The sequence below is a fragment of the Peromyscus eremicus genome, chromosome 8a, assembly GCF_949786415.1.
Source record: "Peromyscus eremicus chromosome 8a, PerEre_H2_v1, whole genome shotgun sequence".
NCBI classification, from domain to species: Eukaryota; Metazoa; Chordata; class Mammalia; order Rodentia; family Cricetidae; genus Peromyscus; species Peromyscus eremicus.
The window spans coordinates 94,407,903-94,479,991 of record NC_081423.1 but is presented as its reverse complement, the minus strand read 5'-3'; positions in this window follow the sequence as shown (position 1 = coordinate 94,479,991).

Genomic DNA, 72,089 nt, shown 5'->3' with positions numbered 1-72,089 from the left:
CAGGATCCCCTGGAGCTCAAGTTACAGGCTGTTGTGAGCTGTGTAAGCTAGGTGCTAGGAATCAAACTTGGGTCCTCTGTTTGAATAGTACTTGCTTTTAACTGCTGAGCCATCGCCCCAGCCTGGTTAGACAAGTATTAACTATATAGTTGGATGACAGATTCACTTATAAGATAACGACATATTTACAATGTTGCTATTCATCTTTAAAATTGCCATTTTTTTTATATACTTAGCCCTGTAGTTCCTCCCGCATCCAGAACAGGGGTTATAGTGGGGACAGGAGTGCTTAGTAGAGTGAGCGTCATAGTTAATGGGTGGCAGTTGAATAAACAGCAACAGCAATCCATGTTTCAACTGTGTCACCACCCAGCTTCATCCTGATTCTTGTTCTGATGTCTTTCAGGGATCCAGGCTCTTTCTCTGTTTTGGCTCACTTCAAATTGTCTTATGCACCTTGGGCTGTGACACTTACTGTCTCATTTGGCAGGATTCCATCCCTCTGCTCTCCCCGTCTGCAGCAAACTTCATTTATCTGTTTCTTGTGTGACTAGTAGTCCTCAGCTCAGGGGTGCCTCCTCCAAAAAATATTTACACATCTCACCCCTAAAATTTAATCTGGCTTCCACTTCTTGTTACTTGTCCTCATACAAGCACTCTTGTGTGCTGTGCCCTTTGACAACCGTTGAGAACAGAGTCATCTTATTCATGTTTTCATCTCCAGTGTGTACAGCAGGGCAAGGTACATCCCAAGTACTCAAGGGTGCTCGTCAACCCGATGGCTAGCTGTATGAGCTTTGCTTTGGCTCTGTACCCCTTATTTAGTTGGTGGATGATTTCTTTATTTGATTCTCCCAGTCAAATGATTTCTGTATTTGGCTTCCCAGCAAAATGATTTCTTTATTTGACTATTCGTGTGATATGTTACGTTGTGCTTTTGGTGATGTGTCTGTTCTCTATGTAGAATTTGGATGGGTGATTTTTTTTTTCTTTGGGTGCTTTTCTGGATCACAGATTTTCAAACTGAAAGTTATCTAAGTAACCATGTAGGAGTACTGAGATTCCTGTGTCTGATAGACACCTGATAAAGGGCTGTACTGGATGACACATTCCATGTCTGAGATTTATGACTCTATATCATGTACTATGAGCGCTTGAGGGCTGCTTAATGAAAGAAGCCCATTTTCTACTTACTGTATGCATTAGATCAAATCCACCCAAGTAACTCTTATAATGGCAAAGCAAACCTCACGTTTCTCCCCCACATGCTCAGTAGGAATGCTGTGATGCCAAATACTGGAAATGCATTTGAACCTGCCTGGCAACTCTTTGAGGCTATGCCATACATTTTTACCCGTCATTTAATGTGGTTAGTTTTTAATAATACAAATATATAAAGCGACTCTGTAGTTTAAACAAGGGCACCTAATAATTCACAAACCTCAAATTTGAAAAAGAGAAATTGCCCCCCCCTTTCCTATTTTATAAGAAAGATACGAACATAAAGTCTTTGGGGGAAGGGATCAGGAAAGCTGAGTCCTAGTCTTGGTCCAGGAACAAGATGGGCTAGGGGTTTTATACTCCCTACAGAAAGTCAGAGTTCAAAGCAGTGTGACCATGCTCTCTTACAGACCTCTGCAGCTGGCCCCTTGCACAATGCCATTCATAGGCTGTCTGTGGTGCGTCAAGGGACTGCTAGAATCATTCCCAGGCCAGCACAGAGCTGGAGGCAGCACTCCCACTTGGTCTGGCTGTGCAGAGGAGCATAGAGCATGAGAGAAAACAAGACGTGGGCTCCTGGGAATAGTCATAAAGACTGAAAGCATTTGCCTCTGGCTTCAGGGCTCCTGGGAATTGTCATAAAGACCGACAGCATTTGCCTCTGGCTTCAGGGCTCCTGGGTGAGGCCGCGTCTCTCTCATCTGATGTGCTTGTACCATGTGGTGAGCAGTGAGAATGCTCCCGACCTAATGATGGAAGCTGAATGACAATTGTTTTGTAGCTCTTTGGAAGACACCTCAGTTCCCTTCCGGTTCCGCACACCTCTGCCTGCTTTCGCTTTCTACTGATTCTTTTCTCTCAAATGAATCCCACTTCTTGTCTACCTGGAGAAAATCTGTATTCTTTTAGAACAAGATGAGAGTCAACACCTCCATGAAACCACCTACCTCCGCCCCTCTGCTCACCCACCTTGTCTGCTATGCTGTCTATACTTGGTTATGAGTGGGAATTGAGAAATGGGACATTTGCAACCACCCATAAACCAATGAGTACCCTTCTCCATCCATTGCCTGGAAGACAGTTGAGCATGATGGCTAAGACAGGGCTCTTGCAAAGCTAGTCTGCTTGCATATACCGTGAGCATCATCACGCACTATTCATGGGACTGTGCCGGGGGAAAACACATTGTTCTTTTCTTACAGGGGTGTGTGATGGGGTTGGCAGAATTTATTTTCTATGTGGTATCATCCTCTTCCTCTATGCTATGTGGATTAAAACTGTTTGCTCTAAGCTCTCATGACTCTCAGTATTTTCTTATTTACAGGACTTGATACAATTTTGATGGTTGCTTTCTGATTGACTCTTTCACCTTTTGGTTGTAAAATGTATAAAACCAAAGTGTATGCCTGGTCTAGCTTACTGAACAGCTCTCCCACTTCCCAGAACTCAGTCTAGTGCTTGGACAATAGGTTCCCAGGGAACAGGCAATTGAGACAGTCTTCCAGCTCCTACTTTATTCAAGAGTTATAGTGTTGGCTTGGATGTCATCATTGCTAAGTGTCTTGGGTAATGTGGTCCATATCAGTGCAAGTCCTGATCAGTTGGGAAGTCCACATTTCTCTCACTGACTTCCTGATATTAATACTGTGCAATCCTCTTAGAATTCTTACTAATTAACTTCTCTGCTAGTATGAATATAATCGAAGGAAAATTTTATTTCTCTTATACAGGCAAACACATCAGAGGAAAACAACACACAAAATCAGTTTCTGAAGGTAGAAGACCTCAACAGGGTGAACTACTTAGCCTTTTCAAGTCCTAGATGAATAACCAGACTGACAGATTTTTTTCTTTAGATTTATTTCATTTAATGTAAGTGAATGTAACCACCATACTAAACTAATTATATCATTTCCTAATGTCTGACTTGTATATTTGCAGAGTTACATACATATGCATCTCTATCTATACTTTCAAAGAAAATGAAGTCAGGAGACACCAATTGTTTAAAAGTCAAGCCTTTCTAAATGCAGCAGACCCTTTCCAAATGCACAAGAATCCAAGAAGGGCAGATTGGAGTACTCCGAGGATCTGATTTTACAGCTCACTTACTTTGCTCACTTTACCTCCATCTCAGGGTTGGATCATACCTGATAAGGCTCTTGAGCAACTGGTTCTGGTTTCAACTTAAATCTTTCAGTCTACTTGATTTATTTACCTAAATATCGCAGTCTCTGCTAAAGCAAAATCCTAAGAGACTCATATATCCCATTTCTCCTTGCATCTGACTCCCCATTGTTGTCCTTTTGAAGCTGTGTAGTTTGATATGGGGGAGTGAGATTGAAGTGGGCGCTGTCTGTGTCACTGGTCGACACAGTGATAGATGCTAGGTAAAGACAGGCATGAAACATTTGATCACAGCATCCTAATGGTGTCTCTGGTTGGTCCAGCCTGAAGCATGCTTTTAAGGTCTTCTCAAAGATCCAGACGTTGATGAGGCTGACGGACAAAGCTGCTTTCCTATGATGTTCACCTCAGATGGTAGAATGCTTGCCTAGCATCAATGAAGCTCTGAGTTTGGTTATTCATCTGTAATCCTAACACCCAAGAAGCAGAGACAGAAGGATCAGAAGTTCAAGGACATTACTCAATCCAAAGGCAAAGTTTTGGGGGTTCATGTATGAGACCCACCTCTCTCCAGGGAATGGTCAACCTTTAATAGATCCTATGAGAACCTCTATATTCTCTCTCTCTCTCTCTCTCTCTCTCTCTCTCTCTCTCTCTCTCTCTCTCTCTCTCTCATTCTTTCTCTCTTTCTTTGATCTTTATCACAATGAAGAAAAAGAAAATTTATGTGTGTCAATGAGATTGAAACTAAGTAAACCTGAAGAAACACAAATCTTCCACAATGAAATGTATATTTTTCTAAGCTATGATACCAAGCACGTTTTTGTTTGTCCTTCTCAATGGCAGTAAGCAAGAAGTGTATTGGCTCTGTGGCTTTAGAAAACAGTGAGTTTTGCATGGATTGGCTGAGGCTCAACATCTCCATCAGAGCCAGGGTTCAGTGTACCAGCCACTCTTCCGCTCACTCTTCCTTCTCCTGTTCATGCCTAGACCTTCTGCTCCATTGGTGCTCTCTGTCAAATACTTCTTCATGATGTAATCATCTAGGCTGGGAGTACATAAGAACAGAGCACAAAGAATGGTGTTTTTTGTTTGTTTGTTTTGGGTTTGTTTGGGTTTTTATTTTGACAAATTTACCATGATAAGGCTAGCAAAGACTTTCTTACCTTGAAGGGGTGGATAGGTCACAGAGATCTTGCATTGCCATGATTTGAAATGGATTTCAAAGATGCTCCCTACTCACTTCTCTCTGGGAAGTCATCCGAGAGCCTTAGCATCTGAGGTTGACAAGGCTCTACATCTTCATAACCATGGTGGGTCTTGTTGTCAAAGCACCTGGCCCACATATCACACCAAGCCATGTTTGCAGCTTCTTTGTGTCCCCTGGGGCTGGTGATGGGAAGCCAAGCACGCCTAGTCGGTGGTGGTAAAATAGAGTGTGCACTTACCTTGTTGACAGGAGTTAGAACATCAAGAATAGCACAGGTTTGAAGTCTGTTCTAGAAATCAACAAACAATTCATGCCAGTGTTACCTTGGTACTGATGAAAGTTACCTCAATACTGCAGACCAACTCAGGATTGCACAGAGCACAATTTACTGGGGACTTACAGACAGAAACGTGGTCCTGGATGGTAGCTAGACACCTGGAGTGCTGTAATTTGGTTGAGAAGCAAAAGGTTTATATAGTGAGCAGGAGACGATTGACTTCATCCGAGGCAGAATGAACCTGCTTCATCTGTAGCTAACATGAAGGGTGATATGAGGTGCTGGTTAGCTGGCTCAGAGGATATAGCATTTGCACACAAGTGTGAGGACCTGAATTCAGATCCCTAGAAGCCATGTAAGGACAGACAGGGTGATGTACATCTGTAATCACAGTATCCCCACAGTCAGAAGGAATGTGATCAGACACAGCAGCCAAAAAGTACCCTGTCTCAAGCAAAGGAAGGTGAGGACCGACACCTCAGGGCTTCCTCTCAGTTCTGCATGTTCTATGGCAATGTAAGCCTGCACACACACACACACACACACACACACACACACACACACACACACACACACTAAGAACATCCCTGGTACTGTGGCACAAGCATCTGGCTTATAAAGCTCCACATACCAACTTGGTGGTTTTGTGTAGTGATAGTTTTTAGAAGGAATATATGGAGTGAGATGACTGAGGTAACTCAGGACTTAGCATGGCTGTTGTAATTCAAGACGGCTGGCATTTGGTCAAGCTGGACCAGCACAGAGGCCTCCAACAGCTTGGTGGAGAAGCACAGGATATTAATAGGTAAAGACAGTGCCATTTTTTGTTTGTTTATTTTTGTTTTTTGTTTTTTGCAATGTTTGAAGTGGTAGAACCTTGAGCTGGATTTCTTAAGCCCCAGAACACCAAAATCTAGTTTGGGTGGATGCTGTTGTGGGTAGATGCTGATAGAAGATGGATCAGAAACAAAAATGTAGCGTTAAAAGCTTTAAAATACAAAATCCAGATAATCTGAAGAAACAAAGCATCTTTGTGACTATTCTTATGTGGTGGTCAGTACTGTCAACTTGACAGTACTTGTCAGCTCTTAAAGCATCTAGGAGACAGGACTCTGGCACACCTTTGAAAGGTTATCTATTAGGGCAATTGAATCAGGAAGATCCATCTTAACCGTCCACAACACCTTTCCATGGTCTGGGGTCCTGAAGTAAGTAGTGAGGAGAAGCTGAGGCGAGCGCCAGCATTCCCTCCCATCTACTTCCCTGCAGTGTGGTCGGCTTCCTCAAGTTCCTGTCACTGTATCTTCCCGGGCACAACGTCCCCATCTCCCTAGTAACTGGGAGCCAAACAAGTCCTCTCTGGCTTTTGTCAGGCCATTTCATTATAGCAAGACAGGCACAACCAATACATCCAGCCTACTGAAAATTTCACCCAAATCATTACAGCTGGATAGTGATGCAATTCTCTTTAAAAGGGTTATGAAAAGAATCTTTTGATATACTCTGGAAATGCCTCTGAATGTTCGATTCTTGGTCTTTAATAGTATATTTTTCTTCTTTCTAACTGAAACATCTTACACTTTAACACATTAATTTTCCCTTTAAAGTGGGCTGATCACAGCTGATGCACCGGCCTTCCAAGACGCCAACTGAACCTTACCCTCTTACTTCCAGCCATCAGCCAGGCTGTGTCAGATTTTTCCAGAAGGTAATTTCTAGTTCCAAGTCTTTGAATCCAGTCTTCTCAAGTTGTCATCACCTAAAATACTAGCCTTCAATCAGACTATAAAGATACTGTACGTCTCCATGGAAAGCAGATAGAATAGCACTTCAGCTAGTGGTTTTGACCTCACCTAGGATGGTCTGAAGGAACTTTCCAAAACTATACCCATACTTAGTACAGTTTTAGATGCAGTAAGTTACCTGAGATGACCAGAGTCAACTTCAGTAAAATGAATATTATCGCCTTATGGGTATGTGTATATGAGATGTGTGAATGTATCTATGTGGGTGCAGGGTGGATATTTCACAGGGCCTATGTGAAGGTCAGATGTCAGTCCTTGTCTTTCTGCCTTGCCTGACAAGGGATCTCTATGCCACTGTGTAAAACAGGCCAGCTGACCTTGGGAACTTCTAGAGATTCTCTGTTCCTTTTTCCCACAGGGATACACGGGCATTACAGATGGTGTGTTACTCCATTTAGCTGGTTGATGGGTTCTGGGAATCCAAACTCAAGTCATCAGGCTCATGTGGCAAGTGCTTTTTCCACGGAGCCATCTCCTCAGGCTGTGTTAAATATTCTAATCTGAGCTCATGGAACTAAAGTCTCACTGACATTTAGTCCCTTGATTTTAACTCCCAATTGAACCTTTTATGTCAGCGATGAAGAGCTGGGTTATATTAGTAATCTACCTACCCACTCGTTCAGAGACCATTAGATAATCTATACATCTGCTGGTTCTGGAACAGCTGCATACTGGAATGTAGATCAAGCATATGAGTGTTGCCCACAGACAAATCAAGCCATGAATATGGACAAGGGGGGACCTGGCTACTAGACATAATTCAGGCAACTCTGGCCACTGAATTTTGGATAAACAGTTAATGATTCTTTTAGTGTGGCCATATCTCAAATATTGCACATATTTTGGGGTGTTGTATTGGACCACTGCTCTCTCCTTCGCTCTTATTTCTATTTTATTTGTTTTTGTTTTGAGACAAGATTTTATACAGCTCAATCTGACCTGGAACTTACAGAGTAGCCAGGAATGCCCTTGAACTCCCAATCTTCCTGCCTCTAGCTCCTGAGTGCTGGGATGCAGGAGTGGGCTACCATCCCTCCTTGTTCTTCCTTTTATTTCCAATGTCACGGGTAGGAATGGCAGGTGGACTTCCTTCATGGAAACTCCAGGTAAACTCTTTTCCCCACGGCAGAAGATGAGTAAGTTGAGAGACCTTTCCAAGTTTCTCTGGGTCAGTTTCTAAAGACCAGACTCTGAAGTGGTAAGTACTCTCACCAGTGACTGTCTCCATACTCACAAATGTTGAACCACTGACACTACCAATCAAGAAGAAACATTTTCTTAAAACGAAACTTCTAAGCACTCCATAAGTTGGCTCTGGGAAACCATGTGGAATCTGCAGAACCTATATGAAGAAATCAGCAGGCATTTTATATGTATTTATCACTCTCAGATTTTTTAACACTTACATACATATACTATGTGATATATCTATGCATATACGTATGTGCATGTATGTGTACATACATACACATATACTACATAGTAGTCCTCCTTTGTTGAAACAATCGCTCATTCACTTCTGAAGCAGCATGGGCTTGGCTGAAGCATCTGCTGCCATCATGAAGGTCTTGTACCTGAGTGTGTGTGCTCTTTTGGGATCTAGCTGAATCCTCCCAGACTGGGTGGTTTCCTGTCTGGGCTGAACCTTCAAAACAAGGAAACTGTTGGAGCCGAGAATAGCACTTGGCCTGATGGTTCTGACATTGACTGAACCTGGAAAAGTTCTGGACTGGGGGGAGGAGAGGACACCCCAACACTAACATCAAGCTTAATGGAGTGACTAATGACGTCACAGGCCTGGATTGTTAACATTTCTGTGGTCTCATTTCTTAATTTATCGTGTGAGTCTTCCAACCCCAATGCCTAAATCTATTGCCACCCATTTCCAGTATCCTTAGTCTTGTGGCACTACTAGAAAAAATTTACCTGAATGGACAGTTCTGGGGAGAGGGCTGCAGTTGAATGAAATGTGTTGGCCATCACTGTTACTCTTTGTTGGCCAATGTTGGATGTTAGGTGCATGAGAAAAATACCATTCGATGTCTTAAATGAAAGTAGAATGGGTATCACTTAACCTATGCTTTCCAAAGAGGAAGATTTGGGGCCACACACTGTAAATCTGTCATATCTGCTACTTTTCCACATGGCTTAAATGAACATGTTCTCCCTAACATGCATAAACTCACGTAATCTATTGTAAAGTTCATCTTTCCTCTAAATGTCACCTATTACAATACTCTTCCCCGAATGATACGCACTAAGAAATAACTCAGCTTAGCAAGGATTTGCTCTGTGATAACCATGCCTAATGCATGCATTGTGGGTCCTAATTATTTGTCTCTTGAAAAATAGTCTGTGGTCTGAACAAGAAATTCCATGGTATGTATATTTTTTTCCCTTCAACAATTTTTCCACTGAGTTGACTGACCTTTTCAATTTGGTGGGGCTGCTGGTCAGTGTTGAAAGGAGCAGCCCAGGCTCCCAGCCCTGGTTTTCTCCCACCATTTTCAGCTGTTTTCTTTTCCTTTGTAGATACATCAGGTTGTAGACTTTTTGGTGCGTTTGTTGCAAAACACTGTTTTGTTATAGTTTTTTTTTATTTCTTGCTTGCCTTTTCTTTTTCTCTTTTTGGCAGAAACTAAATTTTTACATTATGTTGCAATAGGTGACCAACTAATTAAGAGGCAGACCAAGAGGATGACAGCTTATTCTAAAATGTTAAAGAGGGGACTGGAGAGATGGCACAGTGATGAAGAGCCTTTGTTACCCTGACAGAAGACCCAAGCTTTGATTCCCAGCAGCCACGCCAGGTGACTCCCAACTGCCTAGAAGTCCAGCTCCAGGGATCAGATGGCTCTGGCCTCCTGCAGCACCACACATGTCTATACCGAAACATACACACACAGAGACACATAAATAATAAGAAGCAAAACAACTCTTTGAAAAGGATAAATCAAGTGACAAATTGTAATTGGGGAACTTTTGATGCACTGATGGGAGTAACTATTAAATTCTGAGAGATCTTTAAGTCTACAAACAGTGATAGTAATTTATCAGTTGTGTATTTTAAACATTTATTTGTGCTGGGTGGTGGTGGTGCATACCTTTAATCCCAGCATTCAGGAGGTAGAGGCAGGCAGATCTCTGTGACTTTGAGGCCAGCCTGTTGTACAGAGTGAGTTCTAGGACAGCCAGGGCTACACAGATAAACCCTTTCTCAAAAGAACCAAAAACCAAAAACATTTATTTGTATTTGCACATATGTGCACGCATGTCAGAGTGTACACGTTGAGGTCAGAGATGACTTGTTGTGGTTGGTTCGTTCCTTCTACCCTGTGAGTTCCAGAAATCAAACTTAGGTTGTCAGGCTTGGTGACAAGTGCCTTTACTCACTGAGCGATCTTGCAGGACTACCAAGAGCATCTATTTCTTATTGCATGTGTTTGTTCGTATGAAGAATACCATCTAGATCCAAACAACTCTGAACGTAAGATGAGTTTCAAAACTCTTGCCTGCATAATAAAGACAGATAATAAGTGCTAGGGAGGATGTGGGGATGAATGGAGTGTTCACATCACAGAGGGGAAGCCAAAGTAACCCAAACTTTTGGGAAAACAATTTGTCTTTTTTTTGACATGAGTATAAATTTATTACCAATCCAATTTCACCTTTAGGTATTTACCCATGAGAAATGAAAACATTTATCTATGTAAAGTTTATATGTGACTATAGTAGCATTATTTCAAATGGCCAAGAAAAAATTTTAAAAATCCAAATGACCATAATTGATGACCAGAGCAACAAAACATGAAGTGTTCCTCATAATAGGGTTTATTCAGCACTGTGTTAATCAGACTTTCTCAAAATTATGGTGATATACCTAGCAAACAAGGGGAGACGGGGTTATTTTGATTCCCACATGGTTTCATGACATTCAGTTCCTAGTCTGTAACTCTGTTGACTCTGGGTTGCAGTAAGATAGGATGTCTTGGTGGCAGAGGCATGTAGCTTAGATTGTTCTCTTCATGGTAGACAGGAGGAAAAGACAGAAACACAAGAAGAACTAAGACAAGACATTCTCCAAGGATACACCCCTTGGTGATAAGCTTCTTCTTGCTTGACTCCAATACAAATTTTCTAGACCATTCCACAGTAGCACTACCAAGTAGATTTGATGCCTTCAATTGCTGCATTTTTTAAGTGGGGGGGGCATTTCATGTGGAAACTTTGACAGCACTAAACAGGAACCAAGCACTAATCCATGCTATAAGACAAAGAACTTAGAAATATTATGCAAAGTCAAACAAGTCATAAATTCCTAACATTTCTATAACCCAGTGGTTCATCTGTTGGTATTGACCAGTCAGGGTCCTTCTATTCATAGATTTCTAACTGAATGAGATTCTTTAGGTCTCCATGTTTCCAGAGCTTCAGTGGGACAACTCTCAACAATCAATTTGCCTGAGATACCTAGACCTGGATGAGATTTACCAAAAGGACAGGAGAAGAACAATATTACCACTCATATAAGTCCCTAAACAAACAGCCTTCATGATGGCCTGGCCTGGCTTTAGAGCTGATAGACAGCTGGCTTGGGTGATACCGACTACCGTCTGTAGGCAGAGGATCTACAACCCACAAAGAATGGTGAGGACAGGTTGCTCTAGGGGCAGTTAGGCAATATCTGCATCAACAGCCCCTGGTCTTTTTTGTGGAGGTACTTAGAAAATTTCTTCCTTTAGGATAAACTCATTAAAACAACAACAACAACAACAACAACAACAACAACAACAACATCAACAACAACAAAAAGATTAGCACCAGAATAGTTAAATAACATTGGAGGTTGTTTGGGAGGGGAGAGTAGTCAATTTCCTTCTCTGTATCATTCTTACTGTGAACTATTCCTATGGATTCAACAACTTGATGGACATTCCAACTTATATGTTATCTCACTTCTTATAAGATGCTATGGCTGACATAGTCTGATCTAAGGGATGTGGTTGCTTTATTGGCATACCTCCACTGTCCTGATGCCATGTGGGTGTTGTCACCTTGATGAATATTCTAAATGTCTCTGTTTCCAAGGTGGGGGTCAAATGAGGGGAGGAGAGAACCTTGACCCCCAGGTTCCTGGTTCCTCAGAGGAATGACATATCCTAGACATTTTCTTTAGTCCTTGTACAGAACTGGGTACAGTGATGTTTGTTCTGTCTAGTCCAAGTACCTACTGAAATAGTCAATGGGGAGTCTATGAATTGTGAGGGCTTTAACAGATGTTCCCTTGATTTTTTTTCTGCCTTTTCTTCATACAGTTGTAGATATTGAAGCCCCAAAGTGATATGTTGGTTACTCAAATTCTCAATCTCTCCCGCAACACTCTTACATTGAGAAGAAATTGAGTATGGGTTTCAACTCACTTCAGCCCTTTCCTGGAAGCCTTACCTCCTAGTCTTGAATGCACATGTTAGTGTGTGAGGGATATGCATGTGTCACAGTGCACATGTACAAGTCAGAAGACAACCTTAGCTGTTGCTCCTCACTTTACACCTTGTCTGTGATAGGGGTCTCTCTTTGTTGATCATGGCTGTGTATGCCAAAGGAGCTGGCTCACAGGCTTCTGGGGATTCATCTGTTTCCCATCTTGTCATTGGAATGCTGGCATTACAGACATTTGCTGCCATGTCTGGCTTTGCATGGGGTCCTTAGGACTCAAATTTAGGTTCTTTTTCTTTTGAGCAACAGATTTCTCCACTGAGTCATCTCCATGGCCCATGCCTTGAATATTTTTGTCAGCAGTTTGCTGATACTGTTTTATGAGTGTAGACTTCCAGGTGACCTTCATGTTTCTAACCTGTCAACCATTTCAGTGCCTTCTGTCTTACAGATGAGCTGAGGGCTTGTTTCAGGAACATAAAATTGGGGGTCACAAATCTGTAAATTCTGACTGCTGAAGTTCTACAGTAAGATCTCTGGCTTTTATGATAAACATGAGCCATCTTCTGTAACATGAGTTACTAAACGGTCTTATTAATAGAAAACCTGGAGCCAGATATCAGGGTGAAAGCTGAAAGATCAAAGTAGCAGAGCAAGCCAGCCACAAATTCTTACCTCTACGAAATCCTCAGTCTAAAGAGAGAGAGTTCCTGTTTCCTCATGCCTTATATACCTTTCTGTATCCTGCCATATTGCTTCCTGGGATTAAAGGTGTGTGTCACCACTGCCTGGTTCTGTTTCTCTCATGTAGCCCAGTGCAGCCTTGAATTTACAGAAATCCAGACAGATCTCTGCCTCCCAAGCCATAGGATTAAAGATGTGTGCCACCACTGCCTGACCTCTATGTCTAATCTAGTGGCTGGCTCTGTCCTCTGATCCCCAGGTAAGCTTTATTGGGGTACACAATATATCACCACAATCTTCCAGAAAAGTATAAAGCCTTCCAAGATTATAGCATCCATATTACAAGACACCTAACATTTCTAGTGTTCTTGCAATGAGAAGTTTGCTAAGTAAGAATCCTGTGTTGGAGAATAGTATTTCAAATTTTGATTGAGATACATAATTCTAGCCATTTGATAGGTAGAAGCATTAATATTACTATTTCATATTTATGAATGTTTTGTCTACATGTATGTCTGTGCATCACCTGATTCCAGTGGAGATTAGAAGAGGGCATTGGATCCCCTAGAACTGGAGTTACAGATGGCTGTGAGCAGTCATGTGGATGCTGGGAATCAAACCCAGGGCTCCTGGATGAGCAGCCAATGCTCTTAACTGCCCAGCACAAGCTGCCAAGGACACTTTCATAGAGAGCAACCTGAGCGGTGGTGATAATGGATTAATTTATTTTCATTTCCACAAAACACTTGAAGCACAGATTATTCCCTTAATTGATCAAAGGGGAATGTGTGTGAGGGAACATGCATGGAAGTAAGGTAAGAAGCGTGGCTGTGCAGATCTGAAAAGTAGTGCAGCTATAAATGAGGGCGATCAGACAATTTGCAACTTGTTTTCTAGAAGGTTCCAGTGGAGCTTGGCTGCCTGCACCATTTTAGAGATAACTAGGCTTGAAACTGAGCTGAGTTATTTGGGAATTGCACAAGTGGAAGAGAGCAAGACCTGCTCTAAGGGAAGAGGCTGGCTTCCTTAACAGAGACGGAGGGTAAGATACACATGGCGTGGTGTAAGCAGGCTCCATTGTGGGCTGCACTCTATCCCTTCCTCAGATTCACACATTGAGTTTCTAACATTCAGGAGCATAGAATGGCTTCGTTTGGAGGTTGTGTACAGAAGGAAGCAAGTGCTTCAGAAGGAGTCTATTCCAAGAGATTTAGACACAGATTTAGATGCGGAGAGGGATGATGACCCGAGGTCATAGGAACAAGGAGGCCATCTTGTCCTTTCTGTCCACTGTAAGTCAAGAAAGCCAGCCATGAATAAAGAACCCAACTCAGACTGACGGCCTTCACAATCGTGAGAAAATAAATTCCAGTTATTTAAGCCAGGTAGCATTTGCTGTGGCATCTTTAGCAGACTCACTCACCTCCCAAACAACTGCAATGATCTCAGGAGGCCTCATCTCTAGACAAAGAGCTACAGGCAGCTAAGGACTGTTGAAAGAGGGAGAATTGGTTGTCCTTGGGTTTGAGCCCCTGTTTGGTTATCCAATATAATTGGTCAACCTTGAAATCACATACATATGAGCAACACTACATAGACCCAGGCTCTATTCACCTATTTATGCATATATACATATGCATATGTATGTAACAATAACAAAGAATAGGAGGCCATGAATTTGAAAGAATGTGGAGGTAGAGTACTCAGAAGGAGTTGGAGGGAGGAAAAGGAAGAGGGAAATGATACAATTATATTTTAATCTAAGAAATCCATAAATGAGAGAGAGGTGCTAGAGGCACACAGCGCATGCAGGGGTTAAAGGAGGGAAACATTACGACCTTGTGTGAAAACTGAGAAGGCCTTCCTAGAGGAAGGGGTAACGGAAGGATTCAAAATGAGAAGGCTTAGACAGTGAGGGTTCTAAGCTAAGCCAAAGAAACACAACAGGGAAAGTTTATATAATTTGTAGGACATTTAAAATTGCTTTGAACTCAGGTTAGCTAGAATGTATGTTTATTAATGAAGGAGATAAAACACAGAATAGAACAAGATTATACTTTAAAAAGTCCATTATACTAGATTGTGAATGATTTTGTATTCTCAATGAAGGAGCAAGGAATTTATGCAGTTAGCATGAGGAACACCTACAGGTTTGTCTTTAATTGCCTGATTATTATTATTAATTCTTAAATGCCTGTGCTAGATATTGTCCTAAATAAGACTGGAGTATTTTAATAAACAAAACAGAAAGATTCTTCTTTCCTCATGCAATAAAATCAGGTAATGAATTCTGTATGTAACCTATTTATTATTTCAGCTTCATGCATAATATGTAATTCTAGCAAGTGTAAACAAACAATCATGTAATAGGTTGGAAAAAAGAAATTCTATGGAAAAATACACACAATAATGCATGGATCATAAAATGCTGGGTGTAGGGGGGTAGGTTGTCACTGAAGTCAACATGTCTAAGTAGGACACGAAGCTGGGAAGGAGAAGACAGTAATGAGAAAATCTTGAAGGAGTTGAGAAAAGTAGCCTTGAGGTTGCAGGACAGAAGAACATTCCAGACAGGAAGAAGTCAAGAGAAGATTGAAGAATACCTATTGTAGACTGGGATGGACTGCAGATGTGGGAGATTATAGTTCAGATGCCCAGTGACGTAGTCAACGGTTGTTCATACTCTTGTCAGAATGATGCCCCCCAGTGCATTCATTTGGATGTCTCAATACATTTAAGTTGATGATCCCAACAGTTTGGCTCTTAAAACAATCCTGGGAAGTTGGGAGGAGCTGGTAGAATTCTTCCCCATTTATAGATGGAGAAACAGTCTCCAGACTTTATGTGACTTGCCTAAGGTTATAGTGCAGAGTCTGGGAGTCAATGTGGTCAGCTCAGAACAACATCTCTCTGTTGAGCCATGGGGCCTCTTTGGCAGGGGGAATAATAAAGTTCTGAGACAAAGAGTGGGAGGACTCATTAAAAGGTATTCCTGTGACATCAAGACTCCAGGAAATGCCATCCCCACCCCATTCCACGCTCTGTGCATGAGCTTCGTGAAACTGCTGACACCATACATAGGAACCCCAAACTTGCTGCTGGGATCTCAAGTGGGAACACTCGTCCATCCCACCAATCCCTCTGGTTTCCAGATGTTGATGTGTGGTGGGAGGCATGGATGTGCTTCTCTCTCTGCCCCCTGGACTTGGTATTTTCTTCCACATGGGCTGAATGCTGATTCAGACACCAAGGTGAGGGTGAAGCTGTCCTTGTCCAAGGGACATATCTGGTCCTGTCTGAAGGACCCAGGGAGATGACAGGTCATCTGGGTGAATATGCAGCAACAAATAAAATCTGTTTGGAAACAGCGTGAGGACTGGGGAGAGATGGCTCAGCCAGGAAAGCGCTTGCCTTGCAAGCATGATAATCTGAGTCTGGTCCTCAGAATTGGATATTAGTTTTTAAAGGCTGGACACAGTGTCATTTCAGTGCTGGGAAGGCAGGTCCCTGGGGCTTGCCATTCAAGCTTAGCCTACTTGGTGAGTTCTAAGCCAGTGAGATACGCTGTCTCCAAAGGAAAAGGTGGGTGGTACCTGAGGAACAACACCCATGGACTCCCACATGCATAAATACACATGTGTACCAGCACCTATACACATGTATACCTGCACATACTTGAATGCATGCGAGAGAGACAAACACCAAACACACACACACACACACACACACACACACACACGTGCACGCGCACAGGCAGACACATATAGAGAGACAGATGACTGCCAAGAAGTTGCAGTCAGTCTGCCTTTGGGGCATTCAATCACTCGTTCTCCATCCATCCAGAAGTGGGCTCCTGTGACATTATTTCAAGGATCATGGCTAGATTAAGGATGTGAAATAGTTGCTCTAACAGTGTCAGCTGCCTGGGATGCTGCCAGGGCCTGGGTCCTGAGGTTGGTAGTGGGTGTTCTTGGGCAGGGGAAGGGGATATCACTATTCGTACAAAAACTTGATCTAAAGGAGCCACCTCACTGTGCTCTAACTGAAATGCTTCTTGAAGAATGGACTCCCAGTAGGAGTCTTCATTTGTAGGAAGCCGTTGGTGGGACAGGATGATTTGCATGGTTTATGGTCGTACTTCTCTGTATTAATAGCCTGCTCATGACTCAGTCCCCACTAGGGGGCTGCTGATGTGCTTTTGACTTCTCAGGGTCTCTTTTCCTACCTGCTCTCTCCCATTTGGCCTCTAGATTCTCAGGGCTACCTGTCTGCTCACCCATACTCTCTCTGACCTGCTCCCAGGATTTCTAGGAGAAGAACCTAAGGTCAGGGAGTGGGATGTTCTTAATGACTGATGTCAGAGAGTGAAGAATGGGCTAGGGGAGCTTAACAGGAATCAATAGACCTGTGGACTAAAATACAGCCACTGTGTGTGTGTGTGTGTGTGTGTGTGTGTGTGTGTGTGTGTGTGTTCACTCTTCCTGCTTTCTAGAAGTAACTGATAGCTTTTGAATTGTACAACCCACGAAAATTCAGGGTGGCTTTGGGAGCCTTTCAAGAATGGAGGTTATTGGAACTGCTAATTTAACAAATAAAAATGGAAAATAAAAAGAAATTAATTTAGAATTTCAAATAAGCAACTTAAAAATATGTAAGTATGCTCCTGGCAATGTTTGAGAGATATTTATACTTTAAAAAAATCTATAATATATTCGGGATTTAAATTCAGTTTGACTTCCTCTATTTTATCTTGTTGTGATCCTGATCCAAACCCCATATATATGTATGTATATGAATAACTTAATATTAGCTGTCTAAGATGCCTTTTTCTGTTCCTTGGGAATTCTGAATGGCATGTGAGTTCTCCATAAGGAGCACACATTCATGCTTCCCTTCTGGTCAGAGATTTCTTAGTCTTCTGTAGCCACCTTTGTAGTGGCATGCACCTAGAAGAACGGTGACCATGGTGGCCAGTAGAGTTCACACCTTAAGTGTCTCCAATTCACTGACATGTATTTAATTTGCAGTATCCGAGTCAGACAAGCTTCCAGCTCCTGGCTCCGAGGCTGTCAATCTGTATCTTTCCATGTCACCCTGTAGCTAGAGTTTTCTTGCCTGGCCCACGGTCAGGGCAAATCTCTCTCACCTGCCAGTCCCACAGCCTCAGACCCGACCAAGTAAACACAGCGACTTATATTGGTTACAAACTGTATGGCCGTGGCAGGCTTCTTGCTAACTGTTCTTACAGCTTAAATTAATCCATTTCTGTTAATCTATACCTTGCCACATGGCTCGTGGCTTACCGGCATCTTCACATGCTGTTTGTCATCGTGGCGGCTGGCAGTGTCTCTCTGACTCAGCCTTCCACTTCCCAGCTTTATTCTCCTCCTTGCCCCGCCTACACTTCCTGCCTAGCCAACAGCCAATCAGTGTTTTATTGACTAATCAGCAACACATTTGCCATACAGAACATCCCACAGCATCACCCCATGTTTGTTTCTATTTCAGCTTTGACCATCTTTGTTAACTAGTCTGCTTCCTCTATTTTTGCTGTAGAATGAAATGGCAGAGATGCTGCCCATCTTGTTATAGAACTTTAAATGCTAAATGAATGGATGGTTGATGGCTGAACATGATGCGTGACTCTAACCCCTACCATTTTGTTTTATTTGGTGGTGCTTCTCATTGAGTCCAGGGGCTCACATATGCCAGGCAAAATCCTTCATCACTGAGCCACACCGAAGCCCCAGACTCTCCTCTGATTCTGTCTATTCTCATAACCCAGGACTGTGGATGATGTAGAAGAGCTCTGTGTAGGCTCTGTACTTGCAGTGTGATTGTGAAATGTCCCCATAGACTCATGTGTTTGAGCACTTGGTCCCTGGTTGGTGGTGCTGTTTTGAGAAGCTGTGAAGCCTTTGGAGGTGGAGACTTGATGGATGAGATAGATCATTGGGGATAGATCTGAGATTTTATATGTCTTCAATAAAGGAAAGCTATGCTAGCCTGGAATCAACAACTGAAAAAGTGATGAAGAAAAAGAATGTTTTCTGGTGTTTGGAGATGTGTTTCCACAAACACAGACCCACATGACAGAAGTACTGTGGTTTACCGATGTGTCTCTTTCTGTTAATGTGTCTGAGACTCTTTAGGGAGAGTCTAGGCATGTCTGTCTCAGATCATCTGTCTCTCACTCTTGGTTACCCTGGTTGGAGCCTATCTAAATCTCTTCCTTTTTTCACAGTTGCCGTGGCTTCTCCCTTCATCCCTACCTTTCTCCACATTCATGACCAGAACAACCAGAAGGTAAGAGACCTGAGGGCAGGCAGTCAGCATATGAGCATCTTCCAGCCAGAGTGGAAGAGAACTGTGACCACACAATTTATTAGCCGTGTGCTTTGTGTCTTTGGGGTCTCTTGGGGTTCCGGACAGCCCTAATTAGCTGGTGTGAAACATCCTTGCAAACCCCTGGCTACAGAGCTTTGGGGAAGACTTCATCCTTGCTACTGAATGATTTGGAAATGGAGTTCTCTGGGACCAGAATCCTTTGGTGACAGAAGTTACTATGGATACTACCCTGAAGGTCACATAGATATTGCTTTACCTGGAAAAGAGTATTTCATTGAAAGAGAGCTAGAGCTGTGAAGAAAAATGCCACCAACCTGTCATTTTTTTTCAGCAAGGCTATAGTCTCAAAAGCAGGTGATCTTCTAAAGTTCAGGTTTGGGTTCAGCTCAGTGGTTGACTCCTGGCTTGGCACATGCCAGGGCCCAACACTGAAATAAAAATAACAAATAAAATGATTTGCTAGTTAGGGTAAGATGAAAATCTAGTCTCTTTGGAAAAGAATTTTCTACTTGGTAAGTTTGTTAGAAATAAATCATAGAAACTTAAGAGACTTAGGTTGATACAATTTAAGTAATCACAGAAATTCTTAATATGCCACATCTTTATACATTTTGACTAACTGGTTAAAGAAAAAAAAACTCACCCAAGACAGAGTTAACTCATTACTTAGGAGATTGAGGCAGGGGAATTGCAAGTCTGAGCTACATAGACCCTGTCTAAAAAAATACAATATAGTGGAATAAAAACAAATTAAAAATAAAGTCTCCTTCAGGAAGTCTTTACTGAGTTCTGATTATGGTGAAAGCCTTCGTAAGTGTTTAGAAAACACTGGATGGTAAGGCTACTGGGTTTTCATTTCATCATTTTTTAAATAAATCTATACAACTCTGTCTCATCTTTAGCAACAAATGCATCCCTAAAGACTTTGTACATACAGGAGATACCTATAGTGCAGCTACTTGGAAGGCTGAGAGAAGAAGATCACTTGGGAAATAAAGAGCAACCTCCTTTCCAATAAAAAAAAAGTATATAAATTGATCCATTTAGTGGGATAGGTAGAAAACACTTCAATTTGCAAATTGCCAAGATGTGAATTGTCACTTAGTGAATTAATGAGTTATGTAATTAATTAGGGAAAGAGTGCACAGGAGGATTCTCCAGGCACTCCTGGCATTTTAGATTGAATAGTTTCTCCATGGAAAAGAAAGACAGGTAGTGATTGGAGGTATCCTACCATTGTGGGATGGTTAACCTATCCCCTTGTCTACCAGTAGCAACTCCTCACCAGCTGTGACAACTAGAATGTCCTCAAGTCTTGCCAAATGTCTCCTGGGAGAGGAAACGAGCCCCTGATGAAAGGCACAACTACTGAACAAATTACATTAAATTCAAAAACTGAAATATTCTTTTAGTGTCTCAAGGAGTGAAATTATCCTTCATTAGAAAATGGCTCTTATATTTTAATTACTTCTGTAGTCATTCTTCCTTGGGGACAAGTTAAATGATAACAGAAATATGTGAAATACGTTCTATTTTTATTATTTTCTATTAATGTTTATTTTGGTGGTCTATCAGGACACTTCAATTTAACAAATAGTGGTTTCTCTAACAAATGATTCCAAGATCCAAGATTTGATTGTCTAATAAAAATGCACTGTCTCTTCATCCATCATTAATCATATAGTTGTGGCTACCTTATGTGAAATAATGGATTTTAACATTCTTTACTTAGCAAATTTCAGAGACACATAGATCATGGATTTACCCTGGAACTAGGACCTGTGACAGGGAGACTGCATGTCATCCCTTCCCCTCCTCCACATCCTCTAGCATCCAACCCCTCCTCATAAGAACTTCTTGGCCCCTAAGAAAACAAGATTCTTCCTTAGGATTGAGTGGAGGGTTGTTTGATGAAGGGACACCTGGGTAATTCACCAAAACCCAGCTGCCACTTGAGTTTTAAATCATTTTTTGATTATTGGAGATATGTTGACAGTTTTGCCCTCTAAACAAACACACAGCTATTCAGACCATTTGGTAAGGCACCTTTCATGTTTACCACAGCCAGTCAACAGTGAAGGTTAACTCAAGCTAACGTTAGGCTACCCAGCCTGATGGAGCTGGTGGTGGGAGCTCAGTTAATAAACCAACACATTCCAATAGTTTCATATAAGAAATTGTTGAGAGTGTGACTTTTTAAAAAGTCATTTAATTACATACCCTGATGTCTTCACCCAGCTATTCTCTAAAATATATTTTCCTAATTTCAGCATAGCCCCCTTCTTGATTCTCAATTAGCTTTTGCATCGGGCCTTTGCTTCCAAGCCTCATAAGTAATAGTAACTTAATTTTCCAAACCATAAATCAAGGAAACCCGTACTCCATAGCACATGTTCCATTTGTTTTTAATCAAGGGCAGCCCTGCACTTGGAGTCGGAAGCTTTAATTCAGAGGGCTCCTAGGCCTTTTTGGACCGGGAAACCTTTCAGCTTCCGAGAATTCCCTTTGTGAATGTTTTAAGTATCCTTTTGGCAAGAGATTGAAATATAAAATATCTCAAATGGGATCCTTTAATTCACTGACCTATATGCACTCCCTCTACCTCAGCTCTGAGATGAGAAAAAACACTCGGCTACATTCTTGCACATGTGTGTTCTCATTTTTTCATCCTGTGCTTTAAGAAAAATGTAACTTCTGGGAAAAGGGGCATGCATGAAGGAAGTTGAGAGACATGCAATTTCTAGAAATAACTGAAATGAAATAGCTCTCTCAAGCATCAGTGGCATTGGGATAGTTTAGGCCCTAAATTATCCATTTTAAAATTTGTTAGTGTGTGTGTGTGTGTGTAGGGGTGTGTGTGTGTGTGTGTGTGTGTGTGTGTGTGTGTGTGTGTGTGTGTAGGTGTGGGCAAACCACAGCATGCATGTGAAGGTCAGAGGACAACCTCTGGTGTCTGTGTTTGCCTCCCACTTTGTTTGAGACAGGATCTCCTGCAGTTTGAGCTGTGTACCCAGACTGGCTGGCCTGTGCAAGCTTCTGGGGTTCTCCTGTCTTGACCGCCCATCTCCACACATGAGTAGGGATTACAGGTGGGTGCTACTGATCTGGCCTTACATAAATTCTGGGGATCCTAAGTCAGGCACCCTTGTATGACAAACCCTTTATTCACTGAGCCATTACCCCAGCCAAGATTCACTGTCATATTGAGGAAGAGTAAAGGACTGTAAAGGCCTTTCAAGTTTTTAAACATTCAGTTCCTAGCACACTCTTACAACTGAAAAATATTTAGCAGGAATTTTCTGTTTCCCTGTGTGTCACAGATAAGGACACACGTCCAGAGAGGTTTGGAACTCAGCCAATAACATCAGCTCATGTCTGCTGGTACCAGAACCCCATTATTCTCTACCATTCCATATTGTCTTGAAAGGGACATCTAGTAAGTATTTGGTCATTGAGATGGTTTATCTACCTGACAGAAAGCAGCCAAACAACTGAACTTCCCCATTTACCAGCATTTACTGTTTCATCTGCATGTGGTGAAGTGAGGTGGCAGAGTACCAAAAAGTGAGAGAACAATCTGGAAAGTTGCAGAGGAAAAGCCAGAGGGTGGTTGCTACAGAAAGAAAGTCATGTTGATGCTAAAGGAGATTTAAAGTTTAAGATGTAGAGAGAAACCGATTTCAGCCTTTATTGTTCTGTACTCAGGGCTGTCTTTAAAGCCTGAAATTGTGTAGAAACTTTTCAACTTTCAGTGTCTTATGGGATGGTGAAACACTGTAACTGTCCTCAAAGAATCACAAGATTCTGTGTGGCCACAACAAGGAACATGAATCCAGAGTGCGAGATAGAAGAGAAGAGGAGCTACGATATTAAAATAATTTAATGCTACAGTTAATGAGCAGACATTGGGAAAATACATATTTAAGTAAATTTCCAGATGGTATCAACTTCTCCCTCTAGAGATGGGGAATGGAAAGAGGAGACAGAAACATAAAAAGAAAAGAAACACATCCAGCACGGTGGTGATGGTAACAGTAGGTGCCAAGGACTTCATGGCAGCGATTGTTTCTAATAAAGAAATAAATTCCAAATCAGATGCTGGAACTCCCACTAGCTACCTAACTGAGTTGAGAACAACAACAAAAATTTGACAGAAGGGCTGTGGAATCCAAAACAGAAACTGGAAAATCAAAAAGAAAAATGGAACAGAGGATCTGCTCAGAAAGACCTCCATTTGTTTCCCATTTATTAAAAAAAAAAAAAAATAATCAAGTAGCATGTAGGGAAGAAAACACAGAAGTACTGGATTCTATGTTTTTGTATGCTAAGTTTTACACGTCTCTGTACATGTATGTGAAAGCAGATCATTAGCTAGGGGTAAACCACAGTCTTACAGCAACTAAGTCAGTGTCTCTGAGTGACTTCTTAGCTGGTATTTTTTTTTTCCATTTGACACATATCATGTGCTTAGCTAAATACTAGATATTCTTTAGATACATCATGGAAAGGCAGGGAATACTAGAGTCCTGATCTTAGATCTCCAGACAGTATATGGGAACATAAAAACTTACCCTATATTATAGAAGCCAAGGGATTTGCCCAAGTTGAAGACAGGGTGCACATAATGTTGAAGACAAGAAGGTTAAAAAGCGGGAGAAATATCAGGTAGGTGAACTGGCTCTGCAGCTGGAACATGATGACCTGAGTTTAATTCCCAAGTTCCATTTGATGGAAGAAGACTCCCCGAGAGCTGTTCTCTAATCTCCACCCCTGGGCTGTGGTGTACAGTCTCACAGTCTCTTCTCCCCAGCGCGCGCGCGCGCACGCGCGCACACACACACACACACACACACACACACACACACACACAAATATTACAAAGAATCAAAAGAAAAAACAGAAGGTAGGCAAAATTAGACATATTTGAAGGGTTTTGATTGACGTTGAAGAGAAAAAAATGTGGGTTAGCCTTTGGAAATTGAATACCTTGCTAATAAAGGGTATGGAACATTCTGGAGGGAGTAATAGTATAATAGATTTTAAAAGATTTTTTATTGTTAATTATATGTATATATGTATCCGAGTATGGGTTTGTGCATGTGAGTGCAGGAGCCAGTGGAGCCCAGAAGATGGCGCCTGATCCCCTAAAGCTGGAGTTACAGGCAGCTGTGAGCCATCTGACATGGATGATGGAAAGTGAACCAAAATCCTCTTAACTGCTGAGCCATTCTCTCTCCAGCCCCTGCAGTGGAATGTAAATATAGATGTAACAGTGTGTATATGAAAAGCATGCTTTCAACATTTTGCATTTTGTATTATGAAGAACAGGAGCCCATCAAAAACAAGAAAAAAAAAAGTAAAAGTTTGTTTGTAGAGCCAGGTGGTGGTAGCGCGCAAGCCTTTAATCCTAGCACTTGGGAGGCAGAGGCAGGCGGATCTCTGAGAGTTTGAGGCCATCCTGGGCTACAGAGTGAGTTCCGGGAAAGGCACAAAGCTACACAGAGAAACCCTGTCTTGAAAAACAAAAAAACAAAAACAAAAAAAAAAAAAAAAAAAAAGTTTGTTTGTAGAAAGATTCCTTCCTGAAGATAGAGGGAGTTATTGACCTAGAACACTGGCAAATGTTGCCTAAGACTCCAGGTGAAGTCAAAGGAAAGGGTTACAGAATTAGAGATGAGAAAATTGATAGGCATTTTGGAAGGACAAATTAGAAAAAAAAAGTGTTGGTAGCTGTTTTCAAGGTATTTCTCAAGGTGGTCTTTGTTTCATTCTTTTCATCCCTGTTTTCCTGAAGATGGCAGCAGCTGAAGAATTAATGAAACTTTACTGTGCTAACACGAATAGTCCTGAAACCCAGAATACAGTTTCAGATCTACTCAGAAGAGGCGATGAGATGTGCAGTTCAGGAATATATCTATTCTAGTTTACTTTCTTGTTTCTGCCATAAGCTTCTTGATCAAAAGCAACCTGGAGAGAAAAGGGTTTATTTATGGTTAAACTTTCCATTCTGTCATAGAAGGAAATCAGGGCAGGACTCAAGCAGGAACTGAAGCAGAATCCGTGGAGGAATGCTGCTTGGTGGCTTGCTCTCTGACTTGCTCCTTGGCTACTCTTGTTATGTAGCTGGGGATAACTTCCTCAGGGATGATGCCTCCCACAGTGGCCTGAGACACCTGCCCCTCAGAAATCATCACTGCAGACAGTCTCTCATCGATGTGATCATAGACCAATATGATATACACAATTTTTCAGTTGAGGTTCGCTTTCTCCAAGTGACTCTACGTTATGTCGAGTGGACATAACATCTTTGTCAAGTGCACCAGTTTATGCCAACCTTTCACATGGTAGAATGATGACAGAGTCCTTTCAAAGAGCAGAAGATAGAGCAGAGAAAGGCTTTCCCAGAGTCCCAGTGGTCCCTGTTTCTGGCCACAAAGATATGCAATGGATATAATCCTTCACACAGATGCCTGCCATTTAGGAAGGGGACTCCTGTAATTGGTTACATTTGGCACCCACAGTCTCACCACAAGTTGGCTGAGGCTCTGTCCCATACAGTGAAGGAGTGTCTGTGGGCATCTTTCTCCAAAGCCACTGTCTCATGGTGGGTGGTGGTGACTCACGGAGGGGGATATTTGGAAGAGCTGGAGTCCCCAGCGGTGGTGGGATGGGGGGGCTTGAAAAAGGGTTGGCTGTGTGTTCACACCCCAGCATGGCTACTTTGTGAAACCTCACAGGAGTGGATTAGAAGCCTGGAAGTATTTCAGGAAAGGACCTCCCAGGGACAGAGTGTCTTCTCATTCCACACCTGGCCACAGCATTCCTCCTTTTCATCATGGTCTGCATCTTCTTTGCCTGGTTCTAGGTTCTAGTATCTGCTTTTCTTTGTTTTATATTTTTAAAGATGTAGTGGTGTGTGTGTGTGTGTGTGTGTGTGTGTGTGTGTGTGTGTGCAAAAGAGAATATGTGAGCATAAGAGTATGAACGCTCTTGAGAGAATTATTAGATGATATGATATGCTGTCACCAAAAATAAGAAACTCACAGGAAAACAAACTTGCCTGACTCTTGACAGTCCCACTTTCCAAGGGTGCTCATGGATTTGTGTTAGAGGGATGTCATGTCTTTAATGCTTCACATTATCTGTCTTGATTTATCAAGATTTTGGTAGGGAAGCTTGGTAAACTTGACTGTGGCTCAAAGTAAACTAATCTTTTCTTCCTAGAATCACCTCAGTGAGATTTTAGACAGTGAAGGTGGCGTGCTGGAGAGACGGCTCAGCAGTTAGGACTCTTGCTTCTCTTCCAGAGGACCCAAGGTCTGTTCCCAGCACCTTTACTGGCAGCTCACAACCATATGTAACTCTAGCTCCTGGGACTCTGATACCCTCTTCTGGCCTCTGAGGGTACCCATGCACACTTGACATTCACACACATAGAGAGGCATGTACGTATGCACAAATTAATATAAATAAAATATTTTTTTAAAAGGCAATCAAGCTGAGGTGAGCTACCTGCCTTTGAAGTAGTGGGCACAAAGGAGGATTATTTTGAATAAGAAAGGAATAAACAGCCACATGGCAGAAGAGGATGGAAACTGCCCATTGAAACAAGGCAGCAGAAAGCAGGGCAGAGGGCTGAGGCTTGGGACAAAGACACCACCGCTGAGTAACTTCCCTAGCGATGTTAGATCAGACAATGGGATTTTGAAGCTGGGATGTTGGATTCCATTTGATACTGTGGTGTCTTGTGATGAGGTCATCTGGTTTGTTTAACTTGTAAACGTGTTGTTTCTTATGCTTTGATATGCAGATCTGTCTCAGTGGTGGCGTGAAGGGAAGGAGGTCAAATATATGGGAATATACTTTAGGGCTATTACAAGGTGAGTGAACATCCCCATCCGAAACAAGATAGAAAGGACATTCTGTGTGAGCAGGAACATGAAGACTGTGGTTTACATAGACTCAGGCTCCTTTGGAAATCCCACATTAAGAGGCATGTTAAGACATGTTAGGAGACTTTAAGAGACATGTCTTTGTCACAAGAGAGAGGAGCAAGGCAATTTATGGAGATCTTCATGACAAAGCAGTCCTCACAAAGCTGAGGGATTTGGGAGTCTAAGCATGGATGGTAAAAGTCGCTCTCTATCTCCCTTTCCTTTCCTCCCATGTCCTCCCCTTCTCTCCCTCCGTCCTGTATTTATGGGGAGCCTTACTAATTGTTATCAGATAAAAATAATTCATAGTCAATAAGAAATTCGGATCTATTGCAGATTTCAGAGGCAGCTCAAACACTGGGTGGAAGAGACCGCAGATTGAGGGATGCATTCAACTGCTTGGGTCACAGGTTGCTCTGCCCCTGGTGGGGTAGCACGGGTTCTCTTCTTTAACTTTCTCATCAGCCCAATTCTGACCACTGCTTGGGAGCACATGCATTTTCCTGGATGCCTCAGAACTCCCACCCATTCTGGGCGATTTATAAGTAAGGAGCACTAAGTATCTAGACCTCTTTAGGCCATCAGCACCCCCGCCACCCCCCCCCCAACACACACACACAGTAGAAGGGAGAATTTGGTAAAGATAAACCACTTTCAAGTCCCTCATCCCATTTTCAGGTCCCTAACCTCTTCTCGATTCCAGATCTTACAAATGGGTGAGGTTTGGCATTTGCGCTATGGAATGGGTGGAGGAGCAGTCTCAATGTCTTTGTCTCCACTCTCTCTTCCCGCCGACTGCCCTGCTCTCTCACTCCTTCCTGCAAGCTCCTCAGGTTCTCACAGCCTGCAGTGTGGACAAGCCAGGACAAAGCCACAGAATCTTCCCGTTCGTCACATTCCCTTCGGGAGATGGAGGTGAGGTTTTGGGCGTTCCACAATGCCTTGAACAGACCCCCAAACATATGGAAAATGCAGAGAATAGGGTATAAGTTATAAAAATAAAATAAATAAAATAAAGCGAGAATGCCAATTTCTGGTAATGGTTTGTTTTCATAGTAACTGAGAACCCCCATAAACCTGCGAGTAATCACACATTTATGGTGAGGGTAAGCTAGGAGAATTAGGGGGCTCACTGGGACTTGCGCTATTAGTACAGCTGCTCCCCATTGCCGAGATCTGAGTTCAAATCTCCACCAGTGGTACAAATGAAAATGTCATTTTAGAAGTTAATTAGCCCCATGCAATAAATACTAGCTACTTGATTGATGTACCTAAAAAATAACTACTCAAAAATTATATATACATAAATACATATATAGCCCATTATGCAAGTCAGACCAGTCAAAAAGTCAGACATTATTTAAATAATTTGCTTCTCTTAACAGTCTAACCACCTGCAAGTAAATAGAATTTATTAAAAGAAGGTGGGGCTTCTGGGAGATGAATTTTGGAACTAGAGGGGAAAATACTTTTAAAAAGCCATCAAATTGAATCCTTATTTTTATAGAAGAAGGAATAAAAACTTGGGAGGTTAAGTGACTTGGTTAAGTAATACAATTAACTGGCGGGGAAGCAGGGCTGGATTCCAGGTGTCCCGGCAGCTCGCATGTTCTCGGGGTGGTTTCTGCAAGCTCTTAGCATGATTCTCCCTCCCACTCTGATATCTATGCTTTCTGTAGCTGGCCCACGTGACCTCTTCCTTACTGTGTTCTCTGTTTCCGAGTGCTCTGCCTTCTCTTATTACTAAAATCTCAAACTTAGCACCTCAAGACTCAATTATTGTTATTTTTAAATGAAGATTTCCCATCAGCTACAGGAACACAAACACATAGGACATCCTAAAATTGAACTAGAACTCAATGGGGGAATTAGAAGACTGGTTTGTGGATTCAAAGACAACTAGAGAAGTGTAGTGGGGCGTGGTGGTGCACATCTTTAATCCCAGCACTCAGGAGGCAGAGGCAGGCAGATCTCTGAGTTCGAGGCCAGCTTGATCTACAGAGAGAATTCCGGAACAGCCAGGGCTACACAGAGAAAGCTTGTCTCAAACAAAAGAATATAAAACATTAGAGAAGTGTGGAGACATCCCTTTTAGTAGTAAGCTTTCCTAGTTAAAATAATGCTCTGTAATGTTAATACTGTCTAGACCCATGAGAGAAAAGTCAGCCACAGTGAAGTCCTAGGTTAACTGCTTAAGCTGTCCCTCACTTTGAAAGAATGCCTTTTATGTGAGGCTTCATTTGGGGTCAGTATGACTCTGCTAAGACCCCCTAAAGTCCAAGTCTTGGAAGGAAACAGGTGAGCGCCATAGGACTCTCCTCTCATCTTAGTATTTACGTCTCTCCTCCCCAAATCAAATGTTGATAGAAGTATGGATGTGAGTGGCTGTAGCAGCCAGGCATCCATGCAAAAATAGATCAAGAATAAGCGAGGGGTTGAGGGAGTCACCATGTAACTGCAAACACCTATTCACAATTAGAAGTTAGTCAGCACTATGATGGCTGCCGCGAGCTGGCAAGCTGGAGAACCCAGTAGCTTCGCAGTCGAAGCTGGAGGCCCCAGAACAAGGGGGACCAATGGTACAACCCCACTCTGAGCCCAAGGGCTGGGAAACACCACACAGGGCCATGATACAAGTCCACGGTCAAAGAATGGAGAAGCTGGATGCCTGATGTCTGCCGGCAATCACAGATGTAAGGACCCATGGCAGCCAAAGAAGACTCCAAAGTGAGCACTCAGGGAAGCTTTCTCCTCTGTTTTTTGCCCTGCTTGGGTCCCCATCCTACTGCACAGCACCTCCCACATATAGAGCTGGATTCCCCCCTCTCCCCCTATTAGACCACCTATGTGCCAGGACCATAACCTCTGGACACACCCTCACAGACACACCCAGAAGAATGCTACACTGATTTTCTAGGTGTCTCTCAATCCAGTCAAACTTGCATTCAGAGATGAAGTAAGAAGTTCCAGAAGCAGGGGGAAAGGTGATTTTCATGGCAATGACCTTGGCTGATATTGTGTGTGTGTGTGTGTGTGTGTGTGTGTGTGTGTGTGTGTGACATGTACTGATGTAAATGAATGTTAGTCAGCACATATGCCAAGCCAAATCTGTGGGGGTCAGAGGTCACAATTTTTAGGAGTCAGATCTCTACACCGTACATTCCGGGGATCGAACTCAGGTTGTCAGGCTTGGTGGAAGGCAACTTTACCCACTGAGCCACCATGTCAGCTCTATGATTGATATTTCTTGAGTATGGCAGTTAATTCAATTTTTGTGTAAAGTTTTGGCTAGGAAGAAGTAGAAAGGTCCACATTTCCAAGTTTGGAGGCTCTGAGAACTAGATTTGACACACATGGGTTTTTATATACTCTCTAGAAAAAATCCCTGCAAATCATTAGAAGTCGGTGTCTTGGAAGAAACTAAGGTATGGATTTAAATAGAAATTCCAAGCAAACTCAGAGTAGTTGACCATGTGTTTTTAAGCTATAAGTGTTCCCTAATGTCAGACTAATATTCTAGATCCTTCCATATCCAAACTCCTGATCAAGGCACAGTTCCTGAATGATGATTTTCTACTCATCATAGAGCTCTAACAGTGAGTATCACCAGGATCAATTTGCCCAACCTCATAGACATCTCAGGTTGTCTGTCCTTCTGCTGGTTCCCAGAGCCTCTATGTTAGTTCTGACGGGCATCACTTTCCCATGGATTACTATAATCACCTCTATTCGGCCTTAACTGCCTGAATCCTGTTCTCTTTTGCTACACTCCTTACCATTTATTTTCTACATTTCTTGAATAATCTTTCTTAAATGTATGCCTGAGCGTGGCATTCCCTGCTTAAAATCCTTCAATTACACTCAATTGCATTCATAATTCAGCCCCAATGCCCTGACAACAGCCACTCTAAATCCTTTCTGGAATAAGGTGGGTTGTATACACAATCATGGATGTAAGCTTAGCTTACAGGAACTGCTGACCCCAGGCTCTCTACCTTACCCTTTACCCCCTCACCTCTTACCCCTTGCATTTGAGACAACCTGGACCATGACCTCCTTGGGGGTCATCCATGCTATTCCTCTGGTTCTTTCTTAACTTCCATCCCTGGCCCCAAACCTAACTCGGTTGTATTCTGCACAGCACAGTCTTCTCTGGGAGTGAATTTGAGCCTGTTTTAGATCCACCCAGTGTTCTGAGCTGTTATCAAGTGCTACTCCTGCTTGATGTTCGTTAATCTTGGTTTGCTCCTCAATCCAAATTTAATGTGTTTGGCGTTTGTGTGACATCCTAATTCAGATGGACAGATGCCTAATTTGTTTCAAGTATTGTTTCATTTTTCCAAAAACCCTGTTGACTCTCCTAGGAAAAAAAATTCATATTTTATTTTTCGTAGTTTCCTAACTGTTGGCCTAACCCAGGCTTCAGCCTAGGCACACTGACTCTAAACCTTGACCCAGTGATCACCAAATGTCTGTTGAGAGCCATAGCCTACTGGAATACATCCCACCATTCCTCCAGTGACACTGGTGTCTTTACATTGATTTTACTTAATTGTTTAGTGAAAGCAGTTTGGGGGCAATGGGTAGTTGAGGGCTTTTATTTCTCAGGAAGGGTTGACCATGGACTTTATCCCACATTAGGCAAAATTACAAACAAGATTTGGGTAATTATGTATTTCTCCTTTTAGTTTTCTTAATGTGCCCCCACCCCAACCCCTCTGCCCATCTTCACTCTCACTGTGATTCCTTCCATTTGGTCAATGTACAGGACTGATATGTTCACCTTTGTTGTGGAATATTATTTTAAGATGTGTTACATTTGTTTATGTTGTGGAACATTTGTTTAATGATACAAAGATGTGCTGCGTTCTTTTATGTTGCATTTGTTTAACTCTGTGAAGCTGTGTTACTTTGCCTGTCTAAAATACCTGATTGGTCTAATAAAGAGCTGAATGGCCAATAGCAAGGCAGGAAAAAGGATAGGCGGGGCTGGCAAGCAGAGAGAATAAAAAGGAGGAGAAATCTAGCAAGAAAAGATAGAGTAGCAAGAAAAGGAGAAAGAGAGGAGGACATCAGGGGCCAGCCACTCAGCTGCACAGCAAACCACAGAGAAAGAAGTAAAGAAAGATATACAGAAATAGAGAAAGGTAAAAGCCCAGAGGCAAAAGGTAGACAGATATTTTAAGTGAAGAAAAGCTGGATAGAAACAAGCCAAATTAAGGTCAGGCATTCACAAGAAAGAATGAGCCTCTGTGTATTTATTTGGGTGCTGGGTAGCAGTTCCCCAAACACCCAAAAGAGTAAAAACAACCAACAACACACCTTCCTTATAAAAATAATCCAGTCTTTTGTTTCCTTTGAAACACTTAGAATAAAGACATTTCTAGCCTCTTCGTTGATGTCCAGTCACTAGTTAATCATTTCTCTGTCTCTCTCTCTCTTTTTCTCCCCACTCTGTGTGTGTGTGTTTAATTTTTCTGCTGTAACTTACCAACACAGAGTTTCAGACATGAAAAAAATAGCCTTTTAAGGAATCAGCAGGTATCAGAGACAATAAAGGTAATATTTCTCAGCACCATTTTTGAAAACACTGTCTGGGTTTCCATAGATTGCAGTGGGCTTTGACAGCATTGCACAGCGTTGATCAGTTATTGAGGAGAAACTGTTCAAACGAAAGCATCTCATAGAGGAAGTGCCGACCTGGTGTAAGTTGAATACCACACTGGAAGTATGGCATCTGTGGAGGCGAACATGCAGAGAAGTGCTGGGTACATACCCAGTGTCTGTCAGTGCATCCTCCCCCCAGAGTCCAGAATTTCCAGCCATCAGTGATCATGACCTATTAAAAAAGATGGGGCCTCCATCAGAGCTCTAAAAGACTTCTGAGGAATCTTTGTGTTTTGTCAATCAGTCAGTTCCAACAGTGCTGTGGCTGGCTTGAATGTGTCTCCACAATGTGTATGGGTTACAAATTTAATACTGAAATTTAGAGTTGTATTTTTGAGGCAGAGCCTTTGGGAAGTATTTAGGGTTAAATGAGGTCAGGAATATGGGGCCTTTGTGATGACCCTGGTGGCTTTGGAGGAAGAGGAGGAGAGACCTGAGATGGATGGCATCTTCTCTCTGTCTTGTTTGGCATGTGCTGCCTCTTCCATGTCAGGATGGGCCAAGAAGACCCTCACCAGAGAGGCCAGGACCATACTCTTGAGTCTTCCAGCCTCAAAATCTGTGAAATAAATTAATCTAGATTCTTCATATGCTATCAAATCTGCAGTGTTGTTATAGCAACAGAAAACAGACAAAGGCAGCTGTTGGAGCTCACCTTTGAGGCTAGCTTTTAAAATTTTGCTTTTCACCTGTGTTTTAGAGTCTGCCTATCTATACTCAAGAGCTCTTCACCATAGCTAGTAACGATGTGATTTTCCACGCTGATGGGAGCTCTGGCAGGGCTTCTCCTCACTGTCTTGTGGCTGCCAAGACCCCAAGGGCTCAGCTCCATCCTATTGTTTCTCGTTCCTGGAATGAGAGAGGGAAGGGCATCATAGATGATTCTGGTTGAGTTGGAACAGTATCCTTCATTCCTGGGCCTTTGTTTCAGCTTGAAATGTACCACAAATTAATTGGATTGATGCAAATAATTAAGATAGTCACTTGGGTTGCGCACCTTTCCTCCGAAATTTTTCTTTAAGTTGCCAAGTCGAAGCTTGGTGTATTCAAATGTCAATGATTCATGGCTTTTGAAAAAAAAAAAATCCCTCTGAATGGAATTCAGAGCTCAAGAAAATACTTAGACTGATAGGCACCAATGCCACATGTTCGCATACAAACCTCCACAACAGCGGGTCACTTAGCAGAACATGTTACCCAAGATGTTCAATGCCAAACTTCATGTAGACAAATTACTGTTCATGCGACAATGTTATTTTGGTCTCTACTCTTAAATGGTCTTACAACAGAGAGAATTCTTAGATACCATCCAAAAACAGGCACATTTTTTTTCGAATTACAAGAGTAAATACGATTCTTTTTATTCCATCTTGGCCATCAGTGGAACTGATACACATCAAGTTTTGATACAATTAAAATTACATAAATATACAACAATGCAGTCATTGTTAACAAATTCCAGATTGCTCTCGTGTACAGATGAAGCCAGAAACTCCATGGTTTTCATGGAAGAGAAACCATTTGAGTGTCTTCTGATAATTTCCACTAGATAAGAGCCGTCTCTTTCTCTTTCATAGGTTACTGCTTAGGCAAGAAGGATCACCTCAAATTGATGACATGATGCAGAGGATGAAGGAGACAGGGTCAGGCCTCAAATTTCTACCTCGGTGCTTTTCAGATGGGACATTTGCTAAGGTTTGAAGATGTCAGTTATGAAATCCAGGTATTCTTCAATGTGACATTATTAAGGCATGGGACATGTAAGAAGCTGTGTGAGAGTGTGTTGTGGTTTGAATGAAATTGTCCTCCATAGCCTCAGGCCCTGGAACATTTGGTCCCCAGTTGGTGGCACGGAATTGCTCTACAATTTCACCATTGGCCTGACTCTCTCAATTGCCTTTCTCTGCTTCATCCTTGCTTTTGAGAATCAGAGCACTCAACTTCCTGCCTGCCATGCCTGCCTACTCCCATGCTTCCTCACCATGACAGGCTTTTTTTCCATCTGGAAATATAAGCTAAATAAACTCTTCCTTCTATAAGTTACCATGGTGATGGTGCTTTATCATGGCAATAGAGAAGTAATCAATATGGAGTGTCTGTGTTGCCATAAGCACTGTACCTGGAAAAGGAGGAAAACTTTATTTTGGCTCATGGTTTTCAGGGCTTTTTATATCAACCGGAACGCAGAGAGAGAGAAAGAAGAAATGAACATGGCTGATACAGCCTTCAATGGCTGTCTCCACTAACATCCTTCTTCCACATATGGCCTATCTCCTAACATTCCTAGAAGCTCGGCAAATAGCATGTGAATCTGGAGAGCAAGTGTTGGGAACATGAGCCTATGTGGGACATCTCATATTCAAACCATTGCAGGGTTTATTCACCCTGGATGGGATTCAAGGGCTTTACCAAACAAAAGAATATTTGTAGTTCTTGCCTTCCATCCTTCCTTCACACACCTTCCTTCCTTTTAGAGGCAGTACCACTAGGACTGAGCCTGTTGGTCCCTTGGTTATGGACTTCTTGGACTCAGAGCTGATGAATCTTTTTTATAAATCACCCCCTCTGAAGAGTTCTGTTACAGAAACAGAAAATCAATTAAGATGGAAACTGGACTAGGGAACTGTGCTGTTGGAACAAATACCTAAAAAATGTAGATGTGGCTTTCAGAATTGAGTGATGAGCAAAGGATGGGCAGTCAGAACTGACTTCTAGAAAAGGTTTGTGTTGCTGTGCGCAAATGCCAAGAGGAGTTCTGGGTAGGGCTCAGAAGCAAATGGCAGAAGGAAACGCCTCCTTCCCGCTGGAGACAAAGGAGGTGGTCAGAAGGCTGGATGAGGAAGACTGTTCTTGTATGTTCTCAGTTAGACAAGGGAAGCTGAGCAATGGCAAATGAGAAGTAAGTGTTCTGTGATATAGATGGAGAGCTTGGATGAACTGTATCCTATCCTGGTGCTTTATAGGAAGTAGGATCTAAACAGCAGCGAACCTGCAAATCTGAGAGGAAACAGTTTAAACAGCAAGATGTTCAGGATGCTACATGGCTTCTCGTAACCACTTCCAGTAAAATGAAAGAACTGAGAAATGTCTTAAAGATGAGACTTATTGAAAAGACAGCAGAATGTAAAGTGTGGATGATTCTCATTAGGCCTATATAGAAGGAAGCCGGGTGTTAATCAAGAAAATGGGAGGGTAATGTCACAGGCATTTGGGAGACACATACAGCTGTCATGCCTATAGTTAGTCTACAGTGTGCCAAAGCCTCAAGGACAGAGGAGGGAGATGGTAACTTTCTGCCCAGGAGGGTTTCAAGTCTGTTCCCAAATTCTGATACAATACTTGGCTGCTGTATCTATGGCTCAAATAGGTCCACGTGCATCTCAGGTCTTTTCACTGGAGGGTGCATATTCTAAGCCTCAGTATAGTCCCTGTCATGATAATGCTGCAATGTCCAAAGTGCATTAGCTGTGGAGGTCTGAGAACCTTTGCTAATGTAAAAACTGTCCCAGGGAAGCCTGGACCCAGATAGAGATTGTCATTTTGGCAAGGCCACGGTAGTCTTGCCCACTCAAGTACAGTCCACCAGAAATGGAATGAAGGCCACTTAGAAAATGAATTGCAAGAATAGGGTTATCCTGCAGGCATCAGATTAGTAGAGCCACCACAATGTGGAGTTGGTGTTGGAATGAGGTGAGGCTTTTGTGGTTACTAGGATGAAATGGATATATTTTTATGTGAGGAAAAACTTGAATTTTATATATATTTTTGATGCAACATTAAGAAGATGATAACCTTTAGAAATCCATCGATGCTCTCCTCCAGCCCCATAAGAGCTACAAAACGGGCTGTGCCCAGCAAAGCTATGATCAAATGTAATGGGTTCACATCTTAGTAAAGAGCAGACAAAAACAAGCATGGCAGCAATGTGAACAAGTGGAGAAAGATTTACTGCCTCCAGCAGGCAGAAGGAGTACAGACATCATTTCCAAGGCTATGTATGCCCTCTGAAACCAAGGAAGCTGAAAGATTTTTTTTATATATATATGAGAGGTCTATAGACCAGTTAGGAAAGCTCTTTAGGGGTGAACACATTCCTGAGCATGCTCAGTTTAAGGTCATAGTTCAAGAAGGGAATACGGTAGAAGCATTTCTCAGCGTGTGTACGCCATCATGCCCAACTCTTATCTATGTCTGACTTCAAAGAGAATCTGGACCTAAGATTTTTGGGTTGGGTCTTTGGGGGTGACTGGGATAAAATAGTGCCTTTGGTATATGAACAGGCAATGCATTTTATAACTATTTGAATGTAGTGTTGGAGACTTGAGGCTCAAAGGTAGTTAGACCATGAGATTAATGTCCATCTAAAAGAGACTTCCTACAGCCTTTGGGCCCCTTCTGCTTCACATTCTGAGATGTGAGAATGTACATAACTCATCTCTGAGGGCTATACCAATCTCTAGACATCCCAGCCTGTTGATGATTTGCCTGAAGCTTGCCTTCAGTTTCCAGTCTTACAAAGTATTACTCAGGTATGCAGTGGACTAAGTGGCTTAACCCCCTTGTTTCTTTCTCTGTAGAATTAGGTTCACACTAGCTACAACACAGTATGTCCTACAATGCTACACACTCCTTTGCTATGGTAAGATAGCCTGACCAAAGGGTGCTTGGGAACAAAAGTGTTGGTTTTTTTTGTTGTTGTTTTGTTTGTTTTGTTTTGTTTTTAGCTGACACTTCATGTCACAGCTCATCACTGAGGCAAATCAGGGCTCAGTGGGAACCTGGAGGTAGGAACTGAAGCAGAAGCCACAGAGGAAGGAACCCAGCTTAAAGGTGCCCAACCATGGCTTACTTGGCTAGATTTCTCATACAAGCCAGGACTACCTGCCCAGGGGTAGTATCGCCCATAGTGGGGCTAGGTCCTTTCACAACCATCATCAATCAAGAGAATGCCCCACAGACATGCCCACAGGCAAGCTGATGGAGACAGTGCCTCAAGGTTCCTTCTCAGATGACCCTAGCCTTTGTCAGGTCAAACAAACAAAAAAACTAACCAGAACAAAGTACTTTAAGAAAACAAATAATATGGAGCCTGATCCATACAATGTTTACAACCCCTTAGTTAATTTATTCTTATATGGACAAAGGAAACTACAAATGGCTAGGTCTCTCTTTACCTATGTTGTTGTCAAAACGAGCTGTTTGTGGATGCTGTTGATGTCTCTTAAATAACTTTTCTTTGGGATTAGCTTCTTCCCAGAGCAGATGGTACTGCACTTCTCTGTTTCCCACATATGTGAGTGAGATGCATAAGTTGGCATGCAGACAGGACACCCAGCAAGTGGAGATGAGTCTGTGGAGTGAGCACCCTGTCTGCATCTTGGAGAGTTCCAGGCCAGGAGATTTCTACCGTATCTCTCCAGCCAAAGTGCCAGCAGTTGGAGACATATCCATGGCAGAAGATCAACAGGTCTAGCAGCTAATTAGTGAGCAAGTTTATGTGTGACATTTGGAAAGTTCCTGAGTTAACGAGGTGGTCACTAGAGGCTCCATCACATCCTGACACTCTCTGTCACTTGGTTTATGTTCACCGCCCTTGGCCCAGCCTCGGCACACTGCATAAATCTGCAGCTGCAGAAACCAAGCTCACATATAAAATTGAAGGATTTATTTTGAGGTATTGAAAGGTTTATAGCTGAAAAAAAAAAAGTTAAAAATTTGCCGAATCGGCATCTGGAGGACTCTCCTGTGAGCCTCCCTTAACCCTCTCCCAGCACTGTTCCCTGTATTCCTGTCTGCAGGGAGACACCAGCAAACCAGGGAAAAAGAATGAGATGGCAGGGGTCCTCCAGCCTATACCACTCCTGGCCTTAAGTGACTTCTTATGTCATTGGAAGTAGTCTTTGAAAGCTACCCTAACGATGCTGAGACCCAACACATGCTAAGCAAAGCAACTCTTTACTTCTTCTCTGGTGCCCAGTGCATCTTGATCTCCAGAAGGTTCTGTTCATTTTCAGGGCATATTTCAGAGAACAGTGGTAAGTTTTCAGTGCTCATATTCCTGTATCTTTATTACTTTGGTGATGATCAGTGGGAAGCGAGCTTAAGTTATTAGTTCTTGCCTCAAATAAAAATCTGAGTTACCACTTGTGTATCTGATCCAGCATTTGGCATTTCCTTGCCTGGATTCTGCAGATTTCCCTAGTGAGCTCTTCAGGTTCTAGCTGGTAACTTGGAGCATTCATCAAGCTACTTAGGATAGCTCTCTTGAATGCTTGCAGATGGGCTGAGACCTAAGTTTAAAAAAGAAAACCTCTGTGTGTGTGTGTGTGTGAATGTGTGTGTGTGTGTGTGTGTGTGTGTGAAATGCCACTAAAACAGAGGGTTAGGAGGCAATGCAGCAGGCTAGGGAATCACAGGCTCTGAAAATTGCTTCACTGACATGCTCTCTCCCACCTTAGGTGGAAAAATACTGTTCCTGTCATTCATCTGTACTGGATCAGGTATCAAATGCCTTACCCATTTTCCAGGAATCCAGTAGAAAATACATACTGTCTTGAAAGCAATAAAGGGCTCTACAGACATCATGTCTTATGATTCATGGGAATACCATTTCCATTCACTGGCTACTAACTGCCCTGCTTATCCTCTGTCTTGTCCTCTAAGCCATTAACCATCCCCTTGTTGTGGTCTATAGGCTCATGCATTTAAACACTTAGTTCCCAGTTGGTGGTACTGTTTAGGGGAAATTGTGGAACCTTCACAAGGTGGAGAGTTGCTGGAAGAAGTAAACCATGAGGATGGCTTTGAAGGTTTGTAGCTTTATCTCACTTCCAGTTTGCTCTCTCCACTTCTTGTACACAGTTGAGATGTGATCTCTCATTTTCCTGGCCCTGTGGCTTATTGTTTTGCTTCCCACTGTGTACTGGCTAGTGTTTTGACAACTCAACACAACTTAGAGTCATTTTGGAAGAGGAAAACTCAACTGGGAAAATGCCCTCACCAGACTAGCCCCTTGGCAAACCTGTGGGGCATTTTCTTGATTAATGATTCTTGTAAGGGGTGTCACCCCTAGACAAGTGGTCCTGGATGGAGCAAGAAAGTAAACTGAGCAAGCCAGTAAGCACACTCCTTCATGGCCTCTGCCTCATTTCCTGCCTCCTGGTTCCTGCCTGGACTTCCTGCTCTAACTTCCTTCTATAATGTATTGTCTCCCAGGATATGTGAGCCAAATAAACTCTTTCGTCCCCAAGTGCTTCTAATCATAATGTTTTATCACATCAGTAGAAAATCTAACTAAGAAATCCAGTGACTACAGAATCTCTCTCTCTCTCTCTTTGGAGCTATACACCAAAATAAACTCATCCTTCTATAAGTTGCTTTTGGTTATAGTATTTTATCACAGCAACAAAGAAAGTAACTAGTACACCTGTCTTCCATCCACTGTATTAGTTTCTTTTTTTTTTTTTTTAATGTTATGACAAACGCCAGAGAAGAGCAACTTGAGGAAGGGTTTGTTTGGGCTCAGAGTCTGAGGGGCCAGCCCATCATGGCAGGGCAGTCATGGCAGCAGGGACTGTATGGTGACCGGGCATGCTGTAGCCACTGTCTGGAAGCAGAGAGAGAGGAATGCTGATGCTCAGCTCACTCCCTTCTTTTATTTAGCTTTGGGCCCCAGCTCACAGGATGGTACCGCCCATGTTTAGGGTGGTTCTCCTCAGTTAAATCTCTCTTGATCTGCTCTCAGAAACAAACTCAGAGAGATCTCTCTTCGATCATTTTTTTAAATCCAGCCAAGTGGACATTGATGGTATACCATCCCAACAACATGAATCTTTGTGCTGTAAGAGAACATTGTTAGTGACTTCTCTCATGGCTGCGAGAGAAAAACCAGGCAGGGACAGCATAAGGGAGGAGGGGCTTATCTCGGCTTGTTGTTTCAAGGAACACAGGCTAGAATTGCAGTAATGGACGGCATGGTGTTGGGGGCTTGTGGCTTGTTCACCTCAAGGGGGACTGGGTAAAGATAGGACCAGAAGCAGAGTCAGGTTATCACCTTTGTGGGCTACCTCAAGTGACCTATGTCTCCCAAGGAGGCCCCATATCCCAAAGATTTCATAAACGGTACTACCAGCTGGAGTCCAAATGTTCAAAATACATGAGCATGTGGAGGGCGTTTTGCATTCAGACCGTAGCAGAAAGCCACGGAGTGCTTCTGGCTAGTGCTATTCTTCTTAGAAGGTTATACTATAGTTATAGCACTTCTTGAGGAGCCATTTGCACAGACATAATTCCAGAGGTGTGTTTGTGTTGGATCAGCCCTGACCCCAGAGCACGGTAGTAACTGCTTGACAAATGGAAAAGGCTTTTAATCTGAGAATGAAAAGTCTGAACTTGGCCCCTGGCTGCCCCCCCCCCAGCTCTGGTGGTCTCTTCTGGGAAAGGGTCCACTTTTTCCTTGAAATCCAATGACTATAGGCTCCTCCGCAGAGCCAGCCACTGAGCCATGCCGTCAGTCACCAGGGAAGTGGGGAATCTCACCTCCTGTTCAGTAGGCACGCATGTCTGAACTCTGCAAGGGAGGGAGGAATCTCCCTTCCCTTGCGAGGAGAGAAAGCCTCCTCACCTCTCTCTACCCAATACCAGGTCCAGCAGCTGTAACGACTTCATTTTTAATTTTTTCCTGGAGCCTTGTCTCTGCTTAATCCATTAAGACAACGTTGAATGTTCCCTGCTCATATATTTATAGAGAAAAAAAAATACCAGCAAGAGAGGAGAGAAAAGACTTTGAAAAATGGTGTCTAAATTGTAGCCAAATGTACTCAGAACTCTCCTTGGCTTAACTGCAAATAATTTTCTTTCAAACATCACAAACACTCTAACTTAACTCAACAAATTGGACCGAAGGGTTTCATTGCTCTCAGAAATCATTCATTCTTATCATCCCGCCCTGCCCCCACCACCACTGTTCTCACACGCTCGGTGTCGCAATTTCTTTCCAGTCAAGTTCTTCGGGGTAATTCCTAGCCAAACTGCACTGTCTCCATCAGGTTGCCTTCCTGAAAGTTCCGTGAATAATTTGTCTTGTCTGTTGCAGAGAACCGTCTTAGGTACCAGCCCCATCTTCTTGGTGCTTGGCGATGAGGGAGTGGGGGAGGAGGGATGGCTGTTTTAAATCAATCAGTTGACACTAATCTAATGTCTAATTAGCTCTGGGTGGGCGTGGGCTTTGATTATAGGAAGTGCCTCAGGCGGTGGCTGGTGTTTGAAGAGCTGCTGTGCATGTATCAATCATCCTTTGACAAGATCTGGAGAGAAAAGGAGAAAAAAAGAAAGGAAGAAAGACAGAAGGAAAGGAAGAAAAGGCAGCAGAGGGGGTGTGTGCTTTTTTTCTGTCATCTGTTGATTCTCTGTATCCAGTGGTCCAAAGAAGGGGTTTTAAACCATCAATTTGTTCTTGACATCTGAGTGCCTGACCAGAGCCAGGGGGACACTCTAAAGCCAGCTGAAACTGTTAATTGTGTCTAATAATTACTTCCCTTGCCACAAGGCACACTCTCATATCTAATGAAGATCACATTTCATTGCTATTTTGCTTATCTAAAATAAATACAAAAGTTCCAGCTTTTTGGTGTTCAACTGAACTCTTGAGACCCAATCACAGTTTATGATAAATGATAGGATGGAAAATTCTATATAATAAGAAATTGCTCCCTTTGAAAACGGCATGTCTGTCATTATTTTGATGGTCTAACTTTTATCTTTCTCTGCTTAGTTTCACCTTTTTGAGGGACAGGTGGCTTCAACGTTTGCTTAGAAAGGCCCGCAGTGGATTTAAATGCTGCCACCCTTATTATTTCTAGCAGAAAGGTGGAAGGTACTAAGCCAGCCTCTCTTATTTCCTTGTCTAAAACCTGTTTTTCCATTGCTGCTACTCAATGTTATGATTCCATCTGAATTAGTACAGCAAGCAGACTGGGTGTTCTCCAGCTTATACCACAGAGACCCATGGATGAAGGCTGACATTTTATCCTTATACTTATCATTTGAAAGCTTGGATGGGGGGGGGGTGTATACTTTGCAGTGCTACTTTTATTTCAGATCTATTTGACGTGTTTGCTTTTTTGTTACGTTGTTAGTTTTCTAGTGATCCCAAGCTGCTGAACTTGTTAGACCCAGCGAAGTAGAATGCTAGGAAAAGGTAGCACTCTGAAAATGTGCAGAATCTTGGGAGATGGATCAGCCAGTAAAGCAAGCAGGAGGACCTGAGTTTGGTTCCCTGGCAACCACATGAAAAAGCAGGGCTAGGGGCATACACCTGTCATCTCAGTACTGGGAAGGTGGAGATAAGAAGGTGCCTCCGAGTGGCTGGCCAGCCTGTCTAGCCAAAGTGGTGAGCTATAGGGTCAGAGAGAGACCCTATCTCAAAAACCAAGGTGGAAAGCAATTGAGGAAAACACCCATTGTTGACCTCTGGCTTCTGAAACATGTACAAGCCTAGATACACAGAGAGGGATGCACACGTATGTGCGCATGTGCACACGTATACTCACGTACCTCACACAAAGACCCTTCACCTCCCTCCTCTTTCTCCTCTCTATAATAATGCAAAACAAAAAGCAAAAGGCAGTGACTTCCTCTATTACATTCTTCAATGTAGTGCTTTCATAGTTTGTCAGAACTTTGAATTAAATGTAAAATATAGATGACTAAATTATGGGTTATTCTGTATCACTCCATTCTTATCACGATCCCTTTTAGAAATTTTTGTACCAGGGAGAAAATATTTGTGTTAGCTGGGCAGTGGTGGCTCATGCCTTTAATGACAGCACTCGGGAGTCAGAGGCAAGCAGATCTCTGTGAGTTCAAGGTCAGCCTGGTCTACAAAGTGAGTTCCAGGACAGCCAGGGCTACACAGAGAACCCCTGTCTCAAAAAACCAAATGAAACCAACCAACCAAACAAACAAACAAAAACAGTTGTGTCTTAGTATAAACTGTTCTTAAAACTGACTTTTTTTCTCACGTAGTGAGAAAATGAAAATATCGTGAACACAATCTGCTTTCTTTCCTCAAAGCACTTGCTTGGTGAGTAAGAATCTTCATACTATTTGACTGAGTTATGTGAGGTTGTCCTCAGAGGACTAAACCTGGCTGTGTGTTACCTGGCTCCTCATTGAATGACAATGGAGGTTACTTGGCTCTGAACCCATTTGGAAAAGAACAGTTACAGGTAATAAGATCAACATGCAATTTGCTGTTCCATGACTTTCGATGATTTACAACAACCAAGAGTGGCATAGTAGGGAGTCGGCAGTAACAGACCCTACCCTCTTCTTTCCGATTGTAATCGTTTTGTTTCTGTTGCTGTGATAAAACACCGATCGAAAGCGTCTTGGGGAGGAGAGGGTTTCTTTCAGCTTGCAGACTACAGTTCATCAGGGAGGGAAGCCGAGGCAGGAACACAAGACAGGAGCTTGAAGCAGAAATAAACAGAGGAACATAGCTCACTGGCTTGCTTATTGAGCTCAGGCCAATCTGTCTAGGGGTGGCACTGCCCACAGTGGGGTGGGCCCTCCTACATCAGTCATCAATAAAGAAAATGCCCCAGAAACATATCAGCATGGCAACGATAACCCTTGAGTTCCCACAGAAGGATGCTGAGTTCACAGCACAGGAGTCAGCTGGAGAGAGATTTAATTAAAAATCAGTGACGCACAGGACTGGGTGATAGTTCACTGGGTGAAAGAGCTAGGCTGACAAGCGTAGGGACCTTTAAATGGCGGGGAAGAAGGGTAACTGACGATGTGATGTACTTCATTTGATGTGTGGTAGACACCGTACACGTTCTGGATTCTGTTTATTTGCATGTTTCATTGATTCAGTCATCTTCCCAATTCTTTCAGTGCAATGAAATGAAAGGAGTCTGTAGATAAACAGACCCTGAGGCCTCTGCCAGACAAACCTCGCAAGCTGAGTTACCTTTCAATGGGGTGTTCTGTTCTACCTTTACTGTTGCCTTTACCCACAACCAATTTTGCAAACCGCCCAGAAATAGTAAAAAAAGGGAAAGACTCATTCCTTCCAAAAGACTATGGTTTTGAAACTCAGACAGTCACAGGAGATGAGCAGTAAAGGGGACCTGCAGTGTGGTGGTGCTGGTTTCCTCTCTCTGGGTGTGTATAATGCACACCGTGTCATGAACAGTGATATGCCACTGTAGGAGAGCATTGCTAACTGCAGTAAGAAGGCTTCTGGCTGGATTGTAGGAAGCATTTTCTAACCACATGGGTTATAAGCCATGGGAACACAGCATTGCGGCAGGGGCTATTGGACTGCCTTTCTTGGGAATTTTACAATAAGACCCAGTCTGGTGTCATTTCACTCCAGACCTGCCCGGAGCTAGAGGGATGGATGAAATGACCTTTCCGGTGGGCTATGGCTGGTCCTTAATGAAAACCTGCTATGAGGGGCTGGTTTGGTATGGAACAATGCTTTTCAGGCCAAAGTTGAATTTCATAACAGAAACCGGATACTATAGATAGCTGGATTGTGCTCTACTGAGGTGGATAAAATAGCTTGACTTCTAGTGGTCACCCCACGGGGCACTTAGGGGGTATTTTCTGGGAACTATGTCCCGTGCTGGTAAAGGCATTACCTGATTTAATGGATCCTTCCCATTTCCAGGTCTGGTGATGTATTTTCTCTACCAGGGAGTGTGTATCAGCTAACATTTCAATATCCACCACCCAAGAGTTGATCTATCAGACTTTAAGATTTGGTTTTGTTTCTTTGTTGCCCAGATGCTTGAGAAGTTAGCTGCTGACTTTCTGTCTCCTTCTTTGAACATCAGTGTGTCCTTCAGCTTCCTTACAATCCTTATAGAGAATGGCTCTGCTTCGGTCCACATTCCAAGGAAGTTGCTAAGAACCTTGATTAGGATTTCAGCCTATTCTCTTGAAAGTCAAAAGTCCCTGATGCTTTTGATCTGGCATCTATTTACTTCCACCAAAGCAGTAGATATGGCCTACTTCAGGATGTCAAATATGACAAGTTTTGTATTAGGTTTTGTGTGTGTGTGTGTGTGTGTGTGTGTGTGTGTGTGCGCGCGTGTGCGCGTAATGTTACTTAGTCTATTGACATAAAGAGTTCCCTTGTTACCCTTTTCTGGTTCTTACATTCTGTAACTCTGAAAAGAGATAGGATTGCTATTTGCTATTGAAATAGGCCACTGGGCAGGAGTTACACGGGAAAGAGGTACAAGGAAGCTCTCTGGTCTTCTTTTTTGTATGTGTTCTCGATGAATGCTAGCGACTTTGACTTCTTTTCTGCTACTGTTGAAACAGAGTAAGGTGGAGCATAATGGGAAAGGCAGGAAGGGGGGGGGGCTCGGGCAGCCACAGCAGGTGCAGGCAACATGGCTGCCACTTTCCCACACATATCAGCCGGTCTCAAGTGGCCTTGTGCGCTCAGAAAATGAGATAGCCATGAGGATCGGGTATCAGCCAATTAGAAGTTGGAAGGGAAAGAAGGTCAGCAACAAGGGGTGGATGTGGAGTGGTGTGAGGCCGGGGTGAAGCCAGAGGGGGTGTTGGCATCCCCAAATCTTTGTGATTCTCATATCCAAGGCTCCGATGTGAAATCCTATCTGTGTTCGTTTGCTTCCAATCATTGTGCCTCACTGAGATCCCAAGATGGTATCTGGATGATGAACACAGAGAGAGACCTTCCATTGTTCTTCCTTGTATTTGTGCTGAGGAGCCCCTGTTAAGCGTCTTCAGGCTGGCGTGGAAAGGTCCTAGGGAGATAGACACTCTCCGGAGCCTGGAGCAAGGTTCCCACTGGCACTCTGGCCTGTGTCAAAACCCCCACCCTCTGCCTCATAGATCATTCATATCTAATGGGCTGATAGTGCCCGTCATAGCCTCAAACCTGACCCGAAATTGGGATTCTTACTCTCCGAGCAATTTGAGATCAGACAAGTAGAGGATGTGTTTGTGGTTAAGGAATTATTTTCAGAGGCCTGTCCAAGTGTTTCCATATGAGGCTAATGCCATGTTGGTAAGAAGTACATGCAAGAGACACAATAAATATTATTTCCTTCCCTTTGGTGTGTTAAAAAAAAAAGATTCTGATTGTGGAAAGCGAGCGTTCAGGGGGGATTTGTTTTTCAACAGCAAGTGAAGTATGCTGTTACTGAGCAAGAGCCTGTCGGCAGGGTTCACTTTGGGAGTTATTTTCTTTCCATGTTGAGGATTGTCTACAGCTCTGTAAGTGATGTATGCTTTTTCTCCTTATCTTAATTTTATGCTTGGTGGGAAGCAGAGAGATTTTTATGGTGATTCTTTCTGTAAACTTCTCTGTTTGACCTGTATAGCACAGCTGACTTTAGTCTTATCTGCCTTGACATGTCTATTACACGTAAGAACTCTTTTGGTGTCTTCCAGTGGTCAGTTACTCTTTTTTCTTTTCTCCCTGCATCTACTAGATTGGTTTCTTCCTTAGTTTTTAAGACTGGGCCAAATATCTCTTCTGATGTCAATTTTCCTTCAACTCCTACAATACTGGAGGTGTTGTACCATTCTGTGTGTGCAGAAGCAATGTATGAATGCATGGCTAGTAGATGGGACCACGGCTGGCTCCTCCCTGGGTGATGTATCTGGGGGTAAAGCCTGGTTCTCTACTACTTCTTCCCATCCTCTCAGTCTGACCTGGTGCTTCACAAATACTGATTGATGATTTAAGGAATGAATGGAGCTTTCAGAATTGAAAATGGGTCCAACAGGTAGATGGGATTCTCTGTCTTTTTAATGATTTGCTATGGTTGAGCACTGGAGCCCAGAGACAGGGAGGCATTTTTCTGATGTCCCTTCTGTAGTAATAAGCATGTTGTTGGTAAATAAGTTTGACATCATATGTGTGGTAAGACTTCTTTATAAATGTTAGATTACATATAGCTGACAATAATGACTGTTGATTGACACATCAAATGTCAACACCTACCAGACATGGTGGTAAGCAGCTTTGTGTATATAAGAACACTATGAGGTATGTCTATTATTATCCTCACATTATGTGTGAGAAACAAAACAAAAGTAGTTATGATATGGAGAGATAGTTCATCTGGTAAATGTTTACACTACAAGTGCGAGGACCTGAGTTAAAGACCCAGATTTAAAACTGCCAGATACCATGGTGTGCACTTGTAATCTCAGTGCTGGGAAGCCAAAGACAGGCAGGTACTTGCTGCTCACTCGTCAGTCTAGCCTAATTGGTAAGCTTCAGGTCAATGAGAGACTCAGTTTCAAAGGAGGTACATGATGTCTCTGAGCATGACACCCAAGGGTATACTTTGACCTTCACACATGACTTCACACTTAGACACACACACACACACACACACACACACATATGCACGCACATGGGTATACATGCGTTAAAAAAACAGTGGTTAACTGATTCACTAAGGAGCCCACTATTAAGAAGTAGTGAAGTCTAGACATGAACTCAGAGCCTGACTGCAGACTGTGTATACCTGTGCAATAAAGTAAAACAAGAGTCATGGGAAACAGTCAAGGACTGTCTGAAGCAGGTAGCATCCTAGGGTCTCTTGCCCTGCTAGGATTTCAAAGGAACTAAACACTTTCTACCTTCTAACCAATGCTCTTCTATTGTTCAGAGTTTAGCACACAGTGAGTGCATGCCCCAGACCTATCTGTGGCTCCCAGATGAAGAAAACCCATCAGCTTAGATTTAGGTTGCCTCTAGACTCAGAAGAAACTTGTAGGATTAAGTGGTTTTCTGGAAAATCTTGGCCCCAAACCACAGAAAATCAAGGCCCCAAATGCTGAATGTGTGAATGAAATGCATAGGTTTCCTTTGTGCGGGCCTCCATCTTCTGTTTCCCAGCGTTGGTGTGGGGCAACCAAAATAACTTTGTAAAAACAATATAATATATGAAAGATAGATTTACCTGCTCACTGCAGCCACCATGGCCATACATTTACGTGGGTTCCAGGGGTCTGAACTCTGGTCCCATTGCTTGTGTGGCAAGCATTTTAAACACCGAAGTATCTTTCCATCTTATATTACGTTTTCTATGTCTCAAACAGAAGGTATTTAGCTATTTCTTCAAAGAAACTTTTAACTGTATTTGATGCTCAAATGGGCCAGATTCTAACAAGGAGAAGAAACAAATACTGTGGTTTTGAATTGGTAGTATTAACTTTTCTCTGTCACAGAACAGCCTATTTCTCCATCTTGTCTTTTGAAGACGTTGGAGATTTTTTGAATGTTTTATGAAAATGCTGGATATAGAAGTAATAGAATGGCAGGTTGGAGAGCAGAGTAGAAGGGGGAGCTAACACTAAAGACCTTTGAGTGTTCATAGAAGCTACATAAAATTTATACATATGCATGATTTTTAATGGCGTTGACATATAACAGGGGACAGCGGCTCTCCCAGACAATGCAGGCTGTCAGATACAACATCCATTGGGGTATTTCTTTTTCAGGTATTTGTCATAGGACCCTGAACATTATAGCCTATTGTCATTGCTCTTGATTACTTTTCAAAACTGATTGCTGAAGACACCACAGACTTGAGTCATAGGGTATGGAGAAATCAAACCTGTATTGACATGGAAGCTTCATCCTTACCAGCTGGACTTCATAGTGCTGAAAGGTGGTACTAGAGTATGATACCAGAAAAGCAAAGTCATCATCAATGTTATCTAACTGGGCTGGCAAGATATGTCCCCTGGTGCAACAGTGCTGTGGATGTTATGGGAGTAACCAAACACTTTATGAGTAAACGGAAGACCTGTTTCACAAGGCAAAACTCATGCCAGATACTGTTGGCTTAGCCAAGAACCCATGGCTGGGTAGGTCCTAGGCCTTAGTGTGGAACCTACCACTATTATTCTGGTAAATAGATATAACATTAAACTGTCCCTTAAATGCTTATTTTTATATCCAAAGATTATTGTATCTCTCACCTTCATCAGAGAAGCTTCTTTTTGTAATAGATAGTGATTAACACAGAGACACACACTCCTCAGTATGAAGACAATGAGCGACTGTGGAGTGCTCAACTCTATGTATGACATCTGTATCACTCTTCTTTCTCACAAACCTTAGAGGTCATCATGGAGGGGGAGGCAGAAACATTATAAGAGCCAGAGGTAGTGGATGTCTGCAGCTAAACAGTGCTTTCTGGACAGGGCTGTTGCATACATGGAGGAAGATTCTGGGTATCAATCACAGACCTCTAAACACATGTACATGTGCATGCACACATACATGAAAACACACCATGCACATATAGCACACACACACAAATGTACAAAAAGGTGGGGGGTAATATAATGCTTAATACCTACAAGTACAAAAATTGAAAGTGAGTAAACATAAGAAAGACAGAGATCATTCTGGATAATATCACAGACATGCCCAGAGGCTAACATAACGATGGCAACCTCTCACAGACATAATTTAGGGAATTTTCACAGGCATAACCAGAGGCTTGTTTTTTAGGTGATCCTAGATCTTGTTAAATTGGCAGTCCATGTGAATCGTCACACTGTCAAATCTGAAGATAGGACTAAAACAGTTTTACTCAAAACAGTCCAGGTACTGATTTTTTTTTCATTTTTGTTACATGTATTTATTACTTGTAGGGGAGAACAGCATTCACATCACAGCACACGTGGAAATCAGAGGACAACTCATGAGAGTCAATCCCCTCTTTCTATCATGTATGTCCTGGAGATTGAACTCATCTTGTTAGCTTTGGTGGCAAGCACCCTTAGCCCTGGAGCTATCTCATTAGTTTAAGTCCAAGTAATTCACATTTCTGGTTATTATTTAGTTCAGTGCTCCCTTGATTTGGCTATCCAACTATATTAGTTAATTTTCTGTTGCTCTGATGAAACACCATGACCAAAGAGCACTTAAAGTTTATTTTGACTTAGGGTTCCAGAGGTACAAGAGTCCATCGTGGTTAGAGGCATGGCAGCAGGCAGGCATAGAAGCCAGAGCCGGAAGCTGAAAGATCGCACCCTCAAAGTGAGCACAAAGCAGTGGGATAGAACTGGATATGAGGCAAGGCTTAGATGTCCTAAAGTCCCCCGCTAATGATGGCCTTCCTCCAGCAAGGCTGCATCTCCACATCATCTCTTGAAATGGTGTCACCAACTGGGGACAAACTGTTCAGATACCTCCTACTATCGGGGACATTTATCATTCACACCATGACACCAGAGAACTCCTGTTTTCTAGAATTCCTGTGTAAGATGATTTGAAAGTGGAGTTGGAGATTAACTCTGTAGAACGGGAATCATAGTAGGTTGATTTGAAAGACTGGACTGCACCTCTTCTGCCTGTAATTTTAGGACCTTACCACTAGGTGTCTTGAATCTGATCTTAGTATGGTATCCCAACAAGGGGTGGGGTGATGAGCATCAGTACTCCACTATGTAGAGGTATAACTAGCGACATCATAGCTCCTGGTTTTGTTTTTTATACAAGACCTCATGTAGCTCAGGATGACCTAGATCTCACTAGACAGCCATGGATGACCTTGAACTTCTGATGCTCCTGCCTTCATCTTCCCAATTCTGGGATTCCAAGTGTGCATTACTTCATTGCTTTATGCAGCAATAAAATGGTAGAATCAAGGGCCTCATGCTAAGCATGCTAAACAAATATGCTCCCAACCAGGCTGCAACCCCCCAAAAAAGATTCTGTTTCCCATGCCTTTAACCATTGTCATTTAAGATCCAAAGCCTTATTTGCCTCCTCCTTCTTACACATCTCACCTGGGGACATCCTCTGCAGCACTCCATGTCTTGCATTACCCAATGGCTGGAAGCTTGTATTAGAGTCTGTCTACTGTGCCTGTGAGCCATGGCCCCAAATAGTTTTCCATGGGGAGTAAACTGTCATTTTTCACCACATTAAATTTTATAAGTTTCAAGCGAATGGAAAATGGATTTTATTATTTTCTCCCCCCTCTCTCCTCTGTCCCCTCTCTCCCCCTCTTTTTGTGCCATGAATGTTTTATGGCTGCAAAAACAGAATTTGTGGTTTTGACTGTTCAAGTTTGATGCAGAAAGCTGTAGGGGCTCTTATGTAACCCGATGGCCAGAATAATTATCAAAATATTTTGCTTTCCACCCTTTCTAAGCTTTAGCAGCAGAAAAAAAATAGTGTATGCAACCTTTTGACCACAAAATAATAATAATGAGAAAGGCCTTTTACGAGGTCTGCTTCTCCACCTCCAGTGAAGATGGTAAATGGGCAGACGGCTAGGGCTCAGGAGCCCTGTGCCAGTGGCCCCGTTTTTATCAGGGAGGTCCTTTCTCTAGGAAGGAAGCTGAGTCTAGGAGATGAGAAGTCATGGATAATGGTTAGAAGAGAAGAAATGTAGTAGAGTCAGTAGAGACTTGGGTCTTCTCTTCTGAATCTGCAAATCATATATTACTCATCTGAAAAAATGATGAGGAGAAGAATGTGTGTGTTCTGCTTGCAAAAAATATTGTTTCAGTGTCTGCTGGGAACAGCATGTCCTTCTAGGTTATTCCACGCTGACTTGGGTGAGCTAGCTAGCATCTCCATGCCTCCAATTCCCCAGAGGTTAGAACTTCTCTTTCTTGGAACTTATAGCTATATTGTCGTGGTATGAATGTGGCTGTCCCCAACAGGGCTCATATATTTGCACAGTTGGCCCCTAGGTGGTGGTGCTGTTTGGAGACATGGTGGACATTTTGAACATGGGACTTACCTAACAGATATGGCACGCTAGGGGCCAGCTTATGGGTTATAACTCACTCTAGGCCATCCAGCAGCTCTTTCTATCTCCTTCCTTCCCCCACCAGGATATGATCACCTACTTTAAGCTCCAGCCAACACGCCCTAAGCTGTTGCACTGTGGTGCTAGATAGACTCTGTCTGTCATAATAGAGTCTGTCCCTGAAACTGTAATCCAGAGTAAGTCCTTCTTCCTCTAAGATGTTTCTCTCACACAAAGAAACGAAGAAACATCACCATCGTATAAGGGGAAGGCTCTCACGTGGTGGGGCTTTCCAAGTGTGGGCTCTGGTTTCAGATCACCCGGGTACGTATTCTGATTCTGTACCTGAACTGTTGGTTGAATATGAGCAAGTTATCTACATTCTCAGTGCCTCAGTTAGTAAGAGATACACAGCATTTCCTGAAGGTTAGCACACACTGAAGAAATGTTAGACCCATTATTGACATCACCACTGTTTGCCAGACATTGTGATACCTTGATAAAGCCTTCATTCAGAGGAGACATCACATCACAGTACATCTGCCTTTTGTTTTATTGCATTGATAGAGTTGCCTTGGCCTAGAGATTCACCCTAATGAAAGAAATGGCTTATTTTCATGATAGCTTCTAGAAGGAGAGTTGTTCAAGTGGCGGGGTCCCAGTACTGTAGGACCAGCATGTCTAAACAAGAGGACCTGACCTGATAGGCTTTAGTGGTTCTTGCAGAATTAATTTCATGCCCACCAAATGCAAATTCTAGTGATTAGCTATCCATGCTGCTGTTCAGAACAGCCCCTCTATTCAGTGTGTACTGGGTATGGGGGCCGATGGAGTTTCCTTTTCAAATCAACTCTTGTGGAGATCCTTCCAAATGGAACTTTGTTCCTTGGGTCAGAGAACAATGCAGCCCAATAAGCTACCAGCTGGAGAGAAAGAGACGGCAGAGCTAAAAGGCATATCTCATTCAGGAGAAAATTAACCTCCCAATTTTGCTCAGTAATTGATTCCATGTGACTGAGGAGATTCAGATTCGACGGTGACTGTCATTTGGGGAGCCGGGAAGCAAAAACCTGTAATTACAGTCATGTAACCCTGTTATCAGGGGCAGGGAGGGCTTGCCTCTCCTCCTACCCTGGGTGATCACAGGTGAGGCTGACCAGAGAGGAAGGGAAGGGAGAGGAAAAAGTAGGCTGGCCATGAGAAAGAGCCCCAAAGGCAAACAGGACCATGGAGAAGAGGTCAGAGGTCAGAGTGCCCTCTTGAGTTTTCATGATAGGAGCATAAAGAGATCAGAGTTTCCTGCTGGCTTCAGATTCCATTCCTTCTGCCTGGATGAGGCTTTAGAAGTGTCTAGGGGCTACTGCCATCAACAGAGAGTAGGGGAAATCATTTCAGTGGCATCTAGAACAGTCCATGAGAAGCTGGGTAACTGATTTTGTTATGTCTGGCTAGGATCTTGGAACTGACTGACGGAGCCCTAGGCAAGCAGAACTGGGCCTTGTTCTCACTTCAGGCATATCAGCTGAGCACAGACTGTGGCACACACAAGCAGCCTTTTACTGGCTTGATTCCAAGACGTTCAACAACCTGTGTTGTCTAAAGAAGTAAGTGCTTGTCTTGGTAAGGATGGAGGTGAGGCTAATAAAAACAGGGCTGCCCAGTTCAGTGATGTGCATGTCTTGGAAAGGAATTGGCATGCTCTCTCCTTTTTTTTTTTTTTTGTAGAGACTCACTGATGCCCTAGCCTTATGGCAAGCAAAGCATGGTAGTTGCAGTAAACAGATTCGGGTACCAGAACACCAAACACCCCAAAATGAGAGATGGCTCAGTGGATAAAGTGCTTCCTGCATAAGCATGAGGACCTGAGTTGGAATTCCTGGTGCCCATGCAAAAAGCTGAGCATGGCTGTGAGTCTGTGACTCCAGAGTTGAGGCGTTCACTAGCCAGTCATACTAGTCAAAGGGGCTCTGGTTCAGTGAGAGCCTATGTCTCAAGGCAATAAGATAAAATAAAGCACACACCACCACCACCACCACCACCACCACCACCACCACCACCCACAATACCACCATCACCACCACCAATACTACACTCTTCCAAAGTGCATCCTTCCACATCCACAGCTCTGTTGGTGAAAAGTATAGGTCATGCATAAAGAATGATATTATCTTTTATACAAATAATCTCAGGGAAGTGAAAACAATGGCAATCCATAGGTCCATATAACTATAAAGGCATATAAAGTAATCTGCAGAGAGGTTCCATCTACTATGTGTATGGATCAGCTGCCTAGGCAGAAGGAAATATTGTAGTTAAAGAGAAATAACTCTCATGATGCTGCCAACTGCAAATACAGATAAACAGTTGTCACTGTTATTGTCGATATTTGTGGCTAATGTTTTGTATAATGGTTCACAGTTCACAGATATACCTGCCCCTGGCACAGTTTGAAGTTGGATGGTATGTTAAGTATTTTACCCACTGCAGTAACCTGACAGAGAGCAACACAAGGTTTACAGTTTGAGGATAGAGTTTATCATGGCAGGGGAAGGCCTGGCAGGGGGGCAGGAGGCAGTGGGTCACATTGCACCTCCTGTCAGGTACAGGGAGATGAACGCTGGTGCTCAGCTTGCCTTATCCTCTCTTTCCTTTCTATTCAGCCTGGATTTCAGCCTAGGGAATGGTGCCACCCACAAGCTGGGTGGCTCTTCTGTAGTCATTTAACCTTTTCTGGATAACAGAAGTGTGTCTTCTAGATCTTCTAAAGCTGGTCAAGTTGACAATGAAGGTTAGCTATCCCAGAAGCATGTGGTCATAGAATTCAGTAGAAATTCGTTTCTAAATTATACATACCAGGAGACAAGCATGTTTTTGGAGACTCAAAGACTTTTTGTTTTTTAAGTAGACTTTACTGAGGTACAGACGAACCAAGATGAAGATTAGCATGAAAAACTTGAAGTTTTTTTTTTTTTCCAATTAACAACTTTAAAAGAATCAGAAGCCATCTCTTCAGGATAGACTAAAACTCAAGGGCAGGTTCGAAATGGAAAAAAGGAAAAACTTTCATCTTTTTTTCATTGCAGAAGCAAATAAATGATAGTTGCTATTTATCTTGCATTTGGGAAGAATATACAAAATACTCGAATGTGTGTGCACATCCACATACGTGTGTGTGTGTGTGTGTGTGTGTGTGTGTTAGCTAGTGTGAATAAACACCAATACTCTTGCTCTCAGCCTACCTTCCTCTTGATGCGGGATACATTCATTTATTAAACAAAAGAAGATACAAGGATACTTGACCATGAAGAGTTTCTAGGATCCATAAATGGGAGAAAGTGTGTGACCTGACATACAACTCCATGAGTCTTAATTCCAATTTTATTTTGTCTTCCATTTAAACATATTTAAATTTAACATAGACTTATTTTCATACATGCATTAAAAACATGCATGTATGTACACCAAAATTTCAACTATAAATCAAAGAGTGCTAAGTAATTTCAGAAACAGGAATGTGTAAAGAAAAATACAGTTCCCAAGGCCTACTAATGAGACATGGAGGTGATTTTTGTATTTCATCTCCTAACCTTGTACAAGATTACCGTAGACTGCATTTCCAAGGGTAACTGATGTTATCAGCTTCTGGTCATTCCTTCCTGAGATGTTTTTAGTCTGTTTATGCATGTGCATAACACGTATGATTGATTCCATATAATCCTATGCTTTCCTATAATTTGCTTTTCCCCATCTTAATTCTATATCCTGGAGGATATGCTATAATGGTATATTCAACATTTCCTCAGACATTTCTTTGGATTATGTATATGTGTGAGAGTCTGTGTTTAAGTATGTGCACATGAGTGCAGGTGCACATGCAGGCCAGAGGATTCGGATCCTCTGGAGCTGGAGTTACAGGTGGTTTTGAGCCATCTGATGTGGGTTCTGGGAGTCAAACTCAGATCTCTGAAAGAGCAGCGTGTGCTCTTAACCACTGAGCCATCTCTCTAGCCCTTCCCTCGTATATTCGAAAACTGCATTGTAACCTGTTAAATGGGTGTGCTCCACTGTCTTTAATAAGCCAAGGTCTCCCACTGTGTGGTAACTACTTTCTAAAAATTATAAATTATGTTCCACATATTAATCTGAAACACCGTCTTCAGACTTTTCTGGTGTTGTTGTTTTGTCTTCTGAAGAGAAAGTCTCTTAGCCATTGGAGAGAGTTGGGTAAACAGACTATGTGGCTACTTTCCATTTCACTAGAGGGAGTTGGAAGGGAAAGTAGACAGAAAAGCATGGAGTGGACACCAAGGCAATCTAATTACTAAGGTCACACAGCACATTGCTGGGACGGCAGGAAGACTGAGTGTCTGGAGTATGGAAAAATCCCAATTAGATGATTAATTTAGGTACTGGGTGTGCTTTTAGCCTATGGCCACAGAGTCAGGAAAAGAAACAATTACCACTCCAAATTGCCATGCTGGACTGATTAATTTTTAATTGAGTCTTGTTAAAGGCATGGAAAATGGTGACATATATAACCTGGAGAAATAGGCCTGGGCCAGTGGGGGCCACTCTCCTCCCCACAGGAGCCCAAAGATTTAATGGAGAAGAAAGTGACTCAGATAGAGCCTGGAGGCAGAGGGTGACAGTGATGGGGGAGGGACGTCAGCTGCTTTGGGGAGAAAGGCAGACTTCAAAGAAAAGTGTCAAAAGGACACACTGTTGGAAAGTTGGTCCTCCAGCCAGTACAGGCTACCCTGTGGAGCTTGGTGATGCAGAGAGCCCGGCTTGGCATCATTGAGGCTTAGGATGAAGATAGCTTGCACTGCCTTTGATGGCATGTCCTAAATTGCATTGTTGTGTAGAATTTAAGTTAAATGAAAGCCATAGCCTTTGATCATGCACAGTACAAGGGAAGTAGAAAAGGAGGGAGAGGTAGAAGTAGGAGAGGGAGATACGTTTCGCCTTCCATGGTTGTTCTTGTCAAGTGTTTGGAGGAGGATATAGAGTAGAGTAAGGACATAGACAACTACAGGAGAGGGATATGGATTTATTCCAGGATGCTGCAAACTAGAAGGAATCTTGTGCCCTTCTGGGTCTGTTGAGTTTTCTAAGGCTTTTTCGATAACAAGCTCCCCTCTGCAATGACACCAACATGCTGGAGACATTTCATGGAGTCTTGTATGTATTAAAGTTTCTGAAATCCTTGGAACTCTCAAGCACTACAGGGTAACTTTGAAGAGGCTCCTTGACAGAAGTTTGTTTTTGTGTGTGTTTGTTTTATCTAGATGTACTATGTATGACTTCATGGTTAACTAATTAGAATTACGGCCTAATTAATTTTTTCTTGACTCTCTTAGATTAATTCTTTCTAAGACAAGTTTTTGTTTCACTTTATGTGTATGAGTATTTTTCCTGCATGTGTCTAAACTCACTACGTAATGCCCTTAGAGCCAAAAGAGGACATCAGATCCCCTGACCTGAGTCACAGAAGGTTTTGAGCAACCATGTAGGTTCTGGGAACTGAACCCAGGTTATCTGGAAGAGCAGCCGGTGCTCTTAACCACTCATTCATCTCTCCAGCCTCTGTCTTTGATCAGTTCTTTTGCAACAAGGAGATACAAGTAAATAACAAATAAGTCTGTGCTGTAATTTTTAAATGGCATACTAGGCAAATAAAAATGGTATTGGCCTCACTTGATAGATGAGGAAACAGAAGCTCAGTGAATCTGAGTAACTTGCCCACAGTTACACAGCAAGTAATACAGGCCTGGTGATGAGGACTACTCTGTCCTCTGCACTCATGTGATGGGTCTTTGGACTGTCACTAGGTCATCTTGGTACACTGTGGTGACACCCACATGTCTAGGTGTTCAGGAGTCAGATACTAGGCCTGCATCCTTGCCATGTTAATAATTTCTGCATAACCATGAACAAATCACTCCAGTGAACATCAGATTTCAGTTTTTTAAAAAAATCTGTGAGAATTTACATTTCATATTCCATTGTGTAGCCAAGGTAGATGATATGTCTATCAAGAGTTGAGAATGGATCTGTTACCAGTAAATATTCAATTTATTTTAAATGTCTGCCAGAGGAGTGGCTTAGCAGTTAAAAGCCCTTGCTGTTCTTGAGTAGACTCAAAGTCAGTTTCCAGGATCCACAAGGCCATATGCAACTGCCTATGACTCCAATTCCAGGAGATGTGATGTCCTCACCCTCTGTGGCCTCCACGTATACAGGCTTGTACACAGTGCATATAATCCATGTGTGGAAAACAATCACATACATTAAATAAAAAATATTTTAATTCTTATGCTTATTAATGCACATGGTCTGATTTCTGTTCTCTACTGCAGAAAGATCAGCTAAAAGATTGATTTGTGTAAAACGAAGGAGAGGTGTGAATCATGCAGTAGATAATGTAAGGAACTCATAGACCCTGAGATTATCTTCTCGGGATAAATAAGACAATGTTGGTTGTTGTGTAGGAGTTACAGAAACACATGAAATAGTCACCATGATAAAGATGAACACAGATTGGAGAGTCTGAAATGTAATGATAAAGTAGATTATTGCTTAAATGTGTCAACTTCTTGGGACCAAGGAGATAGCTGAGTCATTAGGATCCTTGTCATGAACACATGAAGACCTGAGTTGTTCCTAGATCCACCCACCCATTCCCCCAAAAAAGCTGGGCATGATGGAATGCTTTTAATTCTATCCCTGGAGGTGGGTGGGAGCTGAATTCAGTGAATTCCCCTGAGACTTACTGGTCAGGTAGGCCTATCCTACTTGGTGAGTTACAAGCTAGTGAGAGAGGAACTCTGTCTCAAAAAACAAAGTGGGCACAGTTGGATGAGACACTGGAGATTGTCCTCCAGCCTCTATACACATTCACATAAGTGCACATTTATTTACACACACATGTACACACACAAAAGTGCCCACTTCTCTTTCTCACTTGTATGGAGAGAGCACATTTCTAAGAAAATTGACTTGGCTATGGTCATACATTTTCTAGTTTCTTGGTGTGCAAAACTCACTTCTCTGCCTGTTTGTAGGACTCCGCCATTGGCTTGCTTTGACCAAGAAGATTAGCAAGGATGGCATGCTCCATTCACATGACTGAGGCCAGTGGTTTTGCTCCTATCCTAGTTTGATGAAGTACTCTGGATAAACCCCTGTGTGGGAAGACTGGTGCACCATCCTGTTCTTAGTCTACCTAGCTAAGTGTGACATTGGCTTGAGCTGGTAGACTCCCAGCCCATACACAGATGCATGAGCGAGAATCCATCTTGATCACCATATGTCACAAAGGCTTTTCAGGAAAGAACAGATGGACTAACACAGATAGTGTTAGATGCAGGATGGTCGGATGACCCATGTTAGCACACATCTTGGATTTTGTAGGCAAATGACACAGTTTCCCACATTCAAAGAGTCTCTTGATGTCCTTCTCTGCCTTGCATGGAGCTTGTCTTGTGTCACTGGACAAAGTCGCCTGGGCCTCTCTATGTCTGTTTCTCCATTTAAAGAAGAAAGATATTACTTGCCACCTACCTTTCCCCAGGGGTCATAAATTAACAGTTGAGAAACTCTTTGAGATCACCCATGAAAAGTGCAATTGAAGCATAAGCAGGCCTATTATTTATTTTTATTATCCATTTTAAAATTGAATAGTTAGAGCAAATAGATTTTCCAGCCACCAGAAAGGAAGTTTCTTCAATGCCACAACATATTATGTATTGGGCACTCTCCAACTGTAGACTATATTTCCCCTTTATAGCACTAATTTAGATGTTTATGGGTCTGTAAATGTATTCCATTTCTCCCGGGGCTTCTGAATACCTATAATAGGCTAATATTTTGAAACACTAAATGATGCCTTGGGCAAAATATAAAAGAGCAGAATAAGAGGAGCAGAGAAAGAATTGAGTAATGACACAGACACTTTGCCCCAAAATAAAATACTTTCAGACTCCCAGAATTGTTGTGTAAAGAAATCTAATTTGTGATGATTGTTTTCCCTTTCATGTTTAAAATCATTGCTTTTATATCCTGCAACTGTAGAGGGGATGAGCCTACCATGATAGGAAAACAGACATTCAAACATCTATAATAAAAACCATTATGACATTTTTAAATAATTGTAGTGATTGAGCTAGCAGAGAGGAATCAGGAAGTAGAAGTTTCGTGTGGGACCTTTTCAACTTACCTACAGCTCGTCTTTGTTTTGAAATTCTTGTCCTAACACTAATGTTGCCAATCAAGATTTTAATTCAGAAACGAAATGAAATAGCCTTTTCTTGGGCTAGGTGGGATTTTTCTGTATGACATTTCCCAATATAATAATTACTTAATTACCTCTGCTCAGTCGTAAAGGCTTGTCACTTGTGATGTGAAAGACCATGAGCATGATGAGGACCAGTTGAATGTACAAACATTCTATTACCTGAAGTTCAGGATCAGAGGGACTTTTTCAATTTGGCTCCATTCTTACATGGTACCTTACTTTACTAATGTTTTTGTTCTTGTTTTGTTTGTTTGTTTGTTGAGACAGGCTGTCCCAGAACTCACTCTGTAGACCATGCTGGCCTCGAACTCACAGAGATCCACCTGCCTCTGCCTCCTGAGGGCTGGGAGTAAAGGCGTGCGCCACCACTACTTACTTTGTCAGAGTTAATTTGTGCAACCAGTATCTGTGTAAAGACTGGAAAGCACATGTGACAGTTTCAAAAACCCTGCTCATGACAAAATCCTGAGTATGGAGGACTTCTTTTCAACAAGGCCCATCTGTCTTACAGCGTGTTAGACCTGAAGCTATGGAAAGCCACTTCCAGACACAGGGTTCTAACACACTCAGAAATGATTCTGGGCTTGGCCCCCTTGCCACCATGCCCTGGGGATTCATCTCATCACAAGCCACTCTGGCAGAGTTCAGGTGACTGTGCTGAAGCCAGCTGGCCAACGTCCTCCTGCAGCGTGACAAGCCAGCTTTAGTAGAACATGAGAGGGGCACACTGCACATCATGTTAAAAGGAAAATCATTTTAAAGAGGCATTTTAAGCTCTCCTCTCCATCATCCTCTCCATTTGTAGCTGCCATGCCTAAATGACAATATGGAAAAAACAAGAGATTTCTATCTCTCTTTGACAGAGGGAGTAATAGTCAATTTCTCTAAGCAGGATAATGTGTGCTGTGGCCTCTTTGGTATTTACAGGTGCAGTGTGATAGAGTAGAGGGACAGGGGACCATAATTCTTCTTACCTCCCTCCCTCCCTCCTTCCTTCCCTCTTTCCCTCCCTCCCTCCCTCCCTCCTTCCCTCCCTCCCTCCCTTCCTTGTCTTCACGCCCCCCATGACTTTTGATAAATCTCTCCACTTCTATGATCCAATTCCCTCAGTTAAATAATTTGAGAATATTACCAGAGGGTGGCTTTACTAGAGACATGAATAGTTTCATTGACCATAAAGGAAGTAGATAATTTTAGCTGTCAGTCTATCAATTTATCTGTCTAATCTATATGTGTATCTATTCATCTTATCTATGTAGTCTGTCTATGTATCTATCATCCAAATATCCATCCGCATGCGATGTATGTATGCATTTATCTATATCTATCTATCTATCTATCTATCTATCTATCTATCTATCTATCATCTAAACATCCATCCACATGTGACCAGTACTCATTAACCTTATATCAAAATTGGTGCGTGCCTAGGAAGTGGTTAAACTCAAAAGACAAATCCACTACTGAGCAAGAGGCTCAGTGTACCACAGAACATCCTCATTTGGGTCAGCTCTTCCGGGCCTGACAGTGTTCACGTTAATAGAACTCTAGCAAGGAGAGAGACACCAGTTCTAACTCTTCCTGGTTGTTTGCTGTTTGGTTTGCTTTTTGTCCCCACATGGAAGAAAGACAAAGAAAGTGTGGAGACCAGCAGAGGGGACAGGAAACCTCTGTATCTTCTTCCCTGAATTATATTTGAACTTGAGAACAGGATTTTTGGCTCACTGAATGATAATTTAATGTGAATATCTATTTGGACTGTCCCAGGCAAGTTACCGACACTCCTTGGGGGCATTTATTTATTTATTTGCTTTTAAACATTATTTGCTTGTTTTATGTATATGAGTGTTTTGCCCTCATGCATGTATGCTAACCACGTGTGTGTCTGGTGCCCTCAGAGGCTGGAAGGGGGCATTAGGTCTTCTGGAACTGAAGTTATAGACAGTTACAGTTGCCGTGTAGGTGTTGGGAACTAAACCCAGGACCTGTGCAAAAGCAACAAGTGCTCTTAATAGCAGAGCCCTTCAGTCTGTTCATTTGTTTATTGTGTGTGTATGTTTCTATGTATTGATATGTATACACATGTGCAGTGTGCATCTAGAGGCTGAAGAACAGTCTTAAGAATCCTGTCCACCTCTTTGTGACAGGTTCTCTCACTGGCCTGGAGCTCATCAATTAGTGTGGCCTGACTGGCCAGTGAGCCCCGGAGATCCTCACGTCTCTTCATGCCCAGTGCTGGGACTAGAAGTGTATATCAGCACAGCCAACATTTTTAGTTGGGTTCTGGGAACGAAACACTGGTCCTTGTGTTTTTAAAGCAAGCATTGTACCAACTAAGCCATCCCCCAGCCCACAGTAGGAGTGTAGGAACCACTTGGTGTAAAGTCAGTATCTTCAGGGTTAGCTTCAAATATCAGAAAGTCTTGGTGGTGCCGAGCCCACATCCTTTTGATAACAGCATCCTTCTAAAGGCCTCCATTTTGTATTCTGTGCCACACAGATCTCATCAGTTCCCTAATGAAAAGCTAACATTCTCCCTCTGCTAATGGCAAATGTGGCTTGTAACAAAGAAGGCTTATTTTTGTTTCTGCAGAAAAAAAAATGGCACTTACCCAGATCTCTTTTCCAGACACCTTGGGAAATGGTGCCTTCCAAAGGCAGACAGCTAAATCTTTTTCAGGGTGCCAGGGTGCTTTGGTGCCACATTAAAACCCACATGCTTCACTAAAGAGGCTGGTCTAATGAGTTTATTTCTCAGCCCAGGTCTAGTGACAGGGCCATGGAGTGACTTCATGGCCATCAGTATTGCTGACTAATGCCTGTATCAACACCTACTGAGGCCGCCACCGCCACCGCAGTGATTTTACGTTTAGTTTGATTTCTCCAGACAGAACTTTTCCACATCATTGGAACTAATTGAAGTCATGGAGAAATGATTCTTGTGCCAGAGCACTCTTTATTTCACCCACTTCCCCTTTGGTATTGAAAGACAACAATGCTTGCAGACTCCCAATGTGTTTTTTTTTTTTTTTTTACAGGCAAGAGGCGGGGAAAGTGTTTAAGAGCCAGAGGATGGGAAGGAGTGCCGTAAAACCATCTTCTAGACCCAACATGACTGTTACATGCGTGAACTCACAGCCACAGTGGTGGCTCCCACAAGACCTGCACAAGACTGGCATCATCACCATTCCATCACAGATGGGGGAGGGGCTCAAAAGGCTGCACCCCTTCTTGAGGAGCTGTAGGCAGTCGATGGTTGCTGGGGGAGGGGAAGTCATGTTCTTAAGTGGCCTAGCCACTGGTATATCCTTCCTCAAGTAAATACGCCCCCAATCATGATCGTGCAGGCAAATCTGAATAAATACAGTTCACTGAAAATTTAAAAAGACATGAAAGTAGGAAGGGTTTCTGTGGGAGGGAGAAAGGGACAGACAAGATTAATTGGAATGTTTTTGATCAAAGAACATATATATATATATACATATGCATAAAATTATGAAAAAAAATTAAAATTTTAACATATTAAACTGTAAAATGAACAAAAAGGAGGAGAATGTGGTCATGTCATCACTTAATTTTCTCTGCTTTTAACCAATGGGAGCTAGCCACCAGACACTCACCTACCTTCCTGTTTCTCATCCTGGTTGCACACCCACACCCCTCCTGTGCCCCACGGCTTCTCAGTGGGGACTTGAGAATCCCTTCTGCTTGTTCCTGGGCCTGGCCACAAGAAACCTTCTCCAGATCGCTCAAACAGCTAGCAGATGGAAACAAACATTTTACGGGAACACACTCCACCTTAATTATATGCATTGTCTGCCAATGTTTATAGCGTCTCACAGGGAGTTTGGAGGTAAGACTGAGCCGGCCCAGTGTGGTTTTCATTAGGTGGATTTGTATAGAAAGTGGGTAGCGATAGGGTCTTTTACTGACTCCAGTCTCCCCCTCTGCCCCATGCTGCATGTTCCTTACTCAAGAACTTGGAATGGATCATTCCTAGACAGCATGGTTTATACCAAAAAGTCTGTGTGCTTGCCCAATGTCAGCAAGAGTTTGGGGCTCAGAGAGTATTTGAGGTTTGATTTTGGTAGATCACAGTGCACCCCTCCAGCACAGGACTTTGTCATGGTTGGATTTCAGGGTTACTCTGCAGAGTGGGAAGTTGTGGCATCCTTGCAAACATAGTCAGTGATCTGTTTGGCATGTGGAGTCTATGGGGTGGGGGCCCATGAAGGCTGATTAGGAGATGTGCATGTGCTGTGGATATCGTTCTGTATAAATAAAACATTGATTGGCCAGTGGCCAGGCGGGACAAGGAGAGAGGAGAATTCTGGGAAGTGGAAGGCTGAGTCAGGGAGACACTGCCAGCTGCCACCATGACAAACAGCATGTGAAGATGCCGGTAAGCCAAGAGCCACGTGGCAAGGCATAGATTTATAGAAATGGATTAATTTAAGATATAAGAACAGTTAGCAAGAAGCCTGCCATGGCCATACAGTTTGTAAGCAATGTAAGTCTCTGTGTCTACTTGGTTGGGTCTGAGCGGCTGTGGGACTGGCAGGTGACAGAGATTTGTCCTGACTGTGGGCCAGGCAGGAAAACTCTAGCTACATGCCTGTGTATTGGAGATTGGAGGAGGAAAAGCTCTATAAATTCCAGAAATAATGGCTTTCATAATACTCAATGTAAAAATTCTGTTGATATCTTTTCCTGGTGATTTCCTTTTTCGTCAGCAGTTAATTTTGCATCTTTCCCTTTATTGATTTGTTCACTCCTGGCAGGTACCGGGAATGATGCACAATGGATTGTAAATCTGATCAATACTGGCCCCAGCTCTGGTACTATGGGAGAGCAACGGCTGTTGAGGCTCCAGACTGAGATGGGTGTTTTGCATTACTTGTGAGTTTTATTTCTTCACATGACCTATGACCCTTTTTGCAAAGTTAACTGAGAGTTGGTCTTTTTCAAACCAACTGCAGGAAATTGACCTTTGTGTTCACGCTATGTTAGGAACCGCCTGGATGGAGAGTAAATCAGGAGGCAAAAATGGAAATTGTCTGGCCCTTCGTTCCAGCCCGGCTGTGGCACCATGTGAAAGGATCACAGGGTGCCGGTGCAGTCAGAGGGACTATGTCCTTGCAGCATTGTTTCCCTGTAGAATCAAGCCATGAGTCAGAATTCATAATGGGTATCAGAAAGCATCTTTCAAAGGGATGTTTGAGCCGTAGATTTAATTTCAGCTGATGCTTCTGTCCTCATTTTTAGCTGCTTACCATTTCAGAGGTTTGTCTGGTAGCCGGTAGGGATCTGTTCTTCTGGAAAAGTAGAAGGGCAGTGAGAAACAGTGCGCTCATTTTGGCCTCAGCAATCCTGGGTTCAAAGCTGCTTTCTATTACTCATTCTTGGAGTTAGTTTATAAAAAAAAGTATCAGGTTCTTAGATCTCAATGTTTTATCTGTACAATGTGAACATTTGAAGGAGATGATACTGAGGGGGCAAATGAATATTTCACTTTTAAAACTTTTAATTTTATTATTGCTTGTATGTGTAAGTTTGTGTGTATCGTATATGTGTGTGAGTACAGTAAGTGTGTGCCACAGAACACACATGGAGGTCAGAGAACAACTTTCAGTCCATTTTGACCTTTTACCATGTTTGGCTGGGGTCTGTCTTGTTTCTACTGCTCTGGTGTGAACTCCAGGTTCAGTTGCCCACAGGTTTCTGTGCTGACTCTTGTCTCCAGCTCCCACCTTACAGAACCAATGCTTACAGGGATTACAGGTAGGAGTTAGTGCAGCTGCTGTGGTTTTTTTTTTTTTTTTAAATTCTTTTTGGATTTGCTTACTTTTATTTATATGGATGTGTTTTGCCTGCATGCATTTTTATGCACTGTGCACATGTACATGCCTGGTGCTGTGGAGGCCAGGAGAAGGTCTTGGATCCTCTGGAACTGGACAGTTGTGAGCCGCCATGTGGGTGCTGAGAACTGAACCCGTGTCCTCTACAAGATCAGCCAGTGCTCTTGATCTCTGAGCCATCTTTCCAGCCATTGCACCCACCTTCTTTTATGTGGATTTGAGGGACTCGAGTTATCTGGCTTATGTGAGAAGCGCTTCTATTTCCTAAACAACTTTGCTTGCCTAAAGACATGATTTTTAAGGCTTTAGGACACAGGTATGTAAAAGCCTCAATTGCATATTCCAATCGTGTGCTTGGTGTGTGTGCACCAGAATCCTATTTCAAGATGGTCTATTCAAGAATCTTGTGAAGATCATACTCTTTAAGAATTTGACAGCTTTTTTGATTTTTTTTTTCTGAAGATAAGGAAGAGTCTGGCTTATTCCAGTCATGCTGGAAACTCAGTAGGAACTGAATCATTGTTATCTTTCAGTAAAAAGGCAGCATAAGAAATGGCTTCTCAATACTCACAGCTGGATGAAATAATTCTGGGGCAGAATCTAGAGTTCACGGTCTGGTGGTAAGGTCAGGCTAGGCTTGCAGCCAGAGTGTGTGCCTCACTGCTCAATCCCAGACGTATCCCTTAGCCCTGTCTCAGTCTGGATTCTGGTTTGGTTTGTTTGTTTTACCTGTAACATTGGTGCAATAGTAACAGAGTCCTCTGCATCTGCAGACTCTGTATCTAGGACTCAAGCAACTGTGGAGGGAAAGTGTTTGGTGGTGCCGGGGTTGGGGGTGGGCACTGCATTTGTGCAGACTTTTTCCCTTGTCACTCTTCCCTAAATAGTAGGGCATAACAATATGCATGGCACACACAGTTTACAGGTATTGTAAACAATCTAGAGCAACTTAAAATGTGATCGAGGATGTGTTTAGGTTACATGCTAACCAACACTACACATTGCCTATGAGGGTCTTCAGAACTTTTTTATTTGCTACTTGGAGAAGGGTCAGGGTCCTGGACCCAATTCCCCAGGTTGGGACTACAATACTTTTTCCCAAAACTCTGTAGATTTACCACTGTAAAACTTGGTAAAATAGGCAAAAGTGACATAAATTAAACATTTTTAAGGTTTTATTTTATTTTTATTGTGTGTGTATGTATGTGTTGAAAGAGATAGGAGAGGGAGAAAGAGAGAGAGAGGAGAGAGAGAGAGAAAGAGAGATGGGAGAGAGAAAAAGAGAGAAAGAGAGAGAGAAAAGAGGGAGACAGAAAGAGAGAGAGGGAATGGGAATATGAGTGCTTGTGGAGGTCAGAGGAGGGCATTACAATCTCTAGAGCTGGGGTCACTGACTGTTGTGATCTGCCCAGCATAATTGCCAGAAACTAAATTCATGGCCTCTGCAAGAGCTGTGCATGTTTTAATCACTAAGATATTTCCCCAGCCCTAAAATAGAATTTAATTTTAATTGAAAATCGTGATAAAACACCATTGACAAAGACGGTGTACAGAAGGAAAAGTTTAGCTGGGTTTATGGTTTCAAAATGTTGAGTTCATCAGTATGGCAGTGAGGAGGCCCAGCAGCAGTCAGGCATGGTGGCTGGAGCAGCAAGCTGAGAGCTTACACCTTGAACCACAAGCATGAGGCAGAGAATCACTGAGAATGGCATGAATCTTTGAAACCTCAAAGCTCACCTCCAGTGACATACTTCCTCCAGCAAGGCCACACTTCTAGCACTCCCCAAACAGCACCGTCAGCTGGGGACCAAGCATTTAAACATCTGAGCCTATGGGGGACATTCTCATTTAAACTACCACAGGAGGTCCAAACAAAACAAATAACAACAGCCACAACAAACCAACTCTAAAAGTAGAACTACCAATGACTCTGCTATACCATTCCTGGGTATGTCATGAAAGAATCCATGACAGTGTATCCCAGAGACACTTTGACACAGCCTTGGGCCACACCTTTAGTGGCCATCCCAATGTAAAGAGGTACAATAGAAAAGCAGTCCAAACCTTGACGTTATTGGTATGTCATTGAAGCCAGCCCTCTGATTCAATCCAGCAATACTGTGACCATGAGCAGAGCCATAGGAGGCTTCTGGTCATGCATGAGCTTGTGAGCTTTACAGTGGAGAGCATGCTCTAAAATAATGATAAACACTATCATGAACACATACACCACTAACACACACTTTTCGTAATTATCAAGTATTATGTATTATTCATGGTTTTGTGTTCCATACTTGCATATGCCTGCCAGCACCATGGATTTGTTCATAGAAATGTGATGGCCATGTGAACACAAATTACAAGATGCCCTTGGAGCAGCAGCAGCTCCATTAGGTGATGGGAATTTTTTGTCTCCATTTCAATTCTATAGGCCCATTACTGTGTATGTTGTTCATTGTAGACTAACATGACTGTATTCAGACACTGTGTTCCGGACTATACTTTGGCAAAGAGAATTATAAAATATGGTTAGTACCTCTTTAGCAGTTAATGCTTTTTTTCTGCTAGTTATTATTTTCCTTTGGTAATAAAAATGAGTATTTTCTTTAAGAAAGACAACGGTGGGGCTAGAGAGATGGATCAGTGGTTAAAAGTACATACTACTCCTACAGAGGACCAAAATTTTGATTTCTAACACCTACTTCTAGTAGCTCCTCACAACTACCTGTCATTCCAGCTCCAGGGGCATCAGAGACCTATGCCTCTGGCCTCTGTGGGCATCTGCATTCACATGCACACATGCACACACACACACACGACACAGACACAGACAGACAGACACACACACACACACACACATACACACACACACATACACTTAAAAAAAGGAGTGAGTGTGGACCAGTTAAGTCGGGAAAGGGTGTACACTCAAAGGCCTTTCTGCTTGTTATTACTATTATTTGAGACACTGTCTAGTGTAGCACAGGCTAGCCTCAAACTCACTATATAGTCATATATGATCCTCCTGGCTCCGTTTCCCATTGCCGGGTGTTCTGTTTGTTATTTTCTTACTGCTGCCCATCTGTACTCTTTGATACGCAGAACAAATAAGCCTTAATCTACTCGCAAGTACAGAAGCTAAGCTGGTCAAAATGGGAAGGAGCCCAGTTGGGGCAGGATGGATCTTGGGGTTGGAGTAGCAGGTATTTTCAGAATCTGTCAGTGTTTTAATAGCTTTGCTGTTATCACTTCATAATGGTCCACATTTGGGACCATTTACGGCTAATGGACATGTGTTGAGAGGTGTATGGAGGATGGTACGTCATGCAAAAATGCAAGCTAAATGTTTGATTTTGCCCAACCCAGAACATACACCGAAGGGAGACTCTATTCCTGTTGCCTTAAGTGTTTCCAGTGCCAGTCAACAGACGCCCTATACTCATTGCAGCTGTTTTCACACGCATTGAAATTTTCCTTTTGTAAAAGGGTCCATGAAGACGCCAAGGTCATAACAGCATTTTAAATCACTCATGTCCTAGAGGGCTCCAGTCTTTGCCTAAAAGCAAGCCATGATCCTCTCAGTTTGGATATTTTGACAGTGTCCCTCCAACCATCCATCTTAGGATTTGGATCCAACCAGGAATTACATAGAAATTCTCACATCTCTAATAAGGGTTTTAAGTCTAAGAGTCCTTTATTTTTGCTACTGCTTCTAAGTGAAATTGATTCTTTGGACATGAATTTGGCCATTTTTCAATGAGTAAAGAGAATTCTATCTGGAATTCAGATGACGCTCAAGAGAGATACAGGAGTCCCCCGTCCTTCTGCTACAGGGATGGCAATGGCCACTGATTTATTTTGTGCTTATTGGGCACCTATTTAAGACATTTTCATGTTTTGACCTAGTTCTTCCTCTGAAAAAAATCTATTAGATAGGTATATACCGTGAAGCTCAAGGAAGCTTGTCCCATTATTTGTGTAGCCAATTTCTAAACTGTATACCTGTGCCCAGCCAGTGACTCGTCTTGGAATTCCTACATAAATAACATACACTGTTCTCAAGTCTTGGAGTGTATATGCTCAGGTCCACAGCCACAGGGCTGGTGCTAGGGCATAGCCAGGCTTCGAACCAGTTCTTTGGTAGCAAGAAATAACATTTCAGACCATGCAGGGTAATACTAAGAGTTTGTCTGTGTCTGTGGCAATGATCACATGCTATGGTGTAACGGAACTCAGCACAGTTCTGTGTGTGGCACCAACTCGGTTCTTTCTTTGAACTTCAGTCTCTCAGTTCTACAAGGCTCTGTTTGGATGTCATCCAGTTTACTCAAGCTTTCATAAAGCTCAGCGGAAAGAATTACTTTTCTAGCCACCAATTTATCTCCCCTCTTCTTTCTTTATAACCAACATTTCCTGTCTTTTCTAATTATCACAGTCATCAGAGGCAAGGAAGGAAAGGAAATCATTTAAGATGGACACAGGTAAGAAGGGAGTGTACAGCTGAAGTCGGAGGCGCTTTTTCGTTGCTGACCTCCGTGATGCTGTCTGCCTCCTCCTCGTGCATTTAAACAGGTCCAAGGCAAATGCCAGGCATGAGGTATATTTAAAGTGTATCCTAGAGTCCATCCCTATGGCTCCATGTCAGCCCAGCACCTACTTGTGTTTGGGGGATTTGCATTTACTTTTAGTGAGCTGCCACTAACCAGATGCCTCAGGAACTGTCCATTTAGAGTGGGGGTGACCACACATCTCAGTGTGGCTATACATTGTTGTTCTAGTAAATTAAAAATAGCATTCTTTCACTTTTGTGAGTATTCTGTTTTGATCCAAGTAACTAGTATGATAACCCTCAGTAACATTTTCCCCTGGGTAATGTACCCCCACATTTGCGTTCTCTGATGCCCCAACCTTCCTCCTACTAAGTTATAATGTATCCTGAGGAAGGAGTGGGGAGCATGCCCCCTTGGCCAATTCTCTCTTTCATTTCTCTATTGGGGGAATACAACGAGAATGTCTTCTTTCTTTTGCGCAAGTGCTAATATGCAGTTTGTACACTTTCACGAACTCAGCCGTGCATCCTTCCTGTACCTCTTGCTGACAATAACAGCATTCGTTGGCATCTCTGTTAAAGGCACAGAGTAACATGTAAGACCCCGGGAGCACAAACTCTGTACATAGCCACTCAGAAGTGTTTTGATAAACAGCTAAAGGGAAAAACCCTTTCAACAGCTGTGTGGGGTGAAGCATCTTTACAAAACGAAGCGGGGGTTTTCGTTTGTCTGTAAATAATTGATTTCAGAAACTGGCAGTTGCCCATAATTCTAAGAGAAAGAACTTTAAGAATAGTTGGGAGTATAAACAAAGGGTTAACCCAATATTCTATTCAAGGGGTAAATAAGTCTGAAGGGTTTGCTGAGTCCCATGTGTCTCCAAGGAGTG